The 63,005-nt window shown below is 47.8% G+C and overlaps 1 protein-coding gene across 1 annotated transcript; it reads left to right on the forward strand.

The window, feature by feature from the left end:
- The first annotated feature begins 12,724 nt into the window (after positions 1 to 12,724).
- LOC144165027 (sphingomyelin phosphodiesterase-like) lies at positions 12,725 to 58,304 on the forward strand. Its single transcript, XM_077695190.1, has 13 exons — positions 12,725 to 12,899; positions 14,275 to 14,421; positions 16,163 to 16,357; positions 18,338 to 18,496; positions 21,442 to 21,672; positions 28,590 to 28,759; positions 32,529 to 32,639; positions 46,069 to 46,149; positions 47,868 to 47,955; positions 49,344 to 49,426; positions 51,614 to 51,806; positions 54,466 to 54,656; positions 57,986 to 58,304. Exons 1-13 carry the CDS (start codon positions 12,831 to 12,833, stop codon positions 58,092 to 58,094), a joined length of 1,827 nt encoding a protein of 608 aa, XP_077551316.1. The 5' UTR covers positions 12,725 to 12,830; the 3' UTR covers positions 58,095 to 58,304.
- The last annotated feature ends 4,701 nt before the right edge of the window (positions 58,305 to 63,005 follow it).

A 63,005-nucleotide genomic window follows, 5' to 3' on the forward strand; every position in this document is an offset into this window, starting at 1 on the left:
ACCGAATGTACCGCACTAGGATCGCGTCCGAAACATTTACACTCTCGTAAATACACCACATTTGCGAACAGAGTGACTCCTCCACATAGATATGTATTTCCAACGTATACAAACGGAAAATAACAGTCGCGAAAGTGCCGCAAAAGCAACGGCGACAGTGGTGAGCGGGCCGGAGACTCCCGCGACTGCTTTCGAATCCGGCAGCTAGGGGGATTTCAGTGGCGCCCTTACTAGGGTTAGAGTGAACTAGAATACTTGGGCAAGTATTCTAGTTCACTCTACTAGGGTGCCTGGATGTTCCTCCTCGCCGCCCCTCCGTGACGGATGGAGACAACTGCGTCGTCTGCTACGGAAGCCGCCATGTTGAGTCCCGCCGCTGGGGCAGCGCGCTGCAAGCACGGGGATGTGCTATCGGATTCTTATATGCACACGCATTCCGTGGCCACAAACCGCTTCCAGAGTGAAGGAGAGCTTATTTGTGGGCTTTCTTGTACGTCTTAACAGTGAAAACACTGCTCTAGCTAAGTCCACAAGACGAAATAGCGGGAGAAACACGGCACACACAGGCGCATCCGTGCGCTGCCACGTATACGTGCGTCTCCTATCTTTTTGTTTTGTATACGTAAGTCAGCGCAATGTCTCTACACTTTTAAATGTAACACGCATAATAATGCATCAATGAGGCTCGCTTCTTGATCGTTACTTTTGGTGTTAAATCTCATCTGCGAAAAAGTTGCGTCTTATAAGTGCGTTCGACCGGCAATGTATTGTGCAAAGACTTCGCGGGAGATGTATGTTACATGAATCGCTCTGTTCTTACACTAAGTCTGTCTGATTTCGCAATTAACTTATATTAATCATGAGCCTTCTTTGCCGAAAATCATAGCCGCAAAAAGCGTACCTTGTATATGCAAGATAATGCGCAAATGGCGAAGCGAGGACTCAGTTGTTGTAGTAGTGTATGTAGTTGTTTCTCCAAGGGGAAAACAAAAGCTAAAAGTGAATGAACGAAATAGCCGAGGCTTATCTAAAGCACCGCGGTTAACACATAAAGAAAAAAAATCTGCCAAGAAGCCCGAAATATTTGTAAAAGCTTTGTAAATGAACAAAAATGCCTAATCGGCGAAGCCATTTAATAGGTACAGTAAATAGTGGCGCAGCATGCACAAGTTAATTTTGGGTGAGGGGGTGGACCTACCTCCAAAAATGGAGGAGGGGAACTTGAAAGAAAACTATCAGAAAAAAGAAAAATCGATTCCCAGTCGATTCATAATTAAAAGTAAAAGAATTGGGAATCATTTGGTAAAAAGTTAAAAACAAACAAACACAATTAAACAAAGCGAGAAGTCATGAAATATAATTCAAGGGGAACTGATTACGACAGCAAGTCTCCCAGTTTGCTACACACAGCCACATCTCGTTAAAAACCGAAATAATCCAATGAAATCCCAAAAGTACGTGTCGGGTTCAGAACCTTCACTTGATCAATTAAAAATATTGCACAAGATACCACCGCAGAAACATTCGCCAACATTCGCCAACCATTCCTGCAGTGGTTTGTGCACAGAGGCACGCAGCAACCAGGCATTTTGAGCCGCTAATCGCGTCCAGACAGCTACAGCACGTCGGCCGCTGCACAATTCGGCGGTTCCGCCGCAGGAGCGGAATTCGTAATGGCGTTCCGTGGCTCCTAAAACCGGTAGAGGCGGCGAGGGACCCTGCAAAGGATGTCGTATAGCGGTGGAAAGCGGTGAAATGAGCGAGGGTATATATAGGCGCATGCGCAGAACGATCACGACGGGGCCAGACTCGTCTGCCAAGCTGCTTCTCCGATAAGGAGGAAGAATCCTCCAAGCGCGACGCATACCTTTCCACTGTTATTCAACCGGCTCTGTTCGTCGCCGAACGGTAACAGCGACTTCTCGCGCGCTGCCTTCAAGGTTCTCTGTCTTTATTGTCGTAAACGTGGTATGCGCGCAGCTTACTGCAATGTAAAGTAAAAAGCTCTGGGAGTGTAGGACATTTAACCTCTCCTCTTGCTTTTTTTCCTTCGAGCACCGCCACCGCTTGTGGCTGGTCGCATTGCGCGGTTCAAGGGCAGTGACGGGTGTCCTCACAGGCCTCTCCTCTGGACCGGTATGACCACCAGGAAGCAGAAGGACGAGGCGGCCGTGATGACCAGGAAGAACCAGAAAACATCCCCCTCGCGAGAGGCACGATCAAATGCAGAGCATTTCTGCGGGGGGGGGGGGGGGGGGGCGCGCCTGCAAGTCGTATGGATTACGTATTGGTTGTTGTTGTTGTAATTGTTGTCTTCCAGCGTAGACATTGTCGATGAAGTCGATGGTGAAACGTGCCGTGAACCCCCTGCTGCGGCTATGACGCAACGTGGAGCGGCTATGACGCAACGTGGCGCGGCTATGACGCAACACAATCCAACACAATGCACTTTAATCCAATCCAATCCAAGCCAATCCAATCGAATCCAATCCAATGCCCCTCGCGAGAGAGTGTTATAGCGCCGAAATCGCCACCACGCGAACGCGTGATGCTGACGTCACGATCACGCCACAGATGTTAGCGACCGCAGCGCGCGCGAACGACATATGTGGTTTAAGCGCGAACCGACCGCGGCGAGAGAGCGCGATGCGAGCGCCCCACCTGTTCTTGCGCGCGAACCTAACGCGGCGAGAGACGGTGTTGCGCACGTCCCCACCTGTTGTGCGCCCGAACCGAACGCGGTGAGAGAGGGCGTTGCGAGCGGAGAGAAGGCGAGGAGGACGCGGGGGAGAGGGCGCACCTCTGGCCGACGGTTGAATGAGTCAAGGATATAAGGCACGTTCGTAACCTTCTGTTCTGTGTCGGCTTTGTGGCTCAGTTGGTAGAGTACCGTGCACCTTGCGTTCCGCCCGCAGAGTCGTAGGATCGAAACCTGGCGCCGGCAAGTATTATTTTTTTATATAGTGTAGGGGGAGCGATGCGGACGCGGACTACGGACGCCAACGCGGGTGACATCGTGAGTTACTGAAATGCTCTGTGCATTTAAAAGTGGAATTCAGTTGTCCGCACGTGGGTGCCGGTGTGCGCTACAGCAGACAGCGAAAAGATGCGGGTGAGAAGGCACGCGAGCTGCCAAATCCACGTGTAAGCTTCTACACACATTGCTGATGTCAGCGTCCGGCGATGAAGGGATCCGGTTAACTAACAGCGTAACGGAATGTGTCGTGCTGGGAGGAGCAGCCCGCGGACGACGCAATCACCGGCCGGCGGGATCACTGAGCGCACGTGCCCGCTCTGGCTCGCTTCGCGGCTCCCCACCGGGATCAACCGCTGGATCAGACAGCGGTCGACGCCCGCGCGACATCGATAAAGAGTGGCCGGCTGTAGCTCACTGGGATAACGGCCAGTCTCTCGTCGACGCGTCGTAAATTCTCGTTACTTCCACGTGTGTCTGCCTTCTTACTCCCTTTTTTACGCGCGCTTTACGAGCCTGCTTTATTTCCAGGCAATCCTCGCACACGTCAGTCAGTCCGCCTGTCCGTCTATCTATGTATTAATGTGTATGTATATATATGCAGTAATACCTCGTTAACTCGAACTCGCGTATCTCGAAAAATAGGCAAAGTCGAACTTTTCCGTGGCAGCGGACCATTTTCTATATGACCCATGTATTTGAAACCCTTTATTTTGAAGTATTTCGGTGCCAAAGTGCGGATATCTCGAAATCTTGACTGAGAGTGGAACAAACATTTCGCCGCCGCGGACCGTTGAATTTGCGTGGGACCGTTGAATTTGAGCTCTCTGTGTCAAGAGGTGACAAAGCGTACCGATAACGCTGTCACCGAAAGCGACGTAACCTTTCAGGAGTGCGCGCTGTGCGAGCAGAATGCGCCCGTGACAGGAGAACCTCAGACTCTGAAAAGTCTGAGGCGTGAACTGTGGCAGTCTACCTCTCGGAGGAGTTCGCGCCAAAATACAAGAAACTAAATCGCAGACACACACGCGTACGCCAAGTAGCACTATCGCCAGGGGAACCAATAATGACTTCGCCCTCCAAACTCCGTATGCATACTGAAGTGTCTTCTTCCTGCTGTAACCTTAATGTCTGATATTCACCACTCATCAACGTAGTCACCCCCCATCTGGTGTAGCAAGCCTTGTCCCTAGCAGGGCTGACATCACCACTTCACAGTAAAGAGCATTCTCTCTCTCTCTCTCCTTAACTGAACATGATAAAAAAAAAACACCAACTGGGCCACAGTTCGTGTCTTGTTTGCGTGAAATAGACATTTCGGAACGCTAGTGAAGAAAATAAATAAATAAAAAATTTGCCGTCCGGGCACGATCCGATGCCTAAGGCAGAAACCGCGTTCTATTCTTGAACAACTGGGCTACCCCAGCGGCGCGACTGAACTCCGCTACTTCTTCCGACACAAGAAAAGGAGGTGAATATAAAAGAAGACGGAGGTACACGTGTAGGGGAACTTGATTGCACGTGATTTGAAACAGATGCACCCCGGTTATGCAGAAACCTCAGACTCTGAAAAGCCTTAGGCGTGAACTGTGGCAGTCTACCTCTCGGAGGAGTTCGCGCCAAAATACAAGAAACTAAATCGCAGACACACACGCGAACGCCATGCAGCACTATCGCCAGGGGAACCAATAATGATTTCACCCTCCAAACTCCGTATGCATACTGAAGTGCCTTCCGGGAATTTTAAACTTCTCCTAAATTACTACCTGAAATTTACTCGTTAATCTGGGGATAAAAATCAAAGCAATTCCACTAAGCGTGAAAGCTGTCGGAAGTGCAGAGCACTGCTTTGCCAGAGAGGCTGTGGCACCGTTATTCACTCACTGCTACCACCGTTCACACTCTTCCCCCCACCCCCCGTCTCACTCCTCTGTTCACGAATTCAACAGAGTTTTGTCCAACGCAATTCAAAGTTCCCGCTTTGGAATTGCTAGCGTGCCCCCTTCCTGGAACAGCGCGAGCTGGGGTTCTGTTCTTTTTGTGCTTGCTTTCATCTCGCACGTGCCGGAACCTTACTGCGTAGTTTTGAAATTGTGTCTTGCGCGCCCACTTTTAAAAAAATTCCCCGCATTTCCCCGAGGGGAAGAATGTGAAAGTGCGAATGCACGAGTTGAATTTGCGCGGTTCGGTAATGTTCGCGAAAGAGAGATCACACACACGCACACAACTACAAAGAAAGAAAGATGCATTTATTCACAGACACCTATTTGTGTTGTCGTTGTACTTGATTTCTAGAGCGGATCTCAGCTTTGAAATTTCGTGTCAGTACTCCTTTAAGCGGGTGCATTAGCCCTTCTCACGCCCGATTCCTGGCCAATCCTCCACGTGGGTATGTGCCATGTCAGCGGCCAGGCAGCGCGCGCCCATCTCCCCCCGTTGCCAAGGAAGACGAGGAGCGCGCGCACCCGCAGCTGTTGCTATGTGGACGGACGGCGGTCAACGGAATTCAGGGTCGCTTATAAAGTGCATTCGCACTTAAAAGGAACGCGGCGACTGCCGGTTAATTACGCAGCTTTCGCCTCGAGTCCACCTGCATTTGTCTTTGCGCTAGATAATGGGATGATGTATGACTAGTGCCACCGGTTCCTGATGTTCGAACGCTTATGACTATGCAAACCGCTTGTTTTCCGAAGCTTCTGCGTTAAGCCGTGGGCCTCCGTTTGGGTCCCTTACGACTCTGCTTCGCCCGTTCCGACGGTGGCTAGAAATCAGGACATCTTGACAGCGAACAAGCAACGGAGACAAGGCGGGACCATAAAGTGCTGTGCCCTTAAGAAAAATTCCGGGCCACCTCCACTAACGGGAAACCTGGTGAGGGGCGAAGCATGCAGTGTATAAGTGTATCCTGGGCGACTTGGCGTTTTAAGTGCGAATGCACTTTATAAGCGACCCTGAATTTCGGCGACCGCCGTCCGTCCGCATAGCAACAGCTGCGGGTGCGCGCGCTCCTCGTCTTCCTTGGCAACGGGGGGAGATGGGCGCGCGCTGCCTGGCCGCTGACATGGCACATACCCACGTGGAGGATTGGCCAGGAATCGGGCGTGAGAAGGGCTAATGCACCCGCTTAAAGGAGTACTGACACGAAATTTCAAAGCTGAGATCCGCTCTAGCAATCAAGTACAACGACAACACAAATAGGTGTCTGTGAATAAATGCATCTTTCTTTCTTTGTAGTTGTGTGTGTGTGTGTGTGTGATCTCTCTTTCGCGAACATTGCCGAACCGCGCAAATTCAACTCGTGCATTCGCACTTTCACATTCTTCCCCTCGGGGAAATGCGGGGATTTTTTTTGTCCAGGGAGATGAAACCGTTGGGGGGTAGAAGTACACAGTTTTGCTGTAAAAGTCTCGTGTCTTTGAACCGCGAAGCGTTCTGTAGTCCCGGTGTGTTCTTTTCGTACATGTTTGTCCCATGGAAATGGGACGTTCTAGCGCGAGGCGCCGGAAAACGAGTGTCCCGGTGTTTTAGAACCGCGAGTATCGGATTATCGGGTATAGCGAACTAAATACGAAGTTTGTTTGGTGCCGCTTCATTTCAATGACGCCTATCCGAGCGATGTGTGCGCGGTGTGTAGGAAGGACAGGGCCACGATGGCTCATATCCTGTGGAACTGCAAAGTGAACGACGGTGCTAGACAGACGTTACCGCCGCACTTAGCGGATGCGGTGGCAAGCAAGGACTACGACGTGCAATACAGGGCCGTCCAGCAAGTGTTGCAGGCTCTCGAGCGTCAGCGGCCGAAAGCACTGTCCCCTCGGGGGCTGGGTGCGTGTAGGTAGCCGATGCCGAGGGACCGACTGACACGACGTTAGGCAGCGTCAATTTTGCCGGACAATAAAGATGTTTTATCTCTCTCTCTCTCTATTCTTTTTATAACGAAACCTAAACCTCGAGAGCCGCGCGATATCGGCTACAACGAAGAAAGATTTGGTTGCCGCGAGGCTCAAAACTCGATAGCTAGGATATTAAAAGCAAAATTTTTGAAAAGTGAGACGAAACAACCGTTTTTTAGTAGCTTAAGGCCCTTTATTACGTGGCAACTGTGAAAAACTTTATTCCGATCAGACTCTGAAAAGCCAGCAGGTGAAGGACACATATCCTGCTTCAAATAAATAAGAAGGCCGGCTTGTCTTGCCGAACAAACGTTGTTCTCTTGTAATTTCACGATCTCACGTTCCGGTTTGTTAGATTGAAATGTCTCAATGAGACAGGTAAGGACTACCTCGTTTACAGTGGGTTCTAAGCCTAGAACAGTCCGCTTTTTATCTAGGATTATTGGGTGACCATATTGCTGATTTATTAGAGCCGATTATTACCCCTACGGTTATAACGAATATCAGATATAACGAACTAATTCACTGCCCCGATACTATTTCGCTATAGCGAGGTTCGACTGTATACTCGGGTACAACCTAAGAACGACAATGAAAGTTGGCGCTGTGCCCCGTCACCACAGCCGGATGTTACTCCGCGGCGTCACTGGAAATATTTTGAGCATGTCACGAGCAGCTTTCGCGGTTTTTTGGCTTAATATCCTCATACACTACTGCAGCGACGACAGACAAACTGCGTGAGAAAAGGCAGACGATATCACGCGTTCCGAGCAATGTCCTTTCAAAACGCGCGCGCCCGTTGGCGTCCGGGTCCGTCGCTTAGGCGGAGTGATACCGTTCATGAGCTATTGCCGTTCTTCACTTGCCGTTCTTCACTTGTACTACGACGACATGAGACACCAACAGACCGAGCCCCTCAAAATTTGCTGAGTGTCTGCTCGCTTCTTTGCCAGTGCCGTCGAAACGCGATCGTCCCCTGCCACACCCTGCCACGCAAGGGCCTCTCCTCCTCCCCCGCCCACCTCGCACGCTTTTGCCCTCCCGTCTCGCTGCTCCCATGATAAACACGGTGAACGTGTGCTATATTCAATTTTCCCGCGTTAAAACGCAACTGACGCGCCTTCTGGTGAATGCTTTTGGCAGCCGTCGCGGTGGCTCGGTGGCTAAGGCGTTGCGCTGCTAAATACGAGGACGCGGGTTACATTCCCGGCCGCGGCGGCCGCTTTTCTGATGGAGGCAAAAAGCAAAACGCCCGTGTGTACGAGATTTAGGCTCCCATTAAAGATCCCCAGGTGGTCAAAATCAATCCGGAGCCCTCCACTACGGCACGCCTCATCGCCTGCGTTGCGTCGGCGCGTTAAACCCTACAATCAGTCAATCATCAGTCAAGGCCTTTTGCCAATGTTTAGCCTAACGCTCGATCCACGGGGTCGAGGCTTGGGCGTGAGCTCTTTTTATGATTTCTGGCTGAAGTGTTGTTGCGCCCGGGCGTTTTCTTTCCCTTTTTGAAAAACTGCGCACACGTTTATTTATAAATAAAAGAACACTGCATGTTCCAATTATGTATTTATGTCTTGTCTCACATATACTGAGTGTTCTCGGTTTGCTGAACCCGCTACGGCGGTTCAATGGCTGAGGAGTTTTGCTGCTAAGCCCGAAGACGCGGGTTCGTTTCCGATGGAGGAGGGAGGCGAAAACGCCGTCTATTCGAGAGAGAGAGAGAGAGAGAGAGAGAGAGAGAGAGAGAGAGAGAGAGAGAGAGAGAGAGAGAGAGAGAGAGAGAGAGAGAGAGAGAGAGAGAGAGAATTAACTTGATCAGGCTGGAAGTCCCTTCCCTCCCTCTTCAGCCGTCGGTCTCCTTGGCGGCGGCCCCGGCCATCCAGACAGCCCAAGACTGAGACTCGGCGTCCGAGCTGTTCGAGATTTCGGCGCACGTTAACGATCCCCGGCTGGTCAAAGTTAATCCGGAGCCCTCCTCCACTAGGGCGCGATCGTCACCTGTGCAGCGTCGGCACGTCAAATCCCATAATCAACTCATCAGAAAAGATTTTACAGTTTACATCACCCAGTTACCACAGTTCTTTCAGCAACAAAATAGTCTGAATTTCTGCCGTGCCGCAGCACAAAACGCTGCTTTTTAACAGAAATGCACTTCGAAATAATCAAAATGAGACATGGAGAAACGCAGGGATGGGGGAGGCGACTTTCTTGCCTTTATTGCCGTTATCTTTTCTCAAAAAAATTTTATTAAACGCTGCTCGCAAGTACTAGACAACCAGTTATAGTGGTGCTTGCCTGACACATGTCTTGTGATGTACGCGAACATTATTACTTAACGGAGGAATTAACAGGACAGTAGTAGAACACAGGAGGAGCGCTTCTTGCTTCACTCGTAGGCTAACTAGCAATGTATCACACAACCGTAATATCAAAGCTCTGACAAGACAGCGATGTGTGCATACTGCGTCCTGATTTGTAAGGTGATCAAACCATATTCCAAATCAATAAATTCAAAACGACCAATCAAATTTGCAACATTATCAATAATTTGCGAGATGATGAAGTATCAACATCCCTCCTGAGAACACTCCATATATTTTGTTTTCGGTAAGGGTTCTGCTCCGATTAGAAATCTTCTCGTTTAAGGTCGTCATATTGCAACTTCATATTCTGCGACTTCCTCGCAACGTTTTCCGACAACACAGATGGAACAGCTCACGGTGACAAGAAGGAAGTATTTCAAACATCCACTGCTTCACGCCGTATCACAGAATAAATTAACAAAAACGATTTGTCAAACCTCGGTGCTTGACTTCTGAAGATAATATACTGTTTTCCAAGTAAACATTCATATAGGCGGTTCATACTCGGACGTTTTAAGGAGCACGTGAAGCTGATAGTGAAGCCGGGAAGTTCGCCCGTCTCTCAATCACGCAGTCCAATCACGCATCTTAAGAAAACAGGCGAGGGGGCGTCGCCGTGACGCATCACCATGGCCTCTGAGAGCGCGTCCTCGCAGGATCCGCCAACTGAGGGCGACCGGGAGCGGGCGGATATAAAAGCGGGGAGCACTGGCGGGCTACCGAAACGTCAGCCTGCATCGCGGGACACCTTTCGACGACATCACAGCCGCCTCCCTCGGTGAGTGTCATTCCCGTTCACAGATTTTTCGCCGACCAACGCTTCTTCCCGGGCGGAACGACAAATTAGGTGTCGTTTAGAAAAACAGAAACTAATATATTCTTGTTGGTGGGACAGCCTTGCCATAACACCTCGTGGGTGAAAGTTTTCTATATCAAAATTTTGTTTTCTACAACCGCTTTCGATTATCGCATACTTGGGGCGTTTGTGTGTTGTGCCGATCCAAAAGTTTTATTCAAGCTGAACGTAAAAATAAAATATTGAGCACACAGCCGGGAGACTTTCCTCCTGGACCTGTTATGTTCCGTACGTATAAAAACAAAGATTTCCGCTCTCCAATGGCCCTATACGTGCTTGATTTGACTGCATCGACAGGACTTGAGGAAGGAAAACTTAAGAAGCAGATCAGCGCCAAACTCAGAGTAAAACATTTGCCAGCACTTCCGGGCCGTGCCAATACGCGGGCGTAGGTGTCGGCGCTAACAGGAATGGGACAATAAAAATGACTTCCAGCAAAGCGCTCCGAACTTTTCACAAACATCGCTTGGTGGCTGGGACTCATTTCGAAAAGTCCAATTTGCTTAATTCAGGTTTGTTAAACATACTATGTAGTTTACTCTCCAGAACAGCTCGATAAAGGCAATTTTACTGACTAGCCGCAGCTGAGAAAAGGTTTTTAAAACTGCATAACTTCGCATCGTATTTGTACAGTTATACTAAAAAGCCGGAACAAAAATTAAAGCCCCTTATTAAGAGAAAGTAGTTAAAACGCAAAGCTTTCTTGCGCGCAACCTGAGTCAGTCAAAGTCCCAAATGCAAACTGCTTCGACAGCATCGGAATGGTGAAATTGTAACCTTATCGAGGTTATAACCAGATCGAGGTTCGCCTCATAAAGCGAGATGCCCGGGTTCTATTCCGACAGCAGGAAGTGTTTTGTTTTTATTTATTTTTTCTTGTGGCGCTTGAAATGCTTTTCCGGAAACCCACTGTGTAAAGTTGGCTTTCCTGCAGTGCGGTTTGGGCGTAACGATGGACGGAACTAGTGAGGGGAACGATGCCATCGGTTGGGCACAAATTGCTTCGCGTATTATCATCTTCATCCTCATCGTTTTGTGGAACCCATTATGTAAAGTTGGGTGTCTTGCAGTGCGTTTAGCTCGGGCATCGACGCCATCAGTTTGGCATAGAAAGCTTCGCTTTTAAGTCTGTGGCGCCCTCTGCGACTCGCCTCATATATAGCATTTCTTGTTCAAAGCGCTTATTCTTCCTAATTTTGATGCATGCTCTCTGGTGCTTATTGTTTACGAGAAGAATTCTGTTTCCGTCACGGTTTATTTTCCGTATGAAATGATACGACGTATGTTTTACTTTGTTGTATCGGAAGGTAAAGACGGTATGAGAAAAAGTACTGGCCGCACAAAAAAAAACGCAGCAGCAACAAGGAAAGCAATCTTAATTATGTAAAATATTCGCAATGTGAAGTGGCCTACACTACAGGCCTACAGTTTAAATTAAACCTATTTAAATACGCGGTCGTCCTACTTCCCCAAGCGTAGCGGTTCCTTTTCCAGATATAAAGTGTTGTAATGACGTTGGTGTCCATGATTACGACGTACTCTTCCTCATTGGACCCTCGTAGTCTAGATCATGAGTAACTCCTCATTCTGCAGAAGACACGTGCGGTATTACTCTACACTATCAGCACGATAACCCCCTACCCCGGTGTTTGTGTCGCTTGACTGCAGCCGGAGTGCGCTATGACAATTGAGTCACTACTCAGTGTTCACTTGCGCAAAAGAACACGACGACAAAACACGAGACACGCGACACGAAGCGGACACACCTTCACTTAATTGAATCAAAGCGCGCATGGGTTTGTGTGCGTGCGTACAATCGTATCGAGCGCGATACTCAGTCCCATGCAGTGATCAGCACAACAATGTTGACCTCAAAAAAGAAACGACGAAAGTAGCCAAAGCTCATGTTCAAGGCAACTCATTTGGAATCACTCTTGGTTTGGCACTGGAATGGCGAATATAACGAATCGGATCGGCGTGACAGGAGAGACAGGGCCTGTCGCTGACACTACGCGAGGCCTCGACATTTGTGAAGTGCGCCTCGAAGTGGTGGTGCGCCAGCGCGCAGGCATGAGCGGTTGCTCCTTGCCGACACGTCGACCCCGCTCCAGAACAGCGCCCCATTCTTGCGGCGTTTTGGGGCAGCTTTTTTGGTGGGCTCTCCTGGGGCAGCGTTAGCCTCAACTATAGCCTGGGCAGCACAACGGTGTCGGGCGGCCTCCACACAGGCTTAATTTGCATGCTTCGAACTTGGGTGAGCAGCAGCTTCGGGAAGCATTTCCGTGTGAATCCAGCTCCTGCGGAGGGATGATTTTCAATTGTCGAGCTAAACTCGCTGCCCCTGCCGCCCTCGTTACCATTTTCTTTCCCTCAAAGCTCTTAGCTGTAACGGTGACATATCGCTCCTTCGTTGGCTCTTTCGCGAAAACAGTCAGGGACACGGCGAAAGCGCGGTAAAGTTGCGGAGAGTGCTTCTCGAAGTGTGGCAATGTGCCGACACATTCTCTAAATACCTCGCCGTGCGCATTTGATGCCGCTCCAGTTCTCGCCCCCGACACACAGCGGGTTGCCCCACGTGCTGTCGCTGACCCAGCTCCGAGTGTTAGACCGCGCTGAACATAGCGCTCGGCAGCTGCCGAAGCAGCCGGTTGAGGGGCCTCGATGGCATAGTTTCACAAAGCCGCAACGCATGACACGCGTTGTGGGGCAATGTCAGAGCACACAACATCAACGCTGCCAGAGAGATGTGCGCTGCTCGTGGTGTCCAGGTATTTAATCAGTTATCTGCACTCGAGGCACCGATCCAACTATCGGTACGTTTTCTCTTCTAAATCTTTGCATTATGAATGCAATTAGGAGTTTGATTTGATAGACAGAAGGTATTCGCCTCTTGGAACGTATAATATAATCGTATAATATAGTCTTACATTTGGGGGGGGGGGAGGGAGGGGGGGGTCTTCGTCTTATCGCAATGCTCAGAAATTGTCTGCAACCATTCCAGCATTTCCCTTTTACAAATGCATTCCGTTTGACTGAAAACTTTTACAACCCTTCCCTCACGATGTTGAGGGAAGCGCGAAGGCTTTCAACATTTGCTGAAAGTGCGTCCAATCGATCGTCAAACTTCCATATAGCGAAATGGGGAACGAAGAACGAGCGCATGCGACGATTTTTCGCGCAATAAGTAAACGCGTATAAGAAAGATCTAAATGTACACTGGCACGTGGTTTAGTAGATAGCGGTATACTGTTCTACTCCTTCACGATCGATGCGTGTATTGTCCTATCTCGAGCCGTTGCTTTTTCGCGATTCTACAGTACCCGTTTCGACACAGGAAGCCCGCTTTCACGCACGCGCCGTGTGTCCGGAGATGATCTCAGAACTTTCCGGTCGATCAAGCGGTCGATGAAGAAATACATTTGTTCCTTGACGGAACTCCATCGGTGCCAGAAAGCTTTCGCTTTAAAAAGTTAGTCACCGCGGAGCGGATTTTGTGAACAACTTTTACGGGTTGAGGGCATTAATAAATAGCATGTGACCTCACCACTTGGTGCAGGCGAGCGTAAAGTGCGTGGGCGGAAGTAAACACGATTCAGCATATCACAATTTGCAAATCACCAAGGTGACGTCACGAAGGCAAAGTTTGAGATAAGTTGTCATATGCCACCTGTCTGACGAGTTCACCTCACGTGATGTTAAACAAATCCACTCAGGAACTGAAGGAAGCGTACCGAACATTCCGCTACATTAAGCGGCAAACGTTCGGTTTAAAGAAACTATGAGTGATGCAGATGTCCTTTCCTATGTTTTCCCCCCTCGGTGTTCTCTTATTTAGATTTATAAGATCAGTGAGGATGGGCGTTGGACCCGCCGCGGTGGCTGAGTGGTTAAGGCGTTGCGTTGCTGAGCACGAGGTCGCGGGTTGGATTCCCGGCCGCGGCGGCCGCTTTTCTGATGCAGGCGAAAAGCAAAAAGCCCGTGTGTTCGAGATTTCGGTGCACGTTAAAATCCCCAGGTGGCCAAAATTAATCCGGAGTCCTCCGCTAAGGCGCGCCTCATCGCCTGCGTTGCGTCGGCGCGTTAAACCCTACAATCAATCGAGGATGGGCGTTTGACTGTCACTCCTGTTAGCGGGCTTTGCATTTGTAGTGTCTATTTTTTTTTTCGTTTCGCCTATTTCTCTTTCAGTCAAATCAGAAGACAAGAATGGGGCTGGTGCCATTCGTCATGCTCCTAGCACTGGCCGCGGCATCGTCGCACAGGGAAAACTGGCACCAAAACTTCTGGAGGGAGCGACTGGACACGGCGGCCATCAGACTGCAGAAGATTGCGAAGGTTGGTAAAACAATGCCGTCCCTTGCTCGGAGCAGAGCATCATTTCGTCAGAGAAACCAAACTCACTTCGCTGTCACTTGATCTCACTTCATTTACCCGATCGTCCAAAACAATTCCCCACGCAGTTGCTCACCGAGTATTACGAAACACAACTTCTAGACAACCTTATCCTCCCTTTCTGACGTGTCCGGTTTCCCGTAAGCACGCGGCCGACAATGGTGGATGCAGTGGAAGCTGATCTCTACGAATAATCTAAACGAATGATAAACAAATTGGAGCGGTCCCTGTAGAGAAAGCCTATGATATGCGGAGCAGGGGTGGACCGCTGTAATGCATAAACAATTTAGGTAGCAGTTCTTCTAACCCAGTGTTTTGCGCTCAGCAATGCCTGTATTAGTCGGCCACGCAAGATACCTAAACAGAAACCGGCACGACTATGCCTACGTGACTTCGATTCTTTTGTTTTGGTCTTGACGGCGCCGAAATGGCGGGGGTACACCATCGTAAGGCTGCTGACCTAACGTGTGGAAGATTGGACCGTACGACAGTTTCCTGACTAAGTTTGGCATATGTTTGAGCTGTTTAGCAGCAATAAACTTGGAGTTGCAGTTGCACCCCAGCGGACTGACGCGGCGTAATTCGTTTACGGACGCTGTCGCTACAATTTGTTCGGCCCTACCTCCGAAGGCCCTTGAAGGCTATTGAAGGCCCTTCCTCCGAACAGCGACGCGACCGTTATATCACGCTGGCACGAAAGGAACGGCGTCATGAGATTTGATTTTAAACAGACATTGCTTACTGATTGTATAGTTAGCACACTTTGGCAATTGCTGAATATGAAGTTTCACAGAAACGGACATAGTTAAAAGTCGCACTCAGCCATTCGCAGGCATATCCCTGTCATCCTTCTTACTTTAGCGACACATTTGCACTTCCAAAGATGCACGGCAGTTTTTTCACGTTCATGTTAAGATATGGTGAGTAGAACAGTACGCCATAGTCAGACGTTCCGGCCGCCACAGCTTCACCCATACCAGCCCTATACATTTCTAAACACTATAGAACTCTGTTCAGGCCATTCGAAAGAGCTTAGACGTTCGCTATGGCCAGGCCTGTGCCACGTGCAGTCTTATTCGAGAGTTTTAGATAGCATAGTAGAACAAAGAACCGGTCCCGGTAGCGTGATTCCACACGCTTCGCTGCACAGAGCACCCACGTGACACGTGTGATGTCACTGCGCGCGCTATTCTTTTGAGCGCCTGCCAAAGGGAACCCGCCGTTCTGGCTCTGTAGCCTTGACGTAGAGCACTCAGTATTGGCGCTGGCGGCTTGGGTTCGAGCCCCAGCAAGCCGATCTGTTTCTTTTTTTTTTCATTGCCTATTTTATGTCTATATTTCATTTTTTTCTTCAAAACTGAAATCTACGCGTCGTTTTTGTTAATAATGGTGATTTGGTATGCTTTAGGTCGCTTTAGGCTTGGGGCGCAGCCAATAACCACGTTGAAATACGTTTCTCCATCGCGCGAACAGACATGTCACGTGGGTGCTCTGTGCAGCGAAGCGTTTGGAAATACGCGTCCCGGTACGGCACCCAGTGGCCAACGGGCTGCACTGCGCGTGCGCAAAGGCGGCGAGGCCGGCTGTGTGAATGCGCAGGGGCGCCGTACTGGGTCGGGTTCATGGTGTAAGAACCGTGGTCGGGTTGCTGCAACTTCTCAATCCCCCGTGCCCTTCGTCGCAGGAGGTGACGGCGCTCTCTTCGGGCCACCACATGCCCAGCTGCAGCATCTGCACGTGGGCCGCCGGAAGCGTGCTGGCCGACATCCGGCGCGGACTCAGCCAAGCCGTGATCGCCGACAACCTCGACTACGAGTGCAAGGTGTTCGACCTGGGTGGCAGCGACCGAGTCTGCGACGGCCTTGTCGCTAGCTTCAGGGTGAGCGTGTCGACTCGGGGGGGCCTCTCCGGCATTGAGCAACACCGCGCTACCTTTACAATTATTATTCCTAAGTTGTACACCGTTCCACGCGGCTTTCTGGTACTGTAACAATGGAAGGTAAAACGCGAATCTATGTTTGATGTAACGCTAGGATTCCAGATATGAAAGCCACCAGTAAAAATATGCGTGCAAAATTTGACGACTTATTAAAAATCATTTTTGAATAAGACGTGCTAGGTTTTTTCCCGAGGTGGTCGCTCGGGAAAATGTCGCTTTCATTACACGCTTGTACGCTAAAATCCCGAGGAAGCCAGCCAAAGTTCAAAAACAATAGGGCCATTCTGTCGTATTCAAGCTCCTTCAATGCGTAAAATAAACCGCCGCGGTGGCTCAGTGGCTAAGGCGTTGCGCTGCTGAGCCCAAGGACGCGGGTTCAATTGCCGCCCGCGAAGGCCGCTTTTCTGACGGAGGCGACAAGCCAAAACGGCCGTGTGTTCGAGATTTCGGCGCACGTTAAAGATCCCGAGGTGGTCAAAATTAATCCGGAGCCCTCCTCTATACGGAGCGCCTCACCCCCGGTGTATCTTCGGCGCGTTAAACCTCGTAATGAGTCAATCCGTTTTAAAAATATCCTCGCGCGCACTAACAGAATCTAGAAATTTGGCTGCAGAGCGCACAGTTGAAGGCCTCAGCCGCACGGGCTGTTGGGACCATGCTCTTTTCCGACGCATTCATGAATACGGATCTATCCTTCGAGGAGTTCACGTCAGTGCGCCGGCGATTGTAGCTTGGAACGAAGAGAACGAAAGGTGTCAGCAAATAAACAACAATAGCCGCGCTGTCGTCGGTTTCTTTTGACGTCATCTGCAGCTGATCCTCACTTGCAGCCGGACAATCCCGCCGCCGAAGCAGACAAAAAAAAAAAAAGATCGTCTCATTTTTTTCCATTCCACGAACAAACTGTTATTAGAGTTTCGTAAATTTCTGGGGAAATAATAACGGGTTTTATTTAAGAGAACTAAACCTGTGACAGCTCCTGTCTATGCCGGACTAACCGTGCTCGCAATATGGAGAATTTAATCAATCCCAAAGACATTGCATTGCAAAGACTTGCAGCTGGTTGCACGTCTGCGCCTGTCCTTGTGTACCTCTCTCCGTGTAGCGTCTTCCTCAGCGCAGTTTACCCCTTCTGAGAATAAAAATGAGTCAGGTCGCCTAACAACAAGTCCTTCTAAACTTCATTTTTATTCAGTCCTTCTGCCTGTCAGAAGCTTCCTTTCATTCTGCAATCAAAATTGAGCATAGCTATGCAGCACTGCATGTTTATTCTGACACTTTTCTAAGCGTCTTCCGGTTGGAGTCCTTACCGTTGTTTCAAGGCACCAGTACAATGCCATACCAGAAGCATATTTTGTTCAATAAATGATTCCTTACTATCGCTCTCGCGTGCACATTTTCTCTTTAGCTTGTCCGTGAAAATACTGCCTCACAGGTGTATGAAACGTTTCTAAATATCGTGGGACAAATGCTCTCTTACAAAAAGCAATGCTCGCTGAGAATAACAGTCCAACAGGAAAAATCCCGGGCCATCTCCACTAACGTGAAACCTCTGGGGAGGGGCGAAGCATGCGCTGTTTGAGTGCATTCTTGGTGCCGTGATGTTTTTGCCCACGGAGATGAAACCATTGGGGGTTAGAGGTATACAGCTTTGCCGTAAACGTCTCGTGTCTTCGAAGCACGAAGTGCTCTAGCGCGAGGTGTTGGAAAACGAGTGACCCGGTGTGTAATTTTAGTACGCGATACGTTCTAGCACGAGGCGTGGTAAAACGAGTGTCCCGGTGTTTTAGTACCATGACTACATGGAACGACGACGACGACATGAGACGCCGACAGCCCGACCCCATAAAAGGGCTTCGCCCCCACAGAAATGCGGGACTGCCCGAGAGCTGAAGACATTCCTTCTGCTGTTTTCTGCAGGACGAGTTTTTCTACGTGATGAACAAGACCACGATGAACGACCAGCAGGTGTGCAGCGCTGTGCTCGGTCAGGACTGCGGCGACAAGCCTGCGGCTAACTGGACCACCGCCCTGCCGGGAACCAAGAAGCCGACGCCTTCCCCGCCGGCGCCCCCCAAGGTAACGGCTTCCCCGCCTCGTCCGTCGGCTTTAAGCTGCTCGGGTCCTGTGGTGTCCCAGTTCGCTCTCTGCCACCATTCATGCCTTCCTGCGCTAGGGTAACGGTGTTCCCTCAATCCTACCTTTGAAATTGTGCAACCGTTCAGCACTGTTGCTGGTAACTGCGTTTAAATTCTATAGGCTAACCCGCCGAGGTGGCTCAGTGGCTTAGGCGTTGTGCTGCTGAGGCCAAGGATGCGAGTTCTACCCGGCCGCAGTAGCTGCTTTTTGAGAAAAGAAAGGCCAGAACTGTCGTCTGCTGAGGTTTCGGCGCACGTTAAAAACCGTCACACATCCAAAATTGATCCGCCTCCCTGCACTACGACGCGCCTCATGGCCCCAAAGCTTCGGTGCGTTAAACCGCCAAAATTTGAATTCTTTTAGGCTGCGCTGTTCTTAAATTTCAAATTTTTTTTGGATAATCCGTGGTGTTGTTAAATGGGCATATGTTTCCAAGGCGTCGCGTATCTATGGACGTTCAAGAGTCAGAGGAAGGTGGGTCCTTGCGAAAAATATAGTTACATGTTTAAGCGCAGATACATATGAAATAGCATATGTATCTTAGATATTCCACTTAAAACAACCTTATCTGGAATATCCCGCCGCAAAGCGTTAAAACGAACGCTAGTCATTGAAGCGACCACTTTCGATTCGAAGTTACAGTGATGCTGCAGTTGTGTCCTTACGACACGTCAGGGGAATGTGAAAAGTGCGACAAGGTGCATTCCATAGACAGGTTTGTGGTGGACTATGTACCAGTCGCGAATAACGGCAAAGTGGACAAACAGTCAAGTCAAGTCAAGTCAAGTCAAATTTTATTTACCAGATACACACAAGTGTAGCTCTGGATGGTCTCCTGTGCACATTTATTACCAGTTCTCACATTATTCGGGTCGTCATACCGAGCCTAAGAAAGCAAAAAGAGGCAGTGAAAAGCAGGCAAGGAATTGTTTGTGGTTTAACGCGACCAAATCTGTCCACAAGAGGTATGGCCCAGCCACTGCGCACTGTAGGGCAACGGTCCAATCAAGAGCATTTCGCGCCGCTTCTACGTGGACTGAAATATTGTATGTACAGGACCTTACCTGCTTGACACCCGGAACCGGCCATTGGCGTCCGGGTGCCAAAGGTTCGACCAGGTGGGCCGAAGCCGAATTTCCTAACCACTATGCTCCGCACCGGTAGCTCGAAAATAGCTACAGAGGTGTTGTGAGACCTGAGGTTAAAAGTGTATTTTTATCATTTTTGCGACAGTCGTACAACCCCTATTTAAGACCATGCTTACCCGACGGACTTGTAAACAACCTTCCCGGAGGTGCAGCATGAATAGCTAAAAAGTTCTTTTTTTCAAGTTCAAGCACCTAAGGGCCGCAACCTGTGAGCTGTTGCGCAATTAGAGCGAAATTAACGTTCAATCACGGGACGTGCGAGACGCCAATGTACTTGACGCTGCCCAGAAACCTTCACAATTGCTCTCAGTCACCATGTTTTATTTGATCGCGCATTAGCTCACATAATTGCAGTATTGCGTTGTAGTAGCATTGCGAATTCCGAACGGTGGTTAGAACCGGGCATCAACCGTTAAGACAAGAGAGGATGCTCGGGTTATCTCGCAATTGAGCTGTGGGAACGAGATGTAGGAATGGTTTTATTATAATTTGCAGCCTTAATTCGGAGACAACTCATGGGGTGGAGACGCGCTCACATTTATTGACGCACGCCAATGATGGCGAGCTGCGAAATGTGGCTGCACACGACACCACGTGAGCGCGTACTTGTGCGTGTTGTTGTCGCGGCAAGCTTTATTAGAAAGGAAATCCTGGGGCCGGCGGGAAAAGAGGGGTAAAGATGGGTAGTCTTGGAGGTAATCTTGAAGAAGCCTCATTTACAAATCATGTATGACGTGTTGCCTGCATACAGCCAGGTGCTGCAGCAAACGATGATGATGGCTGCTTGACGATGATAGCGCCTGTCGGAGAATGTGGCTTTAATTATCAGTTATAATAATGGAAATGACCGAATAACATCCCCATCTTGTATAGACTTTTCAATGAAACTAAAACAGCACTGTTGTCTTTAGAAGTTTTCTTGTTTGTCTCTCCGGGAAGATAGGGCTGATATCAGGGAGGTATTGTGCACACTTTAACGAAAACCTGCAGTTCACTGTGGCCCTGAAGGTTATCATTGCGACCAAAACATTAGTGCGTCTAAAAAAATACGGCAATACGTGGGCCTGGCATGTTTTTATAAATACGGACTGTTTCGTGTTTCCCGGGAGCTTCTGCGGACTCGTTGGGGTCGAGCGTACGTGCACAGAAAAGACGTCCAATGCGTCCAATGCGAGGTGGATCTGTAAAACACTGGTTGCCAAATGTAGATGATCGGAGTTGCAATCGCATCTGATGTACGAATCGTGCCCTCCATTAATTCAGGACGCGAGTATCGCTTCACGTGTTGAAATTATCGGACGCACACAAAAATAAGGAAATTAGATTGAAAAACGTAGCACTGAAGATGAGGAGTAAGGGAGTGAATATACATTTGGAGAAGATATATTCAGCTTGTAGCTCCAGTTTTGTTTCGCAAAGAACAAGGCATCTTCTACCTTCACTCTGTGTATTTTTTTAACAAATTTCCGCCGCGTAAACAAAAAAACGAAAGTAGGCGTCATTTTCAATTACAAGGGAAGTGTTATCACTCCTGCAAAAACAAAATCAACTCTGTCGAAAAATATTTCCCGTAGATTTCGACAGCAGTACGTCCCTACGAATTCCGCAGGTTTCTCAACGACATTATCGGCACTGCATGCCCAGCTCTCTTCCTTCCACGTACAGCCAATTAGTTGCTAAAGCCGCGCAAGCCAGACAGGTGGCCCGGGTGGTGCGTGAGGGACTCTTGTTGCGCAGCCCGGAGCGCCCCAGCTGCGGTTGCTGCACATCACGGACACGCACGTGGACTTCCGCTACTCGGAGGGGAGCCGCGCCGACTGCCCCGAGCCGCTGTGCTGCCGCGAGGACGACGGGAAGCCCAACTGGATCGCCAACATCGCCGCCGGCCACTGGGGGAGCCCGGGCAAGTGCGACATCCCGGCCAGGACGCTCGAGAGCATGCTGCAGCACGTGCGCGACCACCACAAGGCGAGTATTGCTCCGAAAACCGGGGCTCGTTCGCTTGTGCCCGTCACGTGCCCGCGGAAGTTTCACCCACCGCTGGCTACAGTCAATGCAAGCTAGCGAGAAACGAACTGCCGTACTTACAAAGTTGTCCTGTTGCATGTTGCGGAATTCTGGAACACCACGTGCAGGGTGTCGCAGCAATATATAATACTTTTTTAACAATCTCCTTAAAGGGGCAATGAGGACAAAATACAAGTTTGTTTTATTCGAAAGATTTTATGTTTATAGTGCACCTAGCGCTTGTCCGGCAGCAAATGATGCCGTATTCACTGAGAAATTAAACAATTTAGGTTAAAGTTTTGATTCTCCCGCCAAATCGTGCGTTTTCGGGACGTCAGCAATGAAGTCATAAGCGCACGTATACAAACGAACTTTTTTTGCGTGTGTGGGCGAAAGATTGCCCTACGGCATAAGAATATATTCTCATATGTACAACACTGCACCCATAGCGCGCAAAAATTCAAGAGACCGCTGCTGGGGCCCCGATATCCAGCGCTTTAGATCTGGGGTCTGCCAGGTTGGAGCCCTGTGCCTCGGAAGTGTCGCGTTCTAAGGCCTGGGCAAGTCGACATTAAAGGTTCAACGTCAGCTTCTGAAGCAGGAAGCACACGGAAGGGGCAACTGTCCGCAAACGGCGCGTGATTAAGGGCAGGCCAAGCGTGTGTGTAACTGCTGGGGATAACGCCACCCCAACCCGAAGCCTCCGCAGCACGACCTCCTCCCGACGAGCGAGCCCACTGGGGAGGTCAGTTCCACGCGCTGGAAGTAAAGCACGCGTGGCGCGAACATGCACGGCGTGAATCGGCTGCCGTGGCCTCCGCGATCGGCTGCCGACCGCGGAGGCCACGCGGCTGCAGCGCTGCTTGCCGTCAGTCTTCCCAGATGGCGCTCCCATACTCATGCACGTAAGGTCCCTGAAAGAACTAAGGTAGCGCCAACTGCTCCCTCCTTCTCCGCTGCCCTCCTCTTTTTTCTCTCCCCTCACCCGCGGCGCCGCCGTCCCTTTAACTCCGCGGCGGGGCCGCCATATTTGTTGGCCACTTGAGAGCAGACGCCCTTGCTACGCTTCAGGGCGCTCGCTGCAGTTTGCTCTTGTTTTCGCGCCGAAATCGCTCTTTGGTAGCATTTATAGGATTTCTAGAGCCCCGTTTTACCAACAGGCACTGAGTGATAGTGCTTTGTTTTATATTTTTGTCTACAAGGGGATATTTGCGAGGCGGATGCCGCTGGCGCATACGCACAGCGCGGTTTTTGTTTACGTGTGCGGCATTCTGTAACACCTCAGGATAGCTCGTGAATGCGAAAGGATCGAGCGTGGACATTTCAAACTGCTCTGTTACGGTAGTTCCGTTCTTGCATTCGCGTGACTGTGGTCGTGCAATCACTGCACAGAGGTCTTGCGCACGGTTCGCGGCAGTATACAGTGCGCTTCATTCGTTCGAGCGCTGCGCTGGCGTCCTTGCACTCGCCTTTCTTGCGATAATTGTGTATCCTCAGCGGCGTTCACTCTGCGCCCGCTTTTACTAACGACCTACAGCGTACCTTAATTACGCGCAGTTTAGAGTGCTTTGCCGTTTTTGTAGAAATGTTTCCTTCACCTTCATGTCGTTATAGGCTGCTGTGAGTAGACTAAAAACATACACATGCTGTTGTGCGTGTGTGCACGTACAGCGACGTGAAAAGCCCCTGCTTCCCCGACTTCGCAGCCGGATGCACTAAACTACACTCGCGGCCGTACGTTCATGTGCGAACCTAGTGAAAAACGCAGACTTGTAATTCTGGGAATACGCGCCAGAGAAGACTGCGATCAATCGATCGGGTAAACTGAAATTACAGTCCCTCTAGGTACAAATTATGTAACTAGTTACTGCAGTTAATTAATCATGCAATGCGTTTTTTCACCGGGCGCGGTCGTTTACAGCCGTTATTAATGGAGGCGCCTGGACAGAATTGTTTTGTGCTGGGATATATTCTGGCAGATTTGTACATTGCACTAACAAAGGGATACACCCGAAAGAAATTCGAAAGAGGACCAATGTCACGATGATTATCAAGAGAAAACAATAAATCACAAAAATGAATTGGTGCCAGCAAATAGATATTTTATTGGAACAAACGTCCGTAATGACGTCGTGCAGGTGGCTTGTGCTGCTGACGTGGCTTCCCGTGAGAAAAAATGTTGGGAGTGGCATTTGGGTTTAGTTTTTTTAACGCCAAGCTTCTCCAATATCCGTTGCTCAAATTGATCCGTGAAATAATCCTATTGAGAAGGGAAAAGAAATGTCGCCACACAGTTTGAAATGCGCCACAAACACTCCGCAAATATAGGCAATAATGCATTGCAGAAGGGAGTTAGTGACTGTTCTACCGTAGCATGGTCAAATTCGTGTTCGCGCATCTGCTCAGTGCCGCGTCCGCTCAACTCGCTACACTAAACCCGTTTAGCAAGCGCTTTGCTGGACAAAAATACGTCTGCTGAAAATAATATAGTCGCCCAGTGTGTTTTGGTTCAAATCGCAATGACTGGATACGCTGCGCCATTGACTACTAAGATGAAGTAAGCGCGCACACTGCAAATGTACGGCATCACGTGTAATGCAAACGTAAGTCGTAATTAACGTTCCTCTGTGCATACACGGAAGAAAGGGCGTACAGCCGTTACGGTGCAAATATGCATTTGAAGTGCTCATTCAAACGTGCGCGAATTTAATAAAGCGATAACAGAAATTGCGCATCAAACGTACGTCAACGGCGCGGTCACTATATTAGCTGACCTTAAATTGTTTTACCTAGCCGCAATTTTTTTTTTCTCGCAACAGCCTCAATTTGCGCCGCACCGACCAAGCCCATATTACGCAGCAAATCACTCCGATGTCATAACAACGGGATTATAATACCACCCGGGTAGCTAACACACAAAACATGACTTCACGCCAAAAAGAGCGTACACGCACTCGGAACGCACACGATACATGGTCAGACGCAAGCTGCCGTCGGCCAAAACAAGCATGAATTCAGGTGAACAATTCTCACGTCACGAAACCCTTACGACAACTGACTGAACATGCTACGCCGCTGATATTGATGCTGGAAGTTAAGCGCGCACATGACAAATACACGGCCTCTTATCCAAACCACAGCTTACGACGGGACGAACTCGGCGCTGCGCGCAATGCCTACTCAGAACAAAGCGTGGACGACGGTCGCGAAGGGAATACGCATTTCTTCGTAAGTGACCGCTCAAGCTCGCGCAGAATTTAACAGAGCAAGAACAAGCATTCAGAAACTTACCTCGCAAAAGAGTGATGGTAGCGTCGGCCTGAAGTATGCCCGTTCAAATCTATGCAACCAAACTTTTCTCCTTTCTGCGTCGCGTTTCCCGGACGGAATAACGAAGTCTTGTGCCCTGCCTGACGATATTCGCGCTGCCTAAGGCACAACACATCGACACCGAGAAGCAACCTAAAACGGCACCGGTGCGACATTTTTTCGAAGCGAGCAGCTAATTCCGGTACTGAAGCACGGTGGCGACGGTGGCTCGGAAGCCAGCAATGGCGTCGCAGCGGCGGCGTTGCGCAATGTCCCAGCCGGCGAGGCATCGGCGAGGCGACCCGGCGGCGGAGCAAAAAAAACAAAACCACGTGACTTTTCCCTTGGCCAATGGCGCGCGGCGTTCGCCGGCGAAAAAGAAAATGGCAAAAAACGAAGTAAGAGAGGAGCGCGGGCGAGGGCGAAAGGCGGCGAGATCTAAAGATGGCGCTACCTTAGTAATTTTAGGGACCTTACATGCACGGACCGTTGTCTGCCGTTGCTTTGTTTTTTAACCGTATTTGCGCCTGGCTTGTTTTTGTTACTCTAGGAAGTAATCGTTTCGTGAAACATGGAATATCCTCAACAAACAGGGTCACGTAAGAAAACTTCGGTTACGCCAATTGGCCAGTGAGCGTAAAACAACTCGAAAGCGGCGGACTGAGGGCTCCTGCGCTGCCCAGGGGGGCTGCGAAACCGACTTCCGGGCAGTACTTCCGGATAGTACAAAGCTGCTGGGGTCCCATAGGATCCCCTGTTGAAAGTAGCAAAATAAGCTCCATACTCTCGATTGTTTTACGACACGGTCTCCAACCCATCCACGACGCGTCCGATCTCTTCCGGCGACCAACTGGACATTAAGAAAAAAAAAAGCTTTCCAGCGCTAAATACGTTTACAGCGTCGACGAAAGTGCTGGGACGGTGATGGTGCTCTGCCACTCGCCGGTTCGCCGTTCGATGGTAGTATGAAGAGAAACTTGAAGTGAAAGCTCCTTGTTTAAACTAATACTCTTGACAACGACTCTTCAACAACAGCTCATCAAAAGAGAAGCGCAACTCAATTGGCGGTCATCAGGCGTAAAAGCCAGCGAGTCTCGCGGACCGCAAGCTCGTCCGCTGCAGTGCGCCGTGCTTTTGCGCATCTGCGCACTTATGCGTGCACTTTTATTAAACACTGCTGGTTTGCGTCCTCGTTGCGAATGCATGGTGCAGAATTAGCGTGCCATTTTTTGCGTGGCTCAGTGACAAAATGCAGCGAGCGTATGAAGCGTAAACACGTTTTGTGATCCCGAAAGTAGTGGCCGTAAAACGAAGTGGTCGGGCGAAGAGCTGTTCTGTTTCCTTGTTTGCTCTCACTTTATTTAATTACGCTCTTGCGTCATATATTTCCAGTTCGCACTTAATAAGCTAGAATAAGCGTTAGCAACGTTTTGAGGTGTAGGACCGAGTTCCATGAAGCCGACATGGCGGAGGGCTGGACGGCAAATAGAGTGGGAGGATAAGGGGACTCTGAAGGCAAAGAGGAAAAATTCAGCGAATCGGCAATAATATCTGACAATAATCTGGCGAAGCGTGAAGATGGGGGCAATCAATTGGAAGCACTCAATTCTGTGTTCTTGTCTCGCCGTCTAGCCCCATTTGTCGGCGTTCAGATTGTTAGCGACGACCCTTGCACTAGAAGATAATCAACACATCAGTGACGATCGTGTGTAAATATTTCGGCCACGCACCGTGTATGCGGCTTTACAAGTAAACATCTAAGCCGGCAACGGACTTGCGATTTGGTGCTTGACTCGCGTCCCTTAATTGCGCTCAATTTGTTTATTTGACGGTATTGCGTCACCTACTCGCTAGTATACGTGTACCCTGCCGTTCGTAAATCGTGTGGCGTAAAAGTTTAAGCAAGAATCAATTATATTGCGGAAATACAAAGCAAAAATTCCGCGCGATTTCAAGGCGGTGCAAGGCCAGCAGTGTCAGCTGAGTCGGCTGCGCTTCTCGCGTCGTCTTGCATAGGCTCCCGCTGAAGCAACCGTTTACAGCTTCCTCAGGCTATAGGATGAGCAGCATTCTGTGTTTATGGTATACTTGCGAACTGTTTCTTTGTCAATGGTACGCAAGAAGAAAGAACGATAACGATCGTCAGGAAGTTAGACCACCCGACTTGGGGATACTGTCCCACGTCGCAAAGATCGCCGCAGCTCGCTCAAAAGAAAGCCGATAAATCGGCTTGTTGTAGCGTATAATATTTTGTTAAGCCTCTGCAACTACTTTAGGGGCATTTTATTCAGTATGCAGTCACTTAAACGCACCACAATCTGATTAAATTAAGTAGAACCAACTTTCGCTCTCGCTTGTAATTGAAAACACATGGAGGGCGGCAAGGGTCGTCTGCTTTTGTACCACTCGGACGCGTTGGACACTAGGGGGTGCTGCATGCCGCCAAACTCCTGCGCAGGAGCCCTACAGTACGCATCGGTACTTCTATGTTTACGCGTGCTTTCGTGACTTCCACTGTTTATCCCCCTATTCTCACTTTTAGCCCTTTATTCTTACTGCTATAAAAAATGTGCCCTAAATTTAAACGCAAATAGCTCTTTCGGCAAGCTTATAAGTTCTGCCTAATTTGCGTTTGCTTTCCCCGCACTGCCAATCGCAGAGCTGGCTGGTATGACATCATAGGTTCTGTTGCGGGAAATGAACTAGTGGGTCGCATGGCCATTCCCTTTTTTCCCAATTGTATAGCTTTTTTGGGCGAACTGTGCGTTAAGAGTGGTGTGAGTATGATTCTGACGAAGCAATCTTTCGAATGAACCAAACTTGTGTTTTCTCTTCATGGCCCCTTTAAGGGAACCGCCCGCTCTCCGGGAATTAAATTTCGCACTGAGGTCACATTTCGTAATCAATTTTGCTGGGGCATAATACAAACAACAAAGACGACAACAAAGTTTTGAATTTTCTTTAATAAGCGATGAAAAACCTGCCTCCGCTTATGGGATCGAAGCTTGCAGGGAATAGGTTTCTCCGTGCGTATACTTGTAAAATAAGAAGCATCCACGAACAAAAACGGATAGTTATTCAAGAGCAAGAAGAAAAGCAGCACATCGCTGCTACGTGTAATAATTGGGGAAAAAATATACATTGAAATCCGGCTTTCCTGCAAAGGTTGAGCGCTAGAAATGCAGCCGTTTCTCCGATAAATGTTTTTTTTTAAAAGGCTGATTTTTCCGTGCATTGCCCTGAACGTTATAAATTCTAGATAGATTGATAGATGAAATGAATACATCACAATGCAACGAATCGGTTAGAGCATCACAAGATAGGGGCGGTTCAAAGTGTACTGGATGAGCCTTCGTCCTGAAATGCGGACGGTGACGATGATGAATTCAAAAGGGGCACTTGTCGCGCCGAACGTACGCGAAACGATTAGGAATTACCGAGCCCAGCTTTCACAACTTTATTATGCTTGCAGCGGCTCGGACTAATTGCTTTCTGCCCCATCATTCAGCAGACATACTCGGATCGAAATGAGACACGTGATGCTCAGGATGTGGGCCGTATTACCACAGGTGGACTACGTGATCTGGACCGGCGACATGGTCCCGCACGACGTGTGGAACACGACGCGTGAAGGCAACGTGGCCGTTGCAAAGTACACGGCCGACACCATCGCTAAGTTCTTGCCCGGCGTGCCGGTCTTCCCGGCTGTCGGAAACCACGAGGGCCATCCCGCAAACTGGTGAGTGCGAATACCCGCTGCCGGAAAAGAAAAAAAATTGGGGCAGCTTCGTACTAGTGCGCGAAGACTGGGCGAACACCGGAGCTGGCGGCCCCGCCTAGCTCATGCTTCGTTCGTCTAAGTTTATGCGTGGTTATGTTTGGAAACTCGGCCACGTTTTCTGCTTGGTGTCGCCGTTAGCGCCCCAAAAGGCAATGAACACTGGGTCATTAATGTATGCACAATCTAAGCGAGCTCGTAAGTCCAGATCTTCAGCAACTCGTTGACGTTTCGCCGCCGCTTCACCGGTGCGATATTCGGGATTGGACGGAAGTCGTCGCACCCGTTCCCCAGAAAGCGCGGCTTTCGTAGCGCGCTTTTTTTTTTTTTCCTTCTGGAGTGACGCTCTCCTTCTGTCGCCCCATCTCTCCCTTCGTCGGAGACCCGGATGTTGCACCTCACATAGATTTCCGAACTCGCCGCTGAAAGTTCTCCATGACTGGCAGGCCCGCATCGTTTTGTCCGCAACCTGTCACATTTCTCCCAAAGTGGATTGCGTTAGCATGCGCTATAACCGGCGGAAACCGGCGTCGGGAACTCGGGGCTGGAACGTCCCTAGTCCGGGATGCCCTGGTCTTGGCTGGCAGTCCAGGCCATCTCCACCAGTATGCGCTGGGTCCCAGGGTTCGGACATGTCAGGCAGGCCACCCACTGCTCGTAAGGGGGGAAATGTTGACGGATAGCCCTGGAGTTTGTCCCCACCCCCATACTTGATAGTATAGGGTGCGGAGTAAGGGACGGAAATTAAAGGTGACAGGTATATATAGGGTGGGATAGATGGCATAAAGAAGGGTGCGGTGAAGATAGGAGTTTGTTTGCAGTGTTCAGGGGCTGGTGGCTTCTTGTCTCGATAACTGTGGATGTCGAGCCGGGAATATTCTTCAAGATAAACATGCAATTTCAACGCAAAGTCAGCAGGAGATCATCAAAAAGTCCAACTAAGCTTTCACCTTCCCATTCTTAGAAATTTTAGGCATCCCCCGTTTAATTTTATTTGGGGCGACACTGCCGAAACCCGCAATCGTGCTTCACGGCGTGCTGACACGTAAGGCGGCAAAGCTCGGCAAGCGAGTCGACGCAACGAAAGCGGAGTTTCTGATAGATAATACGAAATGCGAAAATTCGCAAGTGGTCACGAAGACCTTAGGTCGGGTTGGGGCTGTTGCCGCAACTGTCGTAATACCTTTAAAGAATGGCGTAATTTCACGTGTCAGCCAACCGAACTGCGTTACAGGTACGTCCATAGCTCACGATATGGCTTTTACGTCGGTAGTATAACATAGCCTTACTCAAAAACGGAATGTCAACGGCTGCGTAACTCATCAATACTGCGGCGGGATTTATGTCGAGATTACCTTAGAAAGCAGGGTTCCTTTTACAGGCTAAATCGTTGATATTGTGTTTTAATTCAGACACCGGGTCATGGTCTCATCCTGATTTGTTACACTTGGTGGACCCCCTGCTGGGGTGGGTGCTTCGTTGGCCCTTTCTTTCTCTTCCCGTGTGTAGGTGTAACCCGGAAGCGGCACTCACCGCAGCTGCAGCGAAGAGCGCAAATGTCAAAGTGCGCCCTCAACGTGAGCTTCGGTTAAAACAGGGTTGGCGCTCACCTTGCCGATTAGCATCCTGTCACCGTCATTACCAGAAAACTTTCTCTTCTAAAGGGACCTGGAAACGCTTTTGCAGCGGAGCTGTTTAAGCTTAAGCTTGGTCCGGTGGCGTCAGCAAAAAAAAAAAAAAATAGTACCCCAGAAAAAAAAAACTGCGCACCTGTAAAGGGTGCACCACCGAAGATAGGGTATTAAACAGGAAAGCTGACTTTTGCGCCTGCTCGACTGTGAGCACAAGGGAAATTAGCGTATGCGCACCATTTTGAAGGTGATAGTCTTTCTTGGGCTACGAAAACGCTAGACACGTTGGCGCAGCTATAAAAGCCCTACTGCTCTTTTTGAAGGACACGGGCCTGTCTGAACGATTGTAGGGACATTACTATAGTGCAGCGCCCTTAGTTCGCCAATTTTATCAGTGGACCGTATTAGTTTTGTGCATTTTCTGGTTGTGTGCGTTGTTTGTACCGCCTTTATAGTTGCCTGGTCACGCCTTGTGTTTTTTCTCCTTTAATATGCACCGCTGTCCTTTCTTTCCCTTTCATTTCCCGTATCCCCTCCCCCCTGAGTAGGGTAGCCAACCGGACAGTATTCTGGTTAACCTCCCTGCCTTTCCTGTACTATTCCTTCCTTCCTTCCTTGCACTAATGGTGTAAGGCTGGAATAACAGCGAAGCCTAGCTTCTTCTCCACTGGGATCCGCTGTCAGTGTGGGGAACCGACCAGAACGGCCTCGTAAAAACCGGGTAAAAACCTTGGCCTCACCCCTCAATACTTGGCCTAGCCTAGCAAGAATATCGCAAATCCTAACAAAGCCCAGCAAAGCCTAAATAAAGTTATCAAAACGGGAAGAAGCTAGGTCCTCCAGCCTTGCACCACTAAGCAAGCTGCGCCCATTTTTTGAACTTTTTTTTAAATATCTAATGCTTTCTGACGTAGTCAACTAGCGCATCCAAAACTTAGAATAGTGGGTCACAAAGTACTGCAGCTCTACGCCCATGAGATTTTTATTTATTTTCAGATTCTCTGCCAGCCTTTGAAAAAAGGCCTTTGGCAGGAGCTGGCAAAACAAATAAAAGAATGCGAGAAAATATGCATGATAACTTAGAAACTTGCTCAGAGTTCCCCAAGTCTCAGTGTTTTTTAGCGCTACAAGTACGTCGTTTCGGATACTGGCTGGCGTCTCTTGAATCGCCGCAATAAACGCACTCGACATGTAATTTTTTTAAAAATCGCAAAAAGCACAGAAACTGGATGGCGTAGTGGCAGGGACTACCAAATCAGGCTGTGCCACTCTGTGATGGCGACGACTACGCCCTTCGCTGTTCTTGGTACGATTAGAAGAGTGAGGACGTTTATCGGCAGCGTTGCAGAGTCCTTTTAAAATTGTTTATTAGCCTGTGTGTTCACCACTCAAAGGATATTGTACAGCAGTACAAAGCACCGCAACGACCGAGCGACATCTCTTGGTCATACATCACGCATCCCCTTTTAGGCGGCACTGATTGCTGCAGTCTACTAGTATTGCTGATTTTATTTCTCACGTGTATGGAAATAAAAGGTCGTGTATAACAGTGCAAGCAATACAAATGGGCCCATCATCACACCAGATTATCCATGAATTTCGACCTTCGGTGACTGTGACGGCAGACGGGAGCGGGTGCTTCTGTTTTCGTTTTGCGTTTCTATTGTTTTTAATTCCCTTGTTTCGGTACTTGCGTCCGTTTTATTGGTAATATTATTGACACAGTTTATGCTATTCTGGGTTTTATTACCTTTGTGTTTTATTCTCTACACTTTGCCTTTGTTTATTATAGCCTGCTTTGTTTCTTTTATATAATAATTTTTATTTTAGTGGTCTGCCTGAAACTCTTTGCATTCTGTTCATAAAACGAGCAGTCGACGACCCATAAACTGGCACCTAAACGCAATAAGGTTCCTTCATCAATTCTCCGCACGTAGCACTGCCACCTCAGAGTTGCGAAGTAAGTGGTTTGTGCAAAAGGGTCAGCTCGTGAGTATGTATAACATCCCCGGTCCAGCATCGAGTATCCAGGCCACCGGTTGGCCCACGCCATTGACGTGGTTTGGGGCGATCTCAAGCAGCGACCGCGACACTCGCAGCTTCCCGCCCCCGGAGGAGAAGGGAGACATGTCCCCCGAGTGGCTGTACGGCGCCCTGGCCAAGCAGTGGGCGCGCTGGCTGCCGCCGTCGGCGACCGACACCGTGCAAAGGTGAGACGGGACGATTGGCGATCAGGCGTCCGCTGCTCGTGCGCGTGATGGGAGACTGCTTGGGGTCTGTGCAACAACGTCGCCGTGCCCTTTGGGAATATCCGAAAAGCGCTAAACGGGGTAACATCTCGGTTACCCCGGTTAGCACTCCCGCTTAGCCCGTTTAGCACTCGGTCGCTTTGGCAGCGTTGGTATCTCCATCCCATTGTTTCGCCTCACTGAGATACATCATCACCAACGAAGGCTTCGTGTGTGCAAAGAAATGCGGGAATATGATGAAGTATATAAGTTGTGTTAAGAAGCACTTACGGTAGAGGCTACGAAGTAGTCGTAAAGGAAGCATGCAACATACTATCAACTTTTTTCGATCAGCTTCTGGGGTTTCAAGATGCGCACTATGAGCATTCAAAATATTTCAAATTGATGGCAGAAAGGCGGGCCCGCTTGACCAGCTGAAGTTGGTCGTTTGGGTTCGAACTGGCACGAAAGCCGGCACACTGCTCTGGGGTAGGGCAGGGAATGGAAGGGAGGGTGAGAGCTTGAGAGTATTCCCAGACCATGTTTGGAGGGTGCATGGAGATGGGCAGTGTTCGCAGGTGCAGTAGTAGGAATCAGGGTGCATGGCGTGGGGACGAGCGCCGTGGGGTTGGGAACGAAATTGCCCCTGTGTTTCAGGATTACCAAACCATTTTCCGCCCAAGAAAGAAGTATCGCGCTAGGCACTTTTTGTCCGCTGCGGGAAGTAAAAAAACAATTTGTAGTACTAAAATAAAAGAGCATAAAATAACCTACAATAATGCCTGCTGGGGTGTCTTAAAGGGACACTGAAGTGATATGTAAACATTGCGGTATTACTTGCGCAAATTGTAGTCCGGAGTCCCCAGATCATGTTTCGACCACCCTGGGCGCGTTTACGCGATTTTATTTAGTAGAAAAATTAATTCGAAAATGCTGTCCTCCTCTCTTTACGCTCGCCCATTTTCTGCGGCGTTTTCGCGTGACGTCGAGAGGAGCCGAGCTCGCAATTGGCTGCGCTACTGCACGGCTCCCCTGCCTTCAGACAGTCAGTCGGTCCGCCGGCCGCCGACGGGTCGTCGCAATTCGTTCGCTCAGTTGAAACGAAGCCAGGACACGTTTGTGAATGGTAGAATCTGCCTTTCTTTACTTGGTTAGTTTGTACACTGTATCTAGCTCCAAGTCAAGGTCGCTTCACACAAGCGCTGCACAAGCGCACATGCGACGCTTCGCTGACTGGTACGCCAGTAGGAAAATATAAGGCCTCTTGAAGGCGGGAGAAGAGATATAGAAGTCAATATAGGTACTAAGGAAATAAAATCAACTGATATTTTTACCGTACAGCGTAAAACTAGGCATCAACTGATATTTTTACCGTACAGCGTAAAACTATAGGGTGCGGGAAGCACTTTTTTTGCGCTGGGCGAACAAGCACAGCGGTCAGCAGCACGACTACGCATCTGCGAACGCTTTTCCGTCTACGAAATGCAATTGCTAGACGTGAGCTATTGTGGAAACTCGGGCGACGCTTACTGCACGAGCGCAATACAACAAATAGTCACCTAAGCTGCTTGAAATGCCAAAACTAAATAAAAGTGTAAACTGGTTGTACCACGGCCAGCGAGCCCTCTCCGTGGCCGAGTGGTTTTAGGGCGCTTGATATGCCACCGCAAGTATATTGCAAGTCAGGAGTTCGAATCCCCGCGGGTACGTGCTTTTTTTTTCTGTAAGTTAACTTTTTCGTTTTCCGCCGATGTTTTCTATATTGAGTTCACCTTTTTTTGGGCCGCGACGTTCATGGCTCCACGAACTAGTTCACAAAACGCGCGCAGGCTGGCACTGGCGCGCTAGCGAGTTCTCGTTGGCGTGCTGTTGCCATAAGCACCGACTGCTTGCAGGCAGTGGGCACAGGCCAGAATGAACAAACCCTTGGCCTGGTGCGAACACGCTTTTTACGATACAGGCATGAGGGAGGCAAGCTCCAAATATGGGGGAAAAGCGCATGACATTTGGGCGTCTGCGGGTACGCGGAGGGCGTTCATGCACTGCGTAGGTTTCGGCTAGTGAATGCTACGATTCCAAGCCGTCCTAGGAGGCTTATCTTTATGCATTTTTACAGCTGACAACATGGCAGAAGCGCGGTACGATGATTACTGAGTTATTGAGAATGCTCATCCAACAACGCCAACGGTTGTGTTTTACAGAACCGAAACCGAAACCGAAACTTGTTTGGTTGCTCACCTTGGGCGTCGTCCAATCACGGTGCCCGCTCCTCCTAACGTCACAGCTTTAGTTGGTGCGGCCGCCGCAAACCGCGCATGGTAGTTTTTCTTCTTTCGCGCTTTGTGAAATAATTACCAATTTGTCAATCGTAAAAACGATGAAAAGTGTGCTAATTTGAGCCAGTCTACGCAGTGCAAGCAAAAACGGGAGCTTGACAAATTCACTTCAGTGTCCCTTTAAGTTGCACCAGTATGCACAACAATTAATACTTCAGTGATGGAATCAAGCACAGAAACAAGCAAGGAGAGAAACTTGTCAGATATAGTATTGCTGCAGCATGAGATGTACTCATACATGTAATTACATTACAAAAATGTTTTCGCCTCATGGGGTTTTCGCCTTAAAGGGGGTACAAGTAGGTCATAAAAAGCTGTGTATGGCATACACAGTGTCCAAAAATACGCAAAATGCACAGAAATACACAATGGTCGAAAATGTCTGAATATTTATTTATTTATTTATTTATTTATTTATTTATTTATTTATTTATTTATTTATTTATTTTGACATACTGCAAATCCAATGAGGGATTTTAACAGGAAGGGCGAGAACATAAAATTTCGAATGAGTACACAATAGAGACACATAATCGCGATAAAGTACGCAATGAAACAACAGAATCGGTTCATTTAAAATTTTCAGATCAAACAAAGCATAAAACATTAGTGTAAAAAAAGTTGTTGGCAGAAAATAAATGCAGCGACTTGAATAACGGTTGACACATTGGCATATGCATCAAGAAACACAACAATAAGAAACTACAATAATAAGAAAAACAATACGGCTAAGTAATTCAAATGAGGACAAATTTATTCACTAAAAAAGAACAAAAAATATGATCAAGAATCAACAGAGTATTTTCTCTTCTCCTGAATTCAGTATTAAATATTGCTTAAACACAACTATACACAGTAGAAAGAATATGATAACATGATACTTGGCTGGGTACAATATACACACAAACACACAAATGAGAATAAGCTAAGTGATTCCGCTTGCATAATACAAAGTTAATTTTCGACAAGGGTTAGAAACTTCGCTAATACGGTAGTGTTGAAAATATTCGGATTCAGTTTATTCCATTCATTAGAGGCCAACGGAAAAAATGAGTACTTAAAGCAGTTTGTGTTGAATGAGTATTCGTTAAGCATTATTGGGTGTTTTGACGTGTTGTTCTGGTTAGGTCAAACGTGAGGTAGGCGGATACATCAATGTTTAGATGACCATGAATCAATTCATGCATAAATTTTGCACGTGCTAACCTTGTTCTATTCATTAGAGTAAGTAATCAAGCGTATTCAATTAGTTCAGTCGGAGAATCTGAATGTCTGTACCGGTTGTAGATGAATCTCATAGCTTTCCTTTGTATTCCTTCCAGTTTCGTGATTTGCTGTTTTGTGAATGGTGACCAAATGATATTACCGTATTCAAGTAATCATCGCACAAGGGAAGTGTATGCAAGCAGCTTTAGAGGAGGCGGGCCTTGACGGAGCCGGTATCTAAGTGTAAACAAGCGGCGTAGTGCAGCTGAAGTAGCGTAACTTATGTGTGCGTCCCATCTTAGATCTTCAGTTATGATAACTCCAAGATATTTATGCTGATTTACTCTAGTTATGGGAATGTCATTAATAGTGTAGTAGAAATTTCACCTAGTTTTTTTTCGACTTACCGACAAGAATGTACACTTGTTTGCATTGAGTGACATCTGCCACTTACGGCACCAGCGGGAAACATCTTGTAAAGCAGTATTTAAAGCTACATGGTCATGGGTTGAGTTTATTTCTCGATAGAACACGCAGTCATCCGCGAATAATTTGTTTTTTTCCTTAATATTTGTAGGCGAATCATTAATAAAGAGAAGAAGCAAAATTGGGGCCAGCACACAGCCTTGCGGAACTCCAGATGTAACGGAAGCAGTAGCAGAGGTTTCTTTGTTCAATTCCACATACTGAGTACGATCAGTTAGATAATTTTTGATCCAGTTAAGAACATTAGAATTTCCTAGGGTGGCCTCAAGTTTTTGCAGTAGCTTCTTGTGTGATACCTTGTCGAATGCTTTGGCAAAATCGAGGAAGAATTAATCAGTTTGTTTTTTATTGTCAATACTATGCGATACCTCATGTGTTAATTCCAGTAATTGAGTTATGGTTGAAAGACCTCGGCGAAAGCCATGCTGATTGGAAGATACGTTTTTCTTCTAGGAAAACAGTTAGATGTTTAAGAATTGTGTGCTCCAAGATTTTACAGATTGTACATGTCGGAGGTATAGGTCTAAATTTAGCAATATTATTTCCGCTTCCTCCCTTAAGCACAGGAACAACTTTGGCCTTTTTCCACTCCATGGGTAAAGAGCACGTTGATAGTGATTTGTTGAATATGACGCACAGATATTTAGCTAGTAACTCTGCAGACCTGGCAAGAAAAATGTTAGGAATGTTATCAGGCCCTGCTCCTTTTTTTTGTGTCCAAGTTTAGCAATAGATTAACGACACCGGCCTCAGTTACAGCAATTGATTCCAAGGTACCTTCCCCACTAGTGCCGATGTCCGGAATGTTTCCGTCATCGACAGTGAATACAGATTTAAAGTAACTGTTCAGTTGGTCTCCAGTGATCGGGTTATCTTTTTCTTCGGGTGCGTCGCTTCTGTTGTTTTGTGCAGGTTTTAGGTAGCTCCAAAACGTGCTGGGGGAATTTTTTTAGAAAGTTTGGCGACGTTTTATTGAAATGATTGCTCTTCGCTATAGTGGTTTTTGTTTTTAGATCACTCACAGCAACAGAAAGATTATTTACTGTTAGTGCTTCGGGTGTTTGTTTTATTCTCTTTCGTATTCGCTTTACTTCGCGTTTCGCATGTGTTATCCTCGTGTTAGCCTCACATGTTATCCACGGGTTATGCTTCTTAATTTTTTTCACTCTAGTAGGTACAAAGGTATTAATACAGTGGTGCATAATTTCTTTTAATTGAAACCATCATATTTCAATGGTCGCGGAACTATCGTTCGACAATTCTTCGAAGGACGGAAACTTCATAATTAAGTAATTTAGTTTGCTAGTGCAGTCAGCAGAATTAAAATCCGGTAAGTAATTTTTATGTTCGATGGTTCTATTTTATCACGACAGGGGACAGTGCAAAAAGTGAGCTTTGGATCAGATATGCCATCCATAAGCTCTATCTTCGTTTCATCGGCTGGGAAGTGGTCACTTAAGAATATAAGGTCAAGAATATTTGAAGTTGCTCCCTGAACACGTGTTGGTCGGTCGACTACTTGGTGAGGATTAAATCTCAGCATTGTGTCGATAACGACATCTGAGCATGCGGAATAAAAATTCATAGATTTCCAGTCAATATCGGGAAGGTTACAATCCCCCAAAAAGATGAATCTTGTGTTTTGTATGTTTTGTTCAATATAGTTGTAGAGGGACTGCATGCTATCTTCTCCAGGAGTAGGACCACGATAGCCGCAGCCGACAATTGTTGCGTGAAGGCCAAATTGTAGTTTCAAAAGTACAGCTTCTGCGCCTTCATCCTCTGGCAGCACTGTGTACGGTATTCCGCGTTTTATCATTAAAGCTACCGCACCGCCTCGTGTCGATCTGTCCTTCCGTATTATAGTGTTGTTTGGGGGCGTTACTTCACTATCTAAGATGTCATTATTTAACCAGGTTTCTGTTAGAGCAGCAAAGTCTGGCTCAAGGTCGAGAAGCAGGCATTCAAGGGATTTTAATTTGTTTAGGACATTTCGGCAATTCACATTTATAAACCTCAACTGAGGCGGTTTCGAATGCGTGATGCCGGCCCTTCGCTTGGCAGGTTTTTTTTTTTTTCAGTTGAGGGATTTGTTGTCTCGCCAGTCACCACTTTATCGTTTATGGTGTCGTCCCAGCGGTAAAGAAGACGGTCTATACTGATTTTGTCGTAGACAAGATGTACCTTTTGCCCCGTTTCCTTGTTTGGTTTGGCTGAGTCCCACAATTTTTTCCTGATATTACGCACACGCTTGGAAAAATCTTCACTAATTGGTAATTCAGTACCCTTTAGTTTATGGCAGTTTTTCAAAATGTTTGTTTTGTCGCGATCATCAAGGAGTTTGAAAATTATCGGTCTAGGTTTGTTCGCCTTTGGTTTTCCGAGCTGATGTATCCTTTCGATTGAAACAGGTTCAATTTTCAGAATGCCTTTCGTAACTGTATCGTTTATTACTTGCTCTTGTGATTCCTCATTTTCTTTTTCATCCTCAGGGATGCCACACACTATCAAGTTACTTCTTCGTGGCCGGTTTTCTAAATCATCCAGCTTTAATTCTAAGCCTGATATGATTTTTTGTAAGGCGGAAGCTTTTGTGGTACAGTCCAGTATTTTTTCATCTAAGGCAGCCAATTTTTCTAATTTTGACTCAATAGCGGTTAGTCGTTCTTTAATTTCTTCAATGTCACCGGCAATTTGCGTTAGTTGTTGAGCAATTTGTTTTAAGTCGGGCCCGGGATTTGTCTCGGCGTCACCTGCTAATAATAACAGGTCCCTCAAATAGCAGAACAAGTTACACAAAGGTTCACAAAGCAATCTTGGGCACGGCAGCACAATCAAGAAGAGGCAGTCACAACTCGTGCATTCGCCGTAGCGTTTTCTCACCTGTACGACATACAAGAACGGATTAACGCTCTGCATGCTTCGAGTGCCGCCGTGCCCATTAGTCGCGGTCGCTTCGGGGGCCGTATTTATGTCCGGATTCGTCGACGTTGAGTGAGGTACAGAGGGGGCGTTGAAGATTGTGTCGGCGCAGTACGTCGCAGAACCGAATGGGTCCAGCTTGTAGGGCCGACCATCCAGACCGACCGGCGAGTGTTGCACGTGGTGGCTTGAAGTCAATGTCTCTAAACAATATTTATTGATGTGTAATAGAATAGCCAATTGGCTGCCAGCATTTACATTATACTTCATTGTGCCCAAAAATAAAAATACACAAAAATACGCAATGCACAAAAATTTTTGAATATTGAAATCAATGTCTCTAAACAGTATCTATTGATGTGTAATGGAATGGCCAATTGACTGCCAACATTTATATTGTACTTCAATGTGCCCAAAACTACGCAAAATACACAAAAATACACAATAGACGAAAACGTTTGAATATTGAAATCAATGTCTCTAACAACATTTATTGACGTGTAATAGAATACCCAATTGGCTGCCGACATTTATATTATACTTCATTAGAGTGGGAGTACACTACACGCTACAGAAATGGACATAAATTGTGTATAGCTATGCTTATGTTATCCTATAGTTATGTATATAATTGCGTAACTCAAAGCCAGATGTTCGATTTGGTGCCTGTTTCCAATGTACTTACGTTTCTTTGTAACGAACTGCGGTTGGTGCGATTGTGCTACCTGGGGCTAGGGGCCTTGTCAGGCGAATTCAGATGTCTTTTGCCGTATACGCATGGCAATCTCTGGAGTTGCCAATATTAACGATTGGATTTGATTTTCTACAAAAAATTACGATTCGCAAAAAAAGAGATGAATTTATATTATAGTATCATGTAAAAGATAAAGGCAACTAGTCTTTTATTCCCCGTATTTTGGTAGACCGCAGTTCACTCTGAAGCAGTCTTCTTAATTAAGCAATTGCTATAGTTCTGTACATTTTTTTCTCCGTGTACGTAAACTGGGTCAGGTGCTAACGCAGAATCTTTTTTATTTTACTGACGAGGTGCTACCAATGTTAAGCGTTGCGAAAAGCAAGCAATTTGAATCGAACGTTGTGTGAGGCTCCTAAAGTACCTACCTATTTTTGTCCATGTGAAAATAGCTGGATAACGCGTCTCCATTTGTAGACCGCCAGTATAAGAAGATTGCATTTTCGTTAAAACAAGCGGTAATGATAAATCCCAATTTCCAGCTATTGGAGTTTTAAACAAAAGTGAAGCTTCGTTCTTGCAAGTACTGCGAGAAACCAGTAAATAGTTCGCATATTTTGGGTACGGCAAGGCTTCGCAAACAATACGATTTGACGCGTGCCGAATCCCGCTGGACAAACGAAGTTAAACAAACGTGAGACAAGCGGTTTTAGCGTTATCATTTGTATGCTTGCGCTAGAATTTTAAACTGTGTCAACCGTTGAAGGTACTGTTAAACATCCCGCAAACCTTCCCTGGAAACTTAAATTATGCCTGCGAAATTACACGCCGCGCCTACAAATACACGAGATCAGCCGGCTACACCGCCAACGTATTTTTCAACGCCAGTCTGAAAGATATCCTGCTGTTATGCAGGCCTTCTAAAAAATAAGACCAGAATAAGAAATCCCGTAATTTTATTTTAGTAGCATGTTTGTTTCAGTTAGTGCCAAGCATGAAATCCCTTTAGATCAATTCGGCTCATTTCTACCTGTACAAGCAGCGGGCACGGAAAGAAAACGCTCGTCTCGTCAGATCTTGCCTAGCTGACGAGTCCTACACGCTTGAACCACGGAAAGAAAAAAAGAAACGCACAGACATATTTGCAGGAGAACCTCAGTACACAAATTGGCACTAAGGTACTTGGCTGAAAACGCCGTCGCGATTTGACTAATGCTGTGAAAACTTCGTCTCGAGTACGACATCACTAACTCGCGAGGCGCAAGACGCAGGGGAAACAAAGAACAGAAAACGTCGGAACCTACACAACGTCGCGAGAAGTGCAAATTCGTTGATCACAGGCTAACGGCACTTTTCTGCTATCTTACACAAAAGACTCTGTGCCCTTCCACTGTATGAAGACGGATGGCCAGCGGAGCAGGGCGCAGTCCAAGGCATGCACGAAACAAACACGTAGTAGAAACTCGGTGGGATTATAGAGCCGTCTTAGCGGGTAATTTCAATGTTTGTTTTGTTGCTGCTGCTGTTGTTGTTTTTCAAGATGCCCACATTAGATTGAGATGTACACAGCATTTACCAGAAAGCTGGCTTTGCCGCGGCATTTAATTTTGTCGTAGCAATACAGCGCAAGCAAGTTTAAATAGGCTGAATCTTACGATACTCTCTAATGCGAAATTTGAACGCAGCGCGAACTGCTTCATCTTCGCGACGGCGCCTAGCGGCCGCTGCTGCGGCGGCGGCGCGCACCTCGGGGTTCTGGCGTCGGCGGCGCTTAGCCGCTGGTGGGGCTAGAGTTCCTCTATATAGCTCCCGCAGGGAACTAAGAAAGCGTTCCGGTTTACCCTTGAAATGGCTTCATTGCCGTTTTCGCGGGACCATGCATCTTAAAGGGGCCATGCAGACAAAACACAAGTTTGATTCATTCGAAAGATTGCCTCGTTAGAATCATACTGGCACCACTTTTAACGCACACTTCGCTCAAATAAAGCTACATAATTAAGAAAAGAGGGAACGGCCACACAACCCACTAGCTCATTTCCCGCAACAGAACCTATGATGTCGTATGTTCCCAGCTGTGCGATTGGCTAAGGCCGGCAAACGCAAATGTGAATAATGCACGGCTTATAAGCTCTCCGAACGAGCTGTTTGCGCCTAAATGTAATGCATATTCATTTCACAGCAACAGGAATGGTGCGATAAACAATGAAAGTTACGAAAATACACTTAACCATAGAAGTACCGATGCGCACTGCTGTTGGTTCTGGGCGCAGTAATACTCGTTTTAGCTGCGCAGTAGTCCGCCGCTTTGAAGTTGTCTTACACGACTAGGGCAGTGCACGGGCCCGGGCCGGCCCGAAAGCCCGAGCCCGGCCCGGCCCGCGGGCTGGGCTCGGGCCGGGTAGCACGCATTTTCTCGGGCCCAGGCTGGGCTCGGGCTTGAACCAAAATTTTGTCCGGCCGTGCCGGTCCGATCCGGCCCGGGCAGTTCCCGAGGCCCGGCTATCCTGTGCCGCAAATTCTAAATTGTTGGCAAGAGAAAGTTTTTTTGTTGATATTTCAGGCAAAGTTAAAAAAAGGAAGTGCTAATTCACTACCGCGCAGTTAAAACATGATAAAAAGACGATTGTACTTAGAAAGCCTTGACATCAATAAAAGGGGTCCCATCAGCTTAGTTGGAGAGAGCAGGCCAGAAAGCGAGGGCACTCCAGCCACAGACTAGAACATGATTGTATTTTCTCTCTCCTTTTCAAAGTAAAACAAACAGAACAAACGTGACTTGGATTTCGCAGTGTGTGCAGAGTTTGAAGAACCAATTTTCTAAGCAGAGCCAATGATTTCTTCGCGCAAGAATTTTTTTTAGAGCCATGACTAAAGGCAAGAAAGAACAAAAGCGCAGATAAAATCATGCTGCCAACGTAACTAGAGGGAAAGACAAAAATCAAATGGTGAAACCGGACGCATCGTCTGATCAAATTTCAGCAAAGAATGGAAGAATGAAAGGTGCAATATCTGTTGAAGAATTGCAATAATAAAAAAATCAACTTACTCGGAATCATTTAAGGTATCCTCGGGTGTGCCTTTATTTCGAAGACTGGCAAATGAAGTGGCAAATGAAGTTACACGACTACTGAAAATACAGCTTCTAAGTGAGGATAAGTTGTATAAAGTTCGGTCCAAGTTTAAAGGAAATTTGAATCTAAAGTAGCCGTATTCTCTTTGTGCGTACGCTTTTTAGGTTAACAGCAAACTTCTTCAAGTTCATGTTACTATCCTGTCGGACTAGGGATGACATTTAACAACACTCTGGCGGGCTCAGGCTCATACTTTAGAAGTTTGTCGGTCTCGGACCGGGCTCGGGCTCAGATTTTAAAAATTTGTCGGACTCGAGCCGGGCTCGGGCTCAATTTTTATAAATTTCTCGGGCCCGGGCCGGGCCTGGACCGTGTCTCTATCGGGCCCGGTCGGACCGGGCCTAGAACGTGCGGCCCGTGCACTGCTTTATACACGACACTAGCCGATTGGCGTAGTGACATTGTCTTACGTGACCCTGTTTGTCGAGGGCACTCCATGTTTCACGAAACGATTACTTTCTTAAGTAACAAAAGCAAGCCAGGTGCAAATGCGGTCCAAAACAGCAACGAGCGACAACGGTCCGTGGATGAGTATGGTAGCGCCATCTGGGAGGACTGACAGCAAGCAAGGCTTCAGAGCCGAATGACGCAGTGGAAGTTTGTTTGCACGCGCGCACCTATGACTTCATTGCTGACGTCCCGAAAACACACTATTTGGTGGGCGAATCAAAATTTTAACATGAATTGATTAATTTCTCAGTGAATACGGCATCATTTGCTGCGGGACAAGCGATGTGGGCACTACAAAACACGAAATCTTTCTAATAAAACAAACTTGTATTTTGCATGCATGGCCCCTTTGAGCCCCATCCCAATTCGAACTAAGCTGTCATCGAAGGCTGCTTCGAGGAGACAGAATAGAAGTTAGCAACGATGCAGGCTGCCTTCCTGTCTAAGCTAATAAGTGACGCCAGCGCCACCTTTTAGCATATTAATGTTGTTACAAACTAACTTGTTCCTTTATTAAAATATTTAGTATAATTTACTAGTGGTGAAACTGCTTCTGTTAAATTTTTAAATAAATTATTCTGTTTAATTCTTCCTTTAGACGTTAATTAGACTTCTTCGTAATCTGTCTACCAAGCTGTCCCAGAACTGGAACGCAGCCTAAAAGTTGCGCGGCCGTCCGCCATCTTGTTATCCAAAGTGTTGCGGGAAAGCCGCCCGTCGCGCGTGTAGGAGCCGCGCCGCCACGCTGCCCATAGAGTTCCATACTAATATACACTAGAGGGAAATCTGGCGCCACTGTCTAGGGGAGCCACGCTCCAGTGAGCGTTCCGTCGTGTACCGGGCAGGCACGTTCCACTTGTCCTTGGCATGGCTCATGAGCAGGCTGAAAAGTTGCCTCTGGCTGCAAAAATGCAACAATATTACTCCAGAAGATTAATCGAATTTGTTTTATTATTGTAAAATTAAACCTCCAGAAGATGTATTTGTCAGGGAATATTTAGAAGCTTGATGCTAGATGAAGAAAAAAACAATGTTACCAGTTTTTATTGATCTTGGCTTCAAGACGAAATAGAAGCCATGTGGCTAACCAAGTCAAGGAGGCGAGGAACGTCGCTAGCTGCAATGGCGCCACCTCCGGCGGACCGCAAATGCCGCGCCAGATTTCCCTCTAGTATATATTAGTATGAAACTCTATGACGCCGCCGACGGCGGCCAAAGAGCGTTGGGAGCAGTGGGGGCGCTTCGAGTGGTGGGCGTGCTTTTTTCCACGGCGTCGGATAACCGGAGCGACCGAATCTAGGCGGTACGAAAAAAGGTCGCGCAACTGTTAGCTCCCTGCGGGAGCTGTATAGATGAACTCTGGCTCTTGTGGCTCGTTTAGCTGCAGCGGTAGAGGAAGTGAAAGCTACATCGGCGACCGCACCACGGGGGGCACTACTGCGGTGTTATCTCGTAGCGCGTCGCCGCAGCGTAGCAGGTCTCGCGAGGCGGCCTCGGCATGCTACTCTTACACTTTCACCATAGTTTCCTCCTCTGCTTTCTTGCTCGCTCCATCTTCGGTCTCACCGTCGTTCGCTCGCTTACAACGAGGCCAACGGCGACGCGAAACCACAGGAGCGGGCGCTGAAAAGCTGCTCTCTAAAACACGGACGAAAGCAAGACTTGCAGCGGCACTTTATTTTCTCCGGACAGGTCCAATATAAAAGAAACCGAAGAAAAATCAGCATGAAAACCAGGCACAAAAGAAACAGGAACTAAACCTCATGACTAAAGGTTATCGGCACTTGCCCTATGGATAGTCCAGCTCTTTTTTCGTGAGTGCGAATCAAAGTACAAGGCTCCCCCAAGCATTCGATTTCGGCTGCCTCGGTAAGTTCTAGAGTAAGGTCGTCCGGGTTTTTCAGGAGGGCCTATATCTTGCCTATTCAGGAGGGCCTATATGCTAATCAGAATATTATGAAAATGTCTTAGCACTGCGCACATGCCGACTCCAAAACAGGACATGACGGAATTTGGTTAAAGCAGGATTGTATGATGTCCTCTCCCCAAAACGTGGTGACTTTGATTTACTCCTGTCCATTTTGATTATTTCTTGCGATTAAATAAAACGAGTTTCCACGAGCATAAAACGTGCCCGTGAACGTGCGAGGAGAGTCTAAACACGAGTAATCTGCCCTGCATTTCAGAGCTGGCTTCTACTCAGCCAAACCCTATCCTGGACTCAAGATCATCTCCTTGAACACGAACTACTGCAGCAGCCTCAACTGGTTAGTAGTCTGGTCAATACTCACAACTGCTTGACTGCATGTAGTGTTCATTCGTCGGAGTGTTTTGTAAATGTTTTGAAATTAATTTATTATTTCTCCACCGAGTACTGCAGGCGCATGCATGGGCCAATGCGGGAATTAAAAAACGTGCATAAAAATTTTGAGAAATACAAGACGAAACGCTGTGAGTAAAGAAAAAAAATTCACTTGAGGTGCCCAACAAAAAAGAACAAAAACGAGCCCCAACTTATCCAATAAATGAACTTTGTTCATACCTAATCTTGGACGAAATTTTGCATAAATATAGCAATTGCTGCAACTACATTCAGAAAACAACACGTCAGCACGTTAGCAAAAATGCAACCATTACGGTGACAACACTGTATGTGTGGAAATGAATGATGGGCTTACTTACTGAGCACACTTACTGAACTTAGCCACGTTCGTTTATGTTTGTGCCGTTTTGTTTTATTTTTTACCTGTCTTATTGTGCTTATCGTTTGTGCTTATCGTCAGAAAGCCCGCGCGCAGCTTGTAAAAATACGCCTGTATTTTGCCTGAGTGCGCCACTCGTTGTCGTTGTCCCGCCTTGCAGCTGCCTGCCATTTTTAATGAGAAGGCAGCGGAATATTTTAGTGAGGATACTAGACTGCGCTGTTTTGTGATCACGGAGTCGCTTCAGCTCTCGTCTTCGATGGGCGCACGAAAACGCCACCGTGCTGCCGCCGGCTGCAAAGCCATCGAATATACTACAATAGCTTATTATCGCTTTGCACCAGGCAGCGACCTTCGGCGAGAGTGGTCGGAATCACGCACGGCATCCCCCTCTGAGTCCCAGAGCAACGGGGCAATGTTTGACTTTCAGTTTCAGTTTATTAGTGGATCTTAAAACAAGCGCACTAATAACAGTATGCAGACTAGGGTCCAGACAATAGCCGGGCAGCGTTAGGAACGATCAGACTAGAGATATTGCGTCTTTGAGAAAAATGCGTTGTTTTGAGTTGCGATATCTGTGTGAATAGTCATCGTGTTAAGTTTCAACACAGGTTCAAATTATCGCGGGAAGAAATTGCTTGAACAACTTTTTACCTGCCCCCTTATCGGACACGAGTGCGGTAGTACATATCCGTACACCGGTGTATTCGTATATGCGACGCCAACAGCAGAGCCCAAACCACCCCACACATGAGGTAGGCGAGCACACCGGCATCAGACAGGGTAAGGGCGAGTGTAACGTACGTTACCTTGCAAATTTTTGTACCTTCCTTGCTTTTTAGCCACCAGAAGAAAATGAGTGGTCAGGTTCGGGGGCTGGTGGCAAAAAATCACATATTTTTGCCCTAATTTTGATACTAGGCATAGACTCTCAGCATGTACAAGTCAGCCAAGAGACTTACAAAAACTTTCAATAGTAATGCGTGGTCTGAAGATTGCTGCAATTTTACATGCACTAAGTCACGAAGCTAACGTTAGCAACTAAAAACCGATTATACACCCTGAAAGGGTGTTGAATTGGCACCCTGTAAAAAAAAGGAAAGCGCTCCAAGCGTTAGCACCGTTTTCACTGAGCACTTCGACTGCAAAAACCAATTTAAAGATACCCATCTGCCGCCTTGTTTATAGTATTATGACGTGCAAGGCTTGATGTTCTGCAGTTAGCTGGGAGGCCGGAATCTGGGGTCGTCCACTAAGCATTCCAAACTCACATTCAAACCCAGGTGGCTGTTGGTGAACGCTACCGACCCTGCCGGTCAACTGGACTGGCTCGTCCGTGAACTTCAAGAGTCCGAGACAAAGGGAGAAAAGGTGAGGCTGGAATCAAGACGCGGTGGCAGCCATCGGTGCGCGTTACGTGCTAAGGGAGACGTGCACGTTAGGATATCTGGGGCTAATTTGCAATAGGTCTCTGTAGTAAGGTGCCCCTATTGATTCATCTATAGGCGCAGAAAGGTTTTTTAAAGACGATAGTCTTTCTTGGGCTACTTAAACCCAGAAATTTTGGTCTGTCTGTCTGTGGCTCGATTCAGCCACCCAGCCAAAACAAAACATTGCATGCGCAATAGTCTTATATAGTCACAGCTAAATCTACCCGTCTTGGTCCGGTGTAATGTTCATACTTGTCAACATTGTTGAAGAAGAACAAGACATTACGCAAATATGAGACAACAAATCAATACAGAAGTGATATTTGCAGTGTTCCTTTATAAAAATTCAAACATGCTTGACTTTTGCGAAATTAAATACTTCATCAACTGCAGAAAAAGAATTCACTCCGCTGTCGCCTGCTGGCGCCCGCGCCACTATAGCTTCTGGCGGCATTTTAAGAAATCAACCGGCAACAGTTACACAAGGTTCCACTAGATAGTTTCCACGTTCTGCTTGCAACGCACGTGGAGTAGGGAAACGCGGTTCTATAAACGTTGAAGTAGGGTGCCTCGATTAACGCGCGTCTTCGTCGTACGGCAGCGTTCGCATCGAGACACCCGGTTTGGAGCAGTGGAACGCGGGAAATTTAAAATGATTTAAGCAAACATTTGGCGTCTTTACCTTGGGAGGAGCGCGACGCAAGAGGAACAACATGAGAGGTGAGCGGTTATAGCGAAGGGAGGCATTTACTTCGCAAAGGCCGATAAAGACTATCGTCTTTTGACGTCATTTGCAACGAAAGGAGCAGATACGCGGCCATTTTTTTTCCTGTACCCAGTGTTACAAATGTAATTAGGCTTCAGAGTTTTAATTATGGCTTCCACTGCTTCACAGCAAAGTAGGCCTACCTGCCAATTGCCAATGTTCTAGTTCCTGTAATGCTTACGGCTTGATGCAGCTTACTTCCCGCTTCCGACAGGAAACCACGGCGAAAAATTTGCAATAGCAGCGTTTAAAACAAGAACTATTGGAGTGTGGGTCTACGAGTTTCTTCTATACGGGAGCTTAGGACAAAATTTCTCGAATTTTATTTTGTGCTCCGGCGCTCGCTGATGTGTGCATTATGAAACGTTTATTACGTGAGTTAATAAAGGCAAAATATAGCAACACGGTTGCCTAACGATATTCTTATTTGTCTTATTCGCGACCAGTCGCCCCAGGGAAGGGAAGTTTACGGTAAAGCAGAGCAGCCGCTTCGACTTGCCTAATGCTTTCTTCGGCTCACGGAAGCGCCCTCACCCGCTGTTTCGGTCACGTGACCCACGCAGGTGCAGATCATCGCGCACATCCCTCCCGGCGGCTCGGACTGCATGCACATGTGGAGCGACAACTACCACCGCATCCTTGAGCGGTGAGAATCGTCGTTCTTTTAATTAAGTGGCCCGAGTTTTAACTCTGCGTCTCGGTGTGCTTTGTGCGGTCCAAAAGTTTAACCAGAAAAAGAAATTTATGCTAGTTTGAAGACACTTGTATTAACCAATCAAAAGGCACATAAGTTTGCCCTTATTATCGTTGCATTGGTGTGGTATTCGGGGAAACAATTCTGTCTACTGTTTTTCAATGAATCGAATTTCCTCCCTAGAAAAATAGCGGAGAGTTGCAGCATTTGTTGCAGCGGGTCCGGCTCCGTTTGCCCGACCGCTTGTTTTGCGCGTAGTTGTTCGTTTTTAATTAGGTACTTCGTGGTTGTCTGGCCGCCAGTCCTAGGTGAAAATGATTATGGCAGAAGAGAGGAGCCGGAAATGGATGGAAAAAGAAGCAGCGGATTGAACTGAATGCGATTAAGTTGGCCCAACGAATTAATCCAGTAAGAACGCCTGTGAGCAAACTGGCGTTCACCAGATTAATGTCAAGTTGCTTCCTGAGCAGCAATGTCGCAGGAGAGAGCGCGCACGCGCAGAGCTAAGCCAATGAATAACCAGACGAGATAGAAAGCATCATGGCTCCCGTTTCGGACATGCAGCGCAGTTTCCCGGCAAACAATATCACATTACCTTGTGATACAATGCACCCACTTAACCCTTTCCGCACAGTGCAAGAAAATCCCCATTTTTATTCATTTGACATTGCTCATGGTACTTCCCCTGGGATTCGGAGCGTCCATCCCGAGCAGCTCTAGGCCCGAGGAGGGGAGGGCTACTCCTAATTACCCTGACGAGACCACGCGATACACTCATATTAAGTGCGAAGTTCTAGGGGCGTCGATAGCAGAGACCAGCTCGGGTGCGTCGCACTTACTGCAACTTGACTGTACATTTATATCGTGAAAGAGGGTAAATTGTCAGCGCCTTTTTAACTTTTTTTCTAGATCCTAAATGCCTGCGGGACGTAGTCAACCAACACACCCAGTGCTTATATTAGACGATCGCAAAGTACGTCGGCCAAAAATTACTGATCAGATAACTTGGAAACTTGCTCAATTTTTTTTTTTCATCTCTTTCCCGTTCTTGGCGCTCTTCGACGGCTGGAATGACGTCATTACCGCGGTGCAGCGGCTATTGACCAGATCTCTTTCAGTTGCAGCAATAAACGCGTTCGATAGCCACTTTTAAAACGCCGCAAAAGCAGAGGAAACACGTAAGGCGGATTTCCTACGGCGAGCAAATCGTGCATTGCCGCTCAGCACTGGCGATACCTATAGCTTGTACAACGCTTCCACACGTGACGGAAAGATTGAAAGCGCTTATCGGAAGGGTTTGATAGTCCCTTTAATTCTAGAAGCACTGACGTGCATCTGCGCGTAAAGGCGATCGGAGAGGGGGGGGGGGGGGCACAAAAGCGTGGATAGAAAAGTAAAATGAAGGAAACTATGTTTTATTGTATGTAATGTTTGACTGCCCCACAGCTCAAGCAAAGCTGACTGTAATAAGGAAAGTTCATCAATGTAGATGCATTGGTGCAAATGGAATTATTATATCTGCGACACTGTACATACACGGGTTCTTACGGACGCATTCCGCGCATCAATACTCAAGAAATGTTTTCGGTTCGAAAACGCACCATTTAAACACACAAGTGTTCGTGCTGGGTCACAAATCGAAAATTGTGGCCGCAGAGAAGGTTGACTAAGATAGCGGGCATCTTATGCAGACGTGGTATTTAGCATTTCGTCGGCAGATTAATTATTAATTTCAGCCACAACTTCTTTCACGTCGGCGTGGCCAACGCAGTATTGCTGGAACTACCTTCAAAATTTAGGTGCTTAACGCACTGAAGCTACACAGGCGGTGAGGCGCACCACAGTGCAGGGCTCCGGGTTAGTTTAGACCATCTGGGGATCTTTAAAGTGAGCCAAAATCTAAACACGCAGGCGTTTTCGCTTGTCGCTTCCGTCCGAAAAGCATCCACCGCGGCCGTGATCGATCCTGCGCTTTTGGAAGTGAAACTACCTTGATCATGAACAAAGCTATGCACCAGAAAGGACTGTCGCATTCTCATTCGCTTGGGTTCATCATCATCAGCACCATCATCATCAGTTCGTGCGAACAGAAACGTTCTCACTGTCGCTGAACCCGGGTGCCCGGCTGCGCATGCGCAGGTACGAGAGCACGGTGCGCGGCCAGTTCTTCGGACACTCGCACTACGACGAGGTGGAGGTGGCGTACGATTCCCAGGACCCCACGCGAGCCCTGGGCGTGGCCTACTTGGCGCCCAGCCTGACCACCTTCAACTCGGGCTTCCCCGCCTTCCGCATCTACACCTTGGACGGCGGACACCCCGCGGCCACGTGGGTCAGTGCCAACGCATTCCCCACCACCCAACGGGGGCGCACAAGATTGTAAAAGAAACTGTAGTTGATTCCTCTGTCATAGGAATCGATAGAACACGAAAGTGAAATGTGCAGCGAAATCTGCAGCTGAGCATGATTTGCGGGTGGGTGTGCTTGGCGAGCGACGTCCTGCTGGCGAGTCGCTTCGGCAAAGGTGTACTGGCGTCATTTCCGTGACGGCTATGACGTCGGTGAAATATTGCTGTATCCTGGCATAAAACCCTTCCGTGTTGAAATATAAAACCCGAAAACGAACAGTCCTAAGTGTAATGTACTCTTTGGTACTAAAGGTTGCTGCCCCCCTCGAAGACCCTATGTGCAGGGGTGCACCCTTTCCAGGCCGCTTGCTTCGTTGTACTGGCGTCACTTCCGTGACGGATATGACGTCACTCAAATTTTTGTGTATCCCAGAATAAAACACTTTCGTGTTAAAAAAACATTGGCAGCGCATCTGCTCGCGTAGCCGCAAATGGCGTCGGAAGACGATAGTCTGATGCCGCTTCTGCAACCTAACTTCATTTCCTCTATCCCTCACCCAACTCTCAGGTGTTCCTCTCCTGTCTCTGCACACCGACTTGAGGTTTGCGGAATTCAATTTTGCCGCGTTCGCTCTGCTTGCGCGGCAAAATTGAATTCCGCAAACCTCCGTATGTTGGGACCGTTGAGAGTTAGCACTCGAGCCACGAACGCGAGGTTCGGGCGCCAGCCTTGTTCCTGCATTTTATGGTTGAAACATTGTTTTTAAGGCGTATTTATTAACTTCCGCAAAAATTGAGAACACATCTCTTTTTTATTTATTTAAAAGAACACTACAAAAACAAGTTATGTATTCTTGGTTCGAGTGTGCAAGAAGGGCTTTCTGATAGAAAGTAGATGTCCTTACTGTCACAACGCTGTCCGATAACGGGTTCTATTCATTGATTGACAATAAAAAGGGATCAAGTTTGACACTGCTTTGCTTGCAAAAATACGTAATACCTTGTGAATGTGATCGATACATGTGGAGACATGTGATGCAAGGAACAATGGGTGTAGCCACGAGTGGAGAGTCACCAAAATACGGAGAGTGCAAAAAAACGTAAGAGTTCGCGTCTAGTGTGAAGGTTTAAAGGATTACCGTAATTACCCGATTCTAACGCGCCCCCTACTCTAACGCGCACCCGATTTTCCTGGCAAAAAAACCGAAAAAACTTGCACCTCCGATTGTAACGCGCACGGAACTTTGTGAGCAAGAAAAACGAATGCGAGAGAAACGGGCGATTTATTTCTCGAAATAATCTCACTCCTCTCACTCCTCGTCGCTCTCCGCTGACCACATTTCGCCCTTGGTGCCGTCAAGCGCGTTCGCGATGCCACACTTCTCAACGAACGTTCAACCATGGTCGATGGGATCGTGGCCCACGTCTCGCACGCCCATCCCGCGAGCTTCTTCAGAGGCGAACGCTTCAGCCGACCGCTCGTTTTGAACGCGTTAGAGCCGCTGCTGCCATTGCTGTTATCAAGCGCGCAAGTGCAACAATTTGGCAATTTGTGTGAACGCCGATAGAAAAGCCTAGGCGCCTATACTTCCTGCGTCCGAAAAATCGTTGCTAAAAGCTTTGGCGCCATCTTGAGATGGCGATGGTGATGGGTGGGACGAAATTTCCGCTGTTTCGGCAGTTTCGGTTTCGTATCCGATTCTAACGCGCATGCGATTTTTCGACCTATTTTTCCGGGAAAAACTGCGCGTTAGAATCGGGTAAGTACGGTAAGTGTGCGTTTTAAAAGGAAAACACTGCTGAATGCTGAGTAAGAAGATCAAATAGAAGTGGCAGCCTCATTCTGAACTGACTCCTGGCGTTTGGTCAGAGTAACGTTATTTGGATGCCATACGAATAATGCCTGTACCTTTCGCTTTGTTTTGGATACAATGGAGAGTGCCTTTTGTTCTCTAAAATTTCGCGCTCCTTTTTATGCCTATGTCCTAAGCGGTAGAAAACATCTGACCGAGTAGTAGTTAAATGCACCTGAGTAGCTCTCAGTTATCGTAACAAACCCGTTGTTCATCGCCTTGCTTGGTAATTCCCTTGTATTCACTTTTCTGTCGTTTTTTCATTCTCTGTAATAAAGCACCATCTCTTCAGGTACCACCTATGAGCAACCACTGAACCTTTGCTGTTTTTAGCTCGCAACATGGGGCTAAATAAAGCGTAACACGATTTATTGCCGATTTAGTGCATGCTCTCCATTACGGCTTGAGTAACCGAATAGCTCAATAATAGTAACACCAACAAAATGACAATTAACGTCACTTAATTAAGGTCACTTTGTAAGGAGATCACTTAGATCCAGAAACAAAGCTTTGCTTCTGAGGAAGGACGCGTGATAACAAGTGAGGTGGAAAACTCCAAGAAGTAAGCGAATGCCTATTACTCCATAGTTTTTAGATGATCGTAACGAGCGGCCAACCAGAGTGGCTAAGGCAAACCCTTGAGAAAATATTAAAAGTAAATAGGTAAGATTCGTGGTCCGTGAATATTTCCAGCCATCGCGAGGTAGCAGCGTTCACGAGTGCTCAACCTTCGTCCCTCACTGTATAGTGTCAACGTGATAGCACTGTGCTCCCACTGATCCCGCGGCAGGCGTTGCTGGACCACGAGACGTACCTGCTGAACCTGACCAAGGCGAACGCGGAGCCCGACAAGCCTGCCTCGTGGGAGCTGGAGTACAGCGCCCGCGCCGCCTACAACCTGACCAGCCTCGAGCCGCAACAGTGGGACGCCGTGATCAGGAGGATGGAGCACGACGATGCCCTCTTCAACGCATTCTACCGGTACGGACGCCGCCGCGGCACACAAAGTTCACAGTGCGGGCAGACGAATCGGCTTAGTGCAACTCCAGCCTATTTTTCGTAGATTGGCCGTGGTGCCTTCCTTTAGTTGGTACCCACATAGGCGATACACGCCCCTATAGAAGCGGCCACAGAACATCAGCCAAAAATATCACTCGGAAACAGCCGCTATAGATGCCTCCTATTTGATAAGAAAGAAGAATGCTTGTAGGTTCAACACGAAGCGGATATTCTGCTGATGCGAGTGGAGTGGAGAAGTTTTACAAGTGGCAGAAAAAAATCGTCTTGGACTAAAATGAGACTGTCTAGCTAGTCGCAAAGTCAGGTTTAAAGGGGACACACCTGACCATATTCCCATGGGACTTGCTAATTCATGACCCAAGGGTTTAAAAAGCATCGTGTACCGATACGAAAGGTTTTTCAAATTGATATGAATACCACTTCCTTACTGAGATAAAAAACAAACAAGAAACATATTTTGGTTATCCAGTTGTGACTAGACGGCGCTAACTGTCTAGCAAGCGAGGGTTTTATATTTTTATTTCAGTGCAGAAGTAACACATCTCTAATACAAGTGATTACTCCGTTGAGAACAATGATATGTATTTGTCAAGCCTTTCGAATTGGTGCACGCTTGTTTTTAAGTGACCGGGTTTTGAAGTAGGAAGTCCCATAAGAATGTTCGCAGATAAGTCCCCCTAAGGCGGCGATAATAAGCATACCCGGTTTTTTTTTTCTGTCCAGGAGGCGCTACAGCATTGGTCCATTGGGTAACACTAATTATTTTTATCTTCCCAAGTTTGGGGGGCAGCGTAAATTGCAGGAAGACCTCCAATGTATAAGCTTAAAGTGAGGTAGTGAGCCCTGCCTTCAGATGATGCGTGTTTCCACGCAGTTGGCGCTGTGAGCGAGTGTCTCCAGGTTACCCGGACGATCTGCTAGCGAGCGCGAAGAGTTCGAAGCGTTTACCGGCATGTGGGAGCGTTCTTGCAGGCAAAACAATTTACTTCAAATCTTTATCATTCTGTTTTCTTGTCAAACGGTACTGCATAATGTCTTCTCTTTAAAACTACCGTAACAGACTGACCAGCAATCCAGATTACACACCAACAAGCTATTTTGAAGGCCACCAAATGCCATCTGCACGTCCCTTCAGGAGCGGTGCGATTGTTGGCTGGGCTATTTTTCGCTCGACTGCTTGCTACTAAAGAGCGGCGCCATTCGTAACTGAAACGGATGTTGTGGCTGCATCGATGGTCAGGTGATGTGCTCTACTAGGTTTTGCAACTTCAACCAGCGATAGACCGGCACTGTGGGGAAAAGAGCGAAAAAGGGAGACACACACACTTGCCTTCGCATTTGTCATCTGCCTGGCGCCTTTTCTCGCTTTTTTTTTTCGGAGTGTAGGGTACGTCACCAAGCAGCCGGTTATTGGTGCTTTGCGGGACTGGTTCGAGCCATTGTAGTCAAACGAAATTGTTTCACCATTCATAGAAGTGCCGTGAGATGTAATTGGAATACGGGAGCTGTGGGCCATCCGTACATCGGAGCGCCGTGTGGATGCACCTGGGGTAACTGTACGGAGCAGAACATGCATGCTGGTATGCCGACGGCCCGACTGTGCCTCCCAAACAGCTTCTCTTAACCTGGCTTCGACCATTCTTCGCAGCATACTAGTCTCAGCGGTGACGCTGCTAGCAGACACAGCTAAACTTATTTAAAAAGAAAAATGGGCGCTTCAGATTCCTGTGATGGTACCACCCGCCGCGGTGGCTCAGTGGCTAAGGCGTTGCGCTGCTGAGCACGAGGTCGCGGGTTCGATTCCCGGCCGCGGCGGCCGCTTTTCTGATGGAGGCGAAAAGCAAAAACGCCCGTGTGTACGAGATTTCGGCGCACGATAAAGATCCCCAGGTGGTCAAAATTAATCCGGAGCCCTCCACTACGGCGCGCCTCATCGCCTGCGTTGCGTCGGCGCGTTAAACCCTACAATCATCATCATCATCATCATCCTGTGATGGTACCGCTTCTTTAGCAGCTGGTGTGCGCTGGAAGTGTGCGAGGGACGCTGCCAGGTGTGTCTCTGCTATCATCGCCATTGCTGAGACCATTATTCTGCGAAGAAAGAAGATGGTTGATGCATATAGACGGGCTATCACCATCGGCAGGCGCGCGTGCGCATTCTGCTTCTTTCGTTCACCACCAGTGCAGCTGCACGGCGCTCCCAGGTGGTTCGGCCGCATCTTCTGGGTTCCAGTTACTTAATTCTGACGGCACCTGTACGGCTTCGCGTACGCCCGCGCTTGCGCCATTTCGAGGCGAACGAACGAAGAGCTGGATTGGCTTATCAGGTTTTCCTGTGGTGACCCCAGACGTGACGCCAGACATGAGCGCATAGATATTTGTGTAAAGAGCTACTACATCCGAATGAAAGGCCCGCAAAGAATCTGGAAAATGACCGAAACGTGGCGGTTACAAAATACGGCAGACAGATAAAAAATGATACTCCGAAATGATAGGGTCACGGTTTAGAAACATAAAACATGATCGGGCCGGGAAATGTGGATCCTCAGTATTTAATGTGCTATGCGGCAAATACTGTCGTAATTTTTGTTTTTAATGTTGCGCAAAAACATAATCACGTAAAACATTGCGAAAACGCGTTTCTTAACTTTCGTTCATGTATGTTTTCTTCAGATCTGTGAGCACATTCTTATTACAAGAGCGTCGTACACGGCTTAGGGTACATGGTTAGAGCGTACCAGCTGGGGGTAGTGTTGCTCTATATTCATACATGAGACATTCAGCCTTCATAGATTCATTCTTTATGCACTCAGTTAAAAAAAATGCAAAAACGCGATCATACAAGGAAGCGCACGAAAAAAAACGTTCTACCATCGCACTGTCGTCAGAAAGAAATTGACAAGCAGTGTACGCCAGTCGCTAGCAGCCAGGGACGTAGCCAGGGTGGGTGTTTCGGGGTCAGAACACCCCTTGAAATTTACGCATGCAGAACAACGACACATTGTTTCGGCGTCCGGCGCAGTCTTTCTTTTTATTTTTTTTTATTTTCCCGCTGCCGTATAACACACCCCCCTAAATATATTTCTGGCTACACCATTGTTAGCAACCTTGACGAAGGGAGAAATCTATTTAAGCAGCCGGGCCACGGGGTCGTTCCCGCCACTTCCCGGTCGCTTCTTCTGCAGATAGATGCCGCAAAGAATGATGTTGGTGTCGCATTTACTGGCTGCCATAATGCTCACTAAAGCTGGTGGCCAAATGAATAATATAAAGGTCGCCTCTAATTTCAGGTTCTTCTACAAAAGTGTGCTCCCCAAGAAGGCTTGCAGCGTGCCTTGCCGGATCAAGATGCTTTGCGAACAGAGGACCTCGCAGTCATCCAAGCTGAAGTTCTGCTGAGATGGCGGTTTTCACCAAACGGCGTTGGCGCCCGCCCTCGTGGCAGTGGTCACTTCACATGTGACCGAAAGAGAACGTATACAACGGTGGAGCGATGCTTTCTTGCTTTCCTTTTTGCAGAGACAGTGAAAAACGAAAGATCGAGTCAGGCATAGTTCCTACAAAGCAAGCCTATTTTTCACAGTGCTGGGTCCACAATAAACATTTCACTGTGAATTCTGACGTGCTTCTTTACTGTTGAAACACGAATACACAGAAAGCATCTGCGTAGTAAATTTTGAGTCTATAGCAGAAAATTTTACGAAGGTATTACGTGTCACATGAAAGAACCATCGCACCATGGACAACGTCGGAAGAAGCACTTGTGGCAAGGTAAAGCTAGATCTCTTAAATATGATCGAGCAACTGGCCCAACAACGTACTTTACTAGAAAATAATCATTTCGTAAAACATGGTGCTCGCTCGTCAAATATGGTCACGTAAGACACCATCGCTTGCGTCAGTCGGCCAGTGCCGTCTAAGAAAACCCAGAGCCCCGCAGTGCTCTGCATTTAAACCAAGCATAGTTTGCGCAGTACCAACAGCAGTACGCATCGGTACTTCTACGTTTACGTGTGCTTTCGTAACCTGCACTGTTTGTCCCACTTTTCTTACTGATATACAAAGAATGTGCCCTAAATTTAAGCGCAGATAGTTTGTTCGGCAAGCTTATAAGCCCTGCCTAATTTGCATTTGCTTTTGCCGGCCTCAGCCAATCGCACAGCTGGGCACATATGACATCATAGGTTCTGCTGCGGGAAATGAGCTAGTGGGTCGCATGACCATTGCCTTTTTTAGGGGCGAAGCTCCTAAAGCCGTGGGTCTGTCCATCCCTTGTGTCTCGTGGTACGTGACCGCCTAGTTCGATGACTCACTCGCAGGTGGCGCTGGTGTGAGTGACGTCATGATGACGTCACTCGCACGTGACTGACACTATAAAAGACAATCGCTGTTGACGCGCTTCCTCTTTCGCAACGAGTCACCGGATGGAGGAGGTGGTTGTTGACAAGGCTGCGGAGCGGAGGGCGCGCAGGGAGGCGTCAGCGCGCACTCGCCGACAGGATCCCGCCGTGCGCGAAAGAGAGGCCGAAGCATCTCGTCTAGAAAGTCGCGCTTAAACCGCGCGTCGGCAGCTTCGGGCTGAGCTCGCTTGATGCGTTTTGCAGCCGCCTCGCGAGCTCTCACTGCATCGGGGTTTGCCTGCCGATACGAGCGCTTGCTTGCAGCCTCACGAACCCTACAACAACAACAACAACAAACGAACAAGAACAAAATAAAAGAACAAAATAAAAGTTGATTTGTACAATGTACGCGCACACAGTCTTACGTCTTTCTTAATGATGTAATGGGCGAACTTTCACGGGAGAGTTACGGTTACCGATGATCTCCCCCTCTCGAGCTTCGCCCCACTTATCATCATTCATTCCGTGGATATGGCGTGATTTTTTTTTCCTAATTTTGTAGCTTATTTGAGCGAAGTTTACGTTAAAAGTGGCGTCAGTGTGATTCTAACGCGGCAATCTTTTGTATGAACCAAACTTGTGTTTTCTCTTCCTTGGCTCCTTTAACGGAAAGAGGCAGGCTCAGAACACAAAGACAGCACGCAAGTAGCCACGAATCTGCTGGTTATCGGCAAATGTCGGAAGACGATAGTGTTCCGCAGCTCCTGCCACGTGACTGCCTCTTCTCTCCCTTCTTCCGCCGCCCCTCCCATCCCGGTACTCGCATGGAAAACGAAATGTAGGTTTGCTGAATGCAATTACCTTTTCCAGCGTTCGCACTGCCGGCGCGGTACATCTTGGGACCATATTTCCCTGCTTGGCGGGGCGCGCGAGCCACGATCTCCAAGTTTGAGCGAGAGCCTCTTTTGTTCGGTGGTCTAAATATTGTTTTAACGCATTTTTTGTTTGTTTTAGACCGCAATCATTAAACCCACCTCTATTTTTATTAAAAGAACCGTTTTGTTTTTATTAAAATATTCGTAACGTTTTATTTTTGCTGAAAAATGTTCACAGGTATGCAGTATGGTACCAGGTTTGGTAGCCACGAAATGCTTTGCCTCTTGATGAATTCTTTTAACGTTTCGCCGAGCGGCTGAGTAGCAGGACAGAGAGTGTTGTCCAGTGGTAGAAAGTGCACATTTTTACATCAAGCGGTGACCCGTGTCGTTCCTCTCTACAGCGGGCACTGGTATTTCGTTGGTTGTCATAATAAAACATCTTTATTCAACTTTTCGCGCTTAAGTAGACAAAACCCGGAAATTTCGGAATTTGAAACAAAGTTTTGGAATTTGGAAACAATTTGGAACAAGAAAAAGCCTACATTAATCGTGTAGAAACTTGGGTGCGGAATCATTTAAAACCACGTTGTAGGACTTCTCTTTTTGTTGTCCCTTGGAAACACAATTCTCAAAAAGTATTGGCGGGTTTCATACCCCGAAGGTACCCCTACGTTATGAGTCACGCCGCATGTTGCGGGGCGACAGAGCAATTGAGACCATCTGGGAATTTTTAACGTGCGTCAAAATACCGACACATAGAAATTTAGGTTTTTATTTACGTCAGGAAAACGACCCTTGGGTACTGTAATCGAACCGTCATCCTTGTGGTCAGCAGCCAACGACCCGTATTTACACTTTCCAGGGGTATGAACTTTTTAACTCGAAAGTGTTTTATTCCCGGGTACACGAAGATTTTGCTGACGTCATATCCGTCACAGAAGTTACGCCTGTACAACGAAGCAAGCGGCCTGTAAAGGGTGCACCCCCGCACACAGGTCTTCTTGCGGGGAAGCAACCTTTAGTACTAAAGAGTACGTTATACTTAGGGTTGTTCGTTTTCGGGTTTTATCATTCGACACGGAAGTATTTTATGCCGCTATACCCCATGAATTCACTGACGTCATATCCGTCACGGAAATGACGCCAGTACACCTTTGCCGAAGCTTTCGCCAGCAGGGCTTCGCTCGCCAAGCATACGCACACGACAGCCGCCGACCCGACAATCATGCTCAGCTGCAGATATCGCTGCACATTTCACTTTCGTGTTTTACCGATTCCTATGACAGTGGAATCGACCACAGTTGCTTAAGCAAATTACGAAATGCGACAATATTCGCATTTCGGATGCGCTGCGTTGCCGTCGTGTAGTGTAGCAATCCTGCGGCCCGTTTGTCTTTACACAGTCGCAGCGAAGGAAAGGCAAAGGCACTGTTTCATAAAGCCGGGAGGCTGCGAGAGTGGGTCAGTCCTGGAAAGTGTAAATACTTGACTAGTGTAAAGCTGCGCCCTGGCCGGGTCGTTGGCTGCGGACCACAAAAATGCGCGTTCCATTACAGTACCCAAGGGTCGCTTTTCTGACGTAAATAAAAACCGAAATTTCTATGTGACGGGATTTTGGCGCCCGTTAAAGATTCCCAGGTGGTCTAAATTGCTCTGTCGGCTCAGTCTTGCACTCTGCTCGCGCTACCAGCAGCAGCAGCATTGCGGCATTGGTGCGCATACCTTCCCTCTTGTGAAGACCAAGAGAGAGTTGATAGCCTTGTGACTGATCTGAAGGGAAAATGCCCGAGATGTTACGAAATTGATGGTACTTGAAATAGAAAAGCCCCGAATCGCGTTGATCGTGCATTATCAAAAGCGGATGGTCGAAGCGTTTCGTCGTAAACCGGTAACCATTATTTCTTTTTTCAGTTCAGTCCCGGTTCGGGTTTAGCGCGCTCAAAAAACGGTTCGGGTTCGGGTTCAGTTCCGGCAAAAAATACAGGTTCAGTTCGGGTTTTCGGTTCGGTTCGATTCCAGTTCCACACCCTGCTTTTAACCCTATCGAAGTACAATGAGTGATTTAGATCTGGCTCATCGCCTCTTACGGGTACGAGGCGGGAAAGTTGTGGGAATCGTAATCATAATTCTTTTCAAGTGGGGGTCAGCCTAGGAGAGCTTTTGTGACAACAAGAGCTGTGCGATGCCGACCCTGCCCCTCCTTCTTGGCTGCTGCGTGGCCACGGCGAGCTCCTCCAGTCTCCATCTGACCTAAAATGATTCACCTAGAAATCGTCCCTTTCCTCGCTCTGCACCTAACGGGTGCATTCGATAACGAAACAGACGAAGCTGCCCTCACAAACCTTGGCACCCTTGGTAGCGGGGTTAAGACGTACTCATACTTCATGAATTTCCAGTCAGACACAACGGCCATTATTAAACTTCGCGACATCCAGTATTCTCCCCATAATGCGGCAGTCGTTGCACGCCAAAACGGGCAGTACTATTTCCCCTACTTTTCAATGTATCCGTAATAAGCTTTCCCAGACAATTAGACGAAATCAGCCTGCATTTAGCACGCCTTGCATGCGGACCATGTAACGATCTGGAATGCCAAGGGTCGTCCCGGCATCATGCAGGAAAGAGTACAAACGGCGGCGGACGTCGTCCACACGTATGCCAACCGATGAAGTTCCGCTTGTTCCCTCGAGAAATTTAAAGCTGATCATAGAACAAAAATGACGCCGCGACTGTTCAGATAGGATAGAAATTCGGCTTGGCTGGATAGCCATCGAGCCGACATCCTCAATCAAGATATCGGAATGACGTACCAAGAAATTGCAAGAACTCCCTGCGCCTCAATAGGCTTCGAGAAACTACAACTCAGAATGCTGGGATGCTGTGTCGAATAGCCAACAAGAGCGATGGAGTGAAACAAAACTAGATGTTTCGTCTTGTGCAGGCCTTCGTATCCTCCATAATCGTTCACATCGCTCTTTATGCGATGCTCTGGAGGCATCGGAGCGCCAAAAGCTACACGGACTCCTTAGAAAGGCATATAAACAAGCAATGACACATCTCACTAGCACCTCACAGTTCTCCTCATTGCTTCG

The sequence above is a fragment of the Haemaphysalis longicornis genome, unplaced genomic scaffold (genome assembly GCF_048455015.1).
Source record: "Haemaphysalis longicornis isolate Haplotype H1 unplaced genomic scaffold, Haemaphysalis longicornis Haplotype H1 scaffold_14, whole genome shotgun sequence".
NCBI classification, from domain to species: Eukaryota; Metazoa; Arthropoda; class Arachnida; order Ixodida; family Ixodidae; genus Haemaphysalis; species Haemaphysalis longicornis.

Excerpts from the sequence above, each read along its gene's own strand:
- LOC144165027 (XM_077695190.1), top strand. The coding sequence starts at position 12,831 with ATGTGCGCTGCTCGTGGTGTCCAGGTATTTAATCAGTTATCTGCACTC. Across the intron at positions 12,900-14,274 it reads AGGCACCGATCCAACTATCG|TCAAATCAGAAGACAAGAAT; the intron begins GTACGTTTTCTC and ends TTTCTCTTTCAG. Across the intron at positions 49,427-51,613 it reads TACCACCGCATCCTTGAGCG|GTACGAGAGCACGGTGCGCG; the intron begins GTGAGAATCGTC and ends GCGCATGCGCAG.